The 65,225-nt window shown below is 35.1% G+C and overlaps 3 protein-coding genes, 2 long non-coding RNA genes and 2 pseudogenes across 6 annotated transcripts in view; 2 read left to right on the top strand and 5 right to left on the bottom strand.

Moving 5' to 3' along the window:
- LOC148766503 (uncharacterized) overlaps positions 1–4 on the bottom strand; it is a 3,329-nt gene extending 3,325 nt beyond the window's left edge. For both annotated transcript variants that reach the window (XR_016035073.1, XR_016035072.1), the window contains exon 1: positions 1–4. This exon is cut by the window's left edge and continues 171 nt beyond it. This is a non-coding gene — a long non-coding RNA (uncharacterized LOC148766503).
- Positions 5–11,867: 11,863 nt separating this feature from the next.
- On the bottom strand, positions 11,868–13,406 carry LOC105961184 (uncharacterized). The gene is made up of 2 exons (XR_016034957.1): positions 13,223–13,406; positions 11,868–12,634 (listed from the first exon to the last, which is right to left on the bottom strand). It is a non-coding gene; the product is annotated as an uncharacterized LOC105961184 (long non-coding RNA).
- Positions 13,407–15,037: 1,631 nt separating this feature from the next.
- Positions 15,038–16,561, top strand: LOC105962847 (uncharacterized; annotated as a pseudogene).
- Positions 16,562–17,457: 896 nt separating this feature from the next.
- Positions 17,458–18,398, bottom strand: LOC148766504 (uncharacterized). The gene is made up of 2 exons (XM_088827322.1): positions 18,321–18,398; positions 17,458–18,156 (listed from the first exon to the last, which is right to left on the bottom strand). The coding sequence occupies exons 1-2, from the start codon at positions 18,396–18,398 to the stop codon at positions 17,458–17,460; spliced, it is 777 nt and encodes a 258-aa protein (XP_088683448.1).
- A 3,750-nt stretch (positions 18,399–22,148) lies between these two features.
- Positions 22,149–23,800, bottom strand: LOC105967749 (11S globulin seed storage protein Ana o 2.0101). The gene is made up of 3 exons (XM_012992364.2): positions 23,530–23,800; positions 22,612–23,332; positions 22,149–22,485 (listed from the first exon to the last, which is right to left on the bottom strand). The coding sequence occupies exons 1-3, from the start codon at positions 23,723–23,725 to the stop codon at positions 22,332–22,334; spliced, it is 1,071 nt and encodes a 356-aa protein (XP_012847818.1). The 5' UTR covers positions 23,726–23,800; the 3' UTR covers positions 22,149–22,331.
- Positions 23,801–35,432: 11,632 nt separating this feature from the next.
- LOC148766505 (secreted RxLR effector protein 161 pseudogene) lies at positions 35,433–35,954 on the bottom strand (annotated as a pseudogene).
- A 15,041-nt stretch (positions 35,955–50,995) lies between these two features.
- Positions 50,996–52,659, top strand: LOC105972836 (11S globulin seed storage protein Ana o 2.0101). The gene is made up of 3 exons (XM_088827011.1): positions 50,996–51,266; positions 51,463–52,183; positions 52,311–52,659. Exons 1-3 carry the CDS (start codon positions 51,071–51,073, stop codon positions 52,462–52,464), a joined length of 1,071 nt encoding a protein of 356 aa, XP_088683137.1. The 5' UTR covers positions 50,996–51,070; the 3' UTR covers positions 52,465–52,659.
- The last annotated feature ends 12,566 nt before the right edge of the window (positions 52,660–65,225 follow it).

Consider the following 65,225-nt stretch of genomic DNA (forward strand, 5'->3'; position numbering starts at 1 on the left):
GGGGGGGGGGGGGGGGGGGGGGGGGTCAGAGAGGGAGGAAAGTAGTTGTTAGGGGGAGGGGGGCAGCTGGGAATTCTTGAGATGGTGGACTGATGCGAAAGGAATATCAGAATTTCTGGATGTGGAGGAGGAGGCGCGACGGAGCAGGTGGGGGAAAGATGTGGTGGGAAGCGACGCTGGTGGCGGCGGTGGCGGGTGGTGACCGGGGCGGCGAGCGAGGAGGCGGCGGCGGCGGGCGTGGAAGTGGGCGGGAGTCAACGATTGCAGGCCTCCCGTCCCATGGATGTGTGGAACAAAAGGGAAATCTGCTGTGAGAATTGGGCGGCAGAAGAAATCGAGATGAAGGAAGAAAAAGACAGGGCTTTGAGTGGAGAAGAAGAGGGGCGGAGCGGCGGTCAACATTTGCGGCGGCAAAAGGGAGAGAAGAGAAAAGGGGGAAAAATTGAAGGGAAAAGAAGAAGCAGGTCGATCGTGCATTTTTTGGAAGAAAAGGAAAAAAAAAAAGAAAGAAAGATGTACGGTGATTGGTGGATTGAAACGAAACGACGCCGTTTCAGATTAAAAGAGGCCAAAAATAAAGCGTAGAAAAATAGGGGGCGAGAATTGGGGGTTATGAATATATATATATATATATATATATATATATATATATATATATATATATATATATATATATATATATATATATATATATATATATATATATATATATATATATATATTATTTTTAATTCAATATAATATAAATAAAAAATTAATTTGACAAACTTTTAAATCAATTATTAAATAATTAATAACTTAGGGAAAATATAACTTTACTACTTAATGAATTACTCAAGTACATAACAATTTCCGTACCATTCTAGTCAATTGTGTATCCTAAATTTCATACTTCAAAATATACTTTTAATATATTGTAGTAGATGTTGCTTTTTAATCATCATTTTGTTTCCTTGGAGCTAGAGGTGGACATTGGGATCGGGTTATTCGGGTTATGACCCAACCTGATGGGGTTTTACCTGACCGGATTGGATAATTATCGAATTAATCGGGTTTTTCCGGGTTCGGGTACCCGGTGTTCAGAAATGGGTCAGGTTCGGGTATTACTTATTCTACCCGAGTTCCCGATCGGGTACCCGGTTAAAAATAAATAAAATAATTCCTCAAATTGAGCCCACTTATGGTTGCACCTCCTGCGGCCAGTCCAAGCCCAGTTTTATATTTGTAAAAAATCTTATACTTATAATTTCATAAGATAAAAAAGTTAAAGAAAAAAAAACACAAAATACATACAAGAAAGAATAGGGCACGCCTGGCGCCACGAAGGAAAGAACTCCCTAGTTCTTCTACTATCTTCTCCTTCTCCACCAATTCCAATTTCCAGTTTCTTCTTCGATGCGCTGAAGGCCAAGACGGTCCTCACTAAGGGTGTGCATGGGTCGGTACGGATCAGTTTTTGCAATAAACCAAACACGTACCAATTGATGGAGCCTTATATATGCAGCCAACACACACAATAAGGTCACCTCGGCCAGCATGTGCGATAGAGCCTCATCTAAGCCATTCGGCCCAATAAGGCCGCACGACCCAATAGAAGCACAATGGGGCCTTACTCATACGCCCGGCCCAATAAGATCGTTTGACCCAGCTCGTATCTCGTCGAGAATATGCGAAAAGGTTCGCGAGGATGAAGACGAATGGGGCGACACCGTTAAATCTAGGTGATCGCCCTATACGTTCACAAAGCACATAGGAGAAGAGGGAGGAGAAGATCCCATGGAAGGGAAGGCAAACACAAAAACAAAGAAGATGATAAGAACTAGGGACATGAAGAAGCACCTGGAAAGATTAAGCCTACTAAAGGAGAAAAATGATCTGAGGAACGGCAATGGTGAAGGACTTTGGAACGGCAAAGGCGACAGCGGCTGAGCAATAAAGACAGCAAGATAATGGTTGAAAAGAAAGACGACTCAGAAGGAAGAATATTTATATGGAGATATATGGAAGATCAAAAGCCCCATCAAATTCGACCGTTAGATCTGCGAAGAGTTTAAAGACCATCATCTTCACACGTGTCCTATCACAGTTCCCAGAACATCTAGGTTACAGCTTCTAGGCAAGACACGCTGGGGTTAGAAGCTGAACAGACTGACAAGCAGCCATCATCCAGCAGTCCACATCGGCAGCAGACGCCGCGCGCATGACAGGCGCGAATGTCGATACCATCACCATGATTATAGCCGATATTCGAAGAGTCCCGCGTCCTTTTTAACATCTCGTCATATGTGGAAGGGGCCTTTTTGCGAGCGGCCTGAAAAGCTCACCGTCTTTCAATCTTTGTATCAAGGCATTTGTTCGGACATCCTGCAAAAGGCCAGGTACTTCTAGTGTGGCACTGGTGAATCGATGCACGAAATTTCTTAAAGATTCCCGATCTTCCAGCCTGATGCTAAATAATGTTAAGGCAGACTTCTTTTGCATTTTGGAACTTGCTAACAATATGGAACTGAACATCTCAAAATTTTTGATAGACCCCTCATGCAACTAGGCGAACCAGAGTTGGGCGGACTCTCGTAATGTAGTGTCAAGGACCCGACATGATCCCGTCTGAAAATCAGTGTAGGTAGGCGGTGGTCTGAAACCTGCTCACATGATCCCAAGGATCGGTTGTTCCATCATAAGCGAGATGCTCCAATGCTTTGAAGCCCGGTGGTAAATCACTGGCCATGATTTCGCTGGAGAACGGGTTACCTCGCTTTTGGTGCACAGTCATAGAAGCCAGCCTCGCTGAGGGAGTCGCTACTGGTCTCGGATCTAGAGTGGCCGCCGTCGTAACTGAATTCGGAGGTGGGCACGATTTGGCTGGTTTTCTGCTCGCACGGTCCTGTTGAACTGCCTGGCTGACTATCCTCTAAACTTTTTCCATTGCGAGTGTCAAGGAGGTCCCCAGACCGCCCTGCTGAGCCATCCGCACAACGGGCGTTGCTGGTGTAGGAGGGTCCTCATGTTGCGATGGTGGTGATTCCGCTGTGGCGAGGTGGGCTCCAGATTCTCACACTCTTCTGTCATTTATACCTAGGAAAGACCTGCACATGGGAACACATTCAAGGAAAACAAAAACAAAGGGAGGGGTGGATAAGAAAACAAGACGAAATTCTATTCATTGTTAGAGTGGGTGACCAACAAGCCAACTTGTGGCTGTGGTCTTTCCATTTATTATTGTAATAAATAAATAAAAATTGTATTAATGATAAAAACACCTTGGCATTCTATATCTTTGTCCCTTTGTCACAAGCATAGATATAGTCCTTACAGTTATTACAAGTACTAGTAATTGATCGTTAGGATCGTGAGATATTTACTTTAGTATTATAACTGTTAAACGTGTTCCTAGTCGAAGGGTTACGCCACCAATGAGGATATCGGCCTTTCCCATTAAGAGACTAGCACTTAGTGTATGTGTACTTCATCTCATCAGTAAACGGTATTGTGATATTGACATGCATAAGTTGGTGATCGTAAGTTGACGAGTTCACTGAACTCCCTCACCCTAGAAATATCTATGTGGTTCTCAATAATCGAGTAGAGATATCTATGGTATAGTTGTACACCATTAGTCCTTATGACCTAGACATCACCGTGACTTCACTAGAGGACCAGCTGTATCGTGACCTATCCCTGAGTTCCACTGAGGACCACCCCAAGGGCCAGTGTTCGTGCAGTCTGAAATCTAGTGGGAGGTCTGTGCATTGTAGTCGGGGATTTGATCGCTAGAATAGTCTTGGATGTCCTGTGTTCTCATAGTTTGTAATCTCTAAGTCTCTGGTCAGAGCTGACTAAGTGATGATTAGAGAATTCGATTATCTAAGTCATGCACGTACTGATTACAACACTTAGAACGATTGCACAGTCATTGAACTACTAAGGAGGTATCGATGAACCAATGCCTCTAGTTCAATCAGGACATATGAATCGAAGGGATCGTACTGTACGCTAACTATATCAAAAGGTTCTTGCAGGCACTTCATTTGTATCTAGGGAATCATGACGCGTAGTTGCTAGACGCCAATCTTGATTCGTTGGGTGATTAAGCTGAAACGAGCTTCATCTTAATCGTAACTCTAAGGAACGAGTTTTGACCACAAAGAGTTGTGGGCCCACAGCTAGCTTACACCTGAACCGTCGAGGGTCACACTGCTCGTGCACATGAGATCTTTGAATAAACGGTCAAAGACAAAAATGTTTTATCTTTGCATGATTGGAAGTCAATATGATTGAGTCCAACGTAACATTCGTAATTTGGAAATATGAATGAAAATAAGAAAAGGAAAAGAATAGGCGAACATCTTAGTGAACTTTCTAAATCGGGAAGTTTCCAAATTTAGAAAGTGCACTGAATTAGGGTTTCCACTTTTAGAAAGTTGGAAATTGAGAATTGACACTCGTAATGACGAGGACATTATAATGATTCCGAAAATGTAATCATTACAATTTTCTAATCATTTAATTGAGAGAAACGAGCGAGTAAAGAACTAACGAGCTTAAGCTATTGGGCCCGGTCCAACTTAAGCCCGTTAGGGCTTTTATACAAGACACTAGGATGCTTTTTGCTAACCTTGCCATGTCCAAGAAAACCAGTCCCAGAAACCGAAGGAGATAAGTTCAACACGATTTCGGGCTCGCCGTTCATGTTATTAATGCATCCGTTATTTCCCGACGTGAAGAAATGAGCTGTCGGATCGACAACGGGACCCACTGATCTCGGGATTTCGTCGCTTATGAAAGGCATAGGCGGCAAATGATTGTGATAATGATGATCAGAAAATAAGCCCTGATTATTATTATTATTAAAAGTTGAGTTAAACCCTCCACCATTGAAGAAGAAGAAGCTAAGTTGCTGAATACTTCCATGTTTGAAATATTCATTTTGGAGAGAGAATTATTAGGTTTATTATTAGGGTTGTGGTGGCCTATAGGACTGAATTCTTCCATGATTATTTGGAAGCTAGTCCTTATATTATATATTGGGGTTGATATATAATTTATTAATTTTTTTTAATTTGTTTTTGTGCTTATGAAGTGTAGCTATCAGGTTTGCTAATTAGAGATTCTAGCTTTTGGCCCATATTAATGTTAGGTGTAAAAGTGATAGACCTGACCTTTTTTTAGGTGTAAATTACGAAAAACCCCTTAAACTTAGATTAAATTACCAAAAACACCCCATCTATTTGTAATTACCAAATTAAACCTCCCTGATATTTGTCACTTTTCGTGGATATTTTTTTTTGTTCTAAGGATTACTCCTAAATAAAAAATAACTAATTTTACCGTAATTGTAATAAATTTGTTTTATGAGGGAGCAATTGAAATATATTTTGTTACATTGGAATATAATATGATTGTTTTGTCATGACAACCATTATGTATTGTTCATCATTTAAAAAGGCATTAATTGTCAACTTTTGGGTGTCACGAACGTATTATAGACGATGTAATATATAAATATATGACAACTTTTTATTTTGATTCACTACATCTTCTTCACCATTTCTAACTTTTGTTCTATGGTTTGCCCTAGTATCTTCAATCACTAGTTGAAATTAGGAGTGGAAAAAATTCAATATTTACGGAGTAGATAACAAATTCAAATTAATTTCATTATAAAAATATTCTAAAAATATCGGAACTTAAAAATATGGAAGGAAATTTATCCCAAAAAAAATGTAATCGAAACCGATGAAATTTAAAAAAAAAAATTATATTATTTTTTGGTACTTTTAAAATATACATAATAATACATCAAAGTTTGCCGAAAATTTGCCGTGTATTCCCACCAACCATCGATCATTTTCTTCAAAATATGCAAGGAGTAGTCAGATTCTTCAAACCTTCAAAGAAAATCTTATTTTTCTAAAAATGAACCTTATAAGGGGGGAATTGTTAGATGAAAACAAATACCGGGGAGTTTTTAGGAATTACATATACATGAGGGGTTTCCTAGTAATTTAACCATATTTCAGGGGTTTTTTGGTAAATTATTATTTATTTTTATTTGGCTTAAAGGTATTATAGACCTTACACATTTTGATATCAAGAACTCTAGTACCCCCAACAGTTAGTCGGCGACACTCTTTGATAATTATGAATATCTAAGAGGTGTTTTGGTGATTTAATCTTAGTCGAGGGGCGTTTTTGTAATTTGAAAATTGGATGAGGTTAATTTCTTGGTTGGTCCACATTAAATTTCATAAATCTAGTAAGTGGGACCATTGCTTTGCTTTTTGTTTGATTAAGTATATATGATTGTATACAAAGGATGGTGAAATGATTCTTGATAATTGTGCATTCAGTTTTTGGAAATGAGAATGAATTTATTTATGGCTCTAATGGAATAGAGTCAGATATGGTACTGCGAGACCACTCTAAATATGTTCTTGGTTATGAATTATATTAATTATTATGATTTGCTATTTTTATGGGCAATGTTAGGAATTCTTGACGACACCCTTTAATTCATTCATTAATTCTTTTTTTTGAAGAAGAAAGGGCAGTTTTATTAGGTATACGGTGCCAAACTTGAAGGAAGGATAAACCCTTCGGTACAAGAAAAGTCATGTGATTTAGCAATAGCATTAGCTAGCTTGTTTCCTGCCCGTTTAACAAAAACAAATGAAACAAAATCTAAATTACGAGCAAGAGTTAAACACCCCTCAATGATAGCACCAAATGGGGCCGATGAAGTGTCACCTCCTTGTAGAGCTTCGATAATTTGTAAGCAGTCACCTTCCACTATAACCGATCGCCAGCCCGATTCTCTAGCTTTCCTCAGAGCTTGTAGGGCAGCCCTAGCTTCTCCGAATATCGGTTTGGGCCGACCCGGAAACTTCTCCACACACCACCAAATACAATTTCCCATCCAATCCCGAGCAACCATTGAAGTGGTATAGAAATTTCTGCCCACCGGAAACGCCGCATCTATGTTAATCTTAATAGTACCTTGGCCAGGTGGTAACCAACTTACTGGATGGCTCGAACTTTGGTTTGCTCGCTGCTTCGTGTTTGCTTCATGGTAAAGTGTCAAGTGCATTGTGCTCCAGGTAAGGATATCACCCGTCCCTCCATTATTTTCTCCGTGCATGTCGCGGTTCCGTGTATCCCAAGCTTTCCACATGACCGCCGCCGCTAGCCAAATTTGTTCCTTCTGAAGCTTTAGATTGAGATCCTCAAACCAAGCCACAAAGTTGAGAGCAGGCCCCATGTTAACTCCAGCAAATGGGGGCTGCTGCCACACTACGTCCATTCCTCGACACTCAGTAAATACGTGCAAGATAGTTTCAACTTTCCCACAAAGATGGCACAACGGAGATGCAGAGACTTTTCGTTTGTAAAGCTCTGATGCAGTCGGGAGAGAATTAAGGGCTGCTCTCCAGATAAATATACGAATTTTCGGGGGAATGTTCATTTTCCAGATTGTTCTCCATAGACCAGATTCTCCTCCACTTGAAGCTTGACCCGCTTGATCGCGATTCCCACCCACTTCCTCTAAACGAGCAAAAATTAGACGGTAGCATGAGTTGACCGAAAATCTCCCGTGCGGGGTAAAATGCCAAATCACTTTATCATTCACCTGGTGACCTCCTATCGGCACCGATAGGATTCTTTCCCTGTCAATTGGCCAGAAAATGGAATTAATAAGGGGAATATTCCAATTATGTGAGACTGGTTCAATAATATCTGCCACCGTGTCGGGAAAAGAAGTGTGAAACGGTCGTTTCGTAATTACTCGAAGACAATCATCATCGACCAACCACTGATCCGCCCAAAGTGATGTGGACTTACCATCCCCAATCCTCATCCTGGTACCCAGTTTAAGGCAATTGCGAGCACCTAGGATACTTCGCCACGTCGCCGAGGGTCGGGAACCAATGCCTGCTGAGAAGAAATCTGTATTTGGAAAATATTTCGCCTTGAGAACTCGAGCCAACAGTAAGTTTGGTTCGGTAATGATTCGCCACCCCTGCTTCGCCAGAAGAGCCAAATTAAAACATTTCATTTCCCGAAATCCAATGCCGCCTTCTGTCTTAGGAGAACACAATTTCCTCCACGAAATCCACGCCATGCCTTTACTCTTCCCATTCCCCCACCAGTATCTCCGAATAGCTAGCTCGATTTCCTTTAACAAACCACTTGGCAACAAAAAGCAACTCATAATGTAAGTCGGAATTGATTGTAATACCGACTTGATTAGAACCTCCTTTCCCGCTTTCGAAAGTTGCTTCTCTCCCCAACCTTTAATTCTTGTCCAAATGCGGTCCCTTAGATAGCCGAATATCTCTTTTTTGGTACGGCCCATGGAGCATGGCATTCCCAAATACTTGTCATGTCTATCTACCACCTTGAAACCGAGTCTGCTGTGAATTGATTCTTTGACACCATTTGGTGTAGACGGGCTGAACACCATTGTTGATTTATCCAGATTAATCACTTGGCCGGACGTCCGGGCATATTTTTCTAGGATTCCCTTCAAGGTGCAAGCCTCCAATTCTGAAGCTTCACAGAAGAAGAGGGTGTCATCTGCGAAGCACAGATTGGAAATAGATGGTGCCGTGGGGGCCACTCTAACTCCATGTAATTCACCATTTTCCACTGCTGTATTTACCATTGCAATTAATGCCTCCGTGCAACAAATAAACAGATAGGGGGAGAGTGGATCGCCTTGACGAAGCCCTCTCGATGGTTGAACCGAGCCAAACTCAACAGCTGTGAAAGGATTCAAAAGGATTCATTAAACTAATTGATGGTTCAGATTCACCTCATCAGTTTGACTAGAAAGGAAAATTCAAATGCAGTTCTGAGTCAATTATTTTTGTGATTTCATGGAGCAGATTTGTGGAGAAAAGGGTGCGAAGTTATTGGGTTTACCAAATATCAAATAAATTCCAATTATTTAGTCTTTTTTTTTTTAGAAAAATTCAAGTCATGTTACAAATTGGCGAAGTAGGGGAAAAGGTAGGAGTCGAACCCTAGACCTCCACTCTAATATTAGAGACTAGGTACGAACTACTTATCATTGCTGATTTCTTCAATCAAACGAGGCCTAAGTGAGTACATTTTTCGAAAAATTGATCGGAAACCAAGTTATTATGGGGCCACAAAATGATATTCTCTCAGAAATTTGTTCAAATTTCAGGGTGCATGAAGTTTAAGAGCTTATACTAATTCTATATAAAAAAAAAGAGCTTATATTATTAAAAAAAATTATATATTTTATTTCAATCACATCAAAACATCTTACAAACTATACAAATTTATAGATTTTTTTTTTTTTAAATATTCGGTTTAATGGGGGTGACAACTCATCGATCACCCTATTTTGAAAAATTTGAGAATCGTAACAGATTACAAATCGTAAGAGTTTTATTTCTTTATTCATCACCCACTATACTCAAGTGGTTCTCAATCTCATTAGCGAAAGCCACACGCTTGGCTTGGCTCGGCTCGGCTATCGATATTTCAATTTAGGTCTTCTACAATATTTAATTTCAATGTAAACAAAAACAAAAGCGCTTCATATATATGTATGTATACCGATTCCGAAATTCCCCAAATTGTTAATTAGGTAATCAAAAACCTATCTGATCACCCGATCCGATTCACACCTCTAGTAAAGTCAGAAACAAATATCGAACTACACACACGAAACGTTCAGCACCCTACACGTAGATCTCCATGCATTAATGTTCGTTTCCCTCCTTTTTATCATTTCCCATGCACACCTTTCATTACCTCTCTGGTTTAAACAGGCAAGCATGAAATAATTAATATCGGATTTAAATTGTGTTGCCTAAAAGAAAGATTAATTTCCATTTTTAGTAAAAAAATGTCTGCAACAGTCGCATTCGTATCCCAACTTTAGGGATCTTGGATTGGCTGAATATATTGCATGGGGTATGGGCCACACCTTACGTTCCATAATCCTAGTAAATGATAGTAGATTGCAAAATCTAATCATTAATAAAAAAAAAAAATATTTATATATAATATATAAATAAATTGGACAAGTAGTCTGTATTCATGAGTTCTTGTTTAATGAGCATCCATATTGTACTGATCTTTTTATGTGTTTGTCTTAAATGAGGATCCTTTTCTTCTTATTTTCTTCGACCTTGAACCGCCCTAGAGACATGGTGGGCAGTAGTACTTTTTGCTGAATTTCAATGTAAGTTACGGTACGGTATGGTACGGATAATGTAAGAGATCCATTGTATATATGCTTTATTTAGTTTGTTTAATTAAAACCATACTAATTACTTCATTTGTTTTAAAATAAGTGTCGTTTAAGGTTAGTGTACACCAATTAAGAAAGTTAATAAAATACTCTTGATTTTAGGGAAAATAATTCATATTTGACAAAATTAACCCTTTTGTGGCTTTAAATCTCTCTTTATTAGTTCATTAATCTCTCATTAAGTGTAGAGTGAAATTGAACAAAAAAATATTGTCATATCTGAAAATTCTGAAGTGACATAAATAAACTAGAGGGAGTATTTCATGCACCCGTCTTAATTTAAATGATGTTTTGGGTTGTTGCGCGCATATTAAGAAATTAATACACGTGCATAGATTATACTCTCTTTTTTCCCATAATATATGTCATTTTGAATGGTTTTTTTTTTTGTCTCAAATTATTTGTCACTTTATATTTCCAATGAAGCATTAATTGCATTTTTTTTTTCAATTTTGCCCTTTTATCACTCTTGTTTAGTTAGTTGATAAATAATTAATAACAAAGGTAAATTAGTGATTTTCTATGTTTTTTTTGCTATAATCTATGCACATTTATTGATTTTCTTAATATGCACGGAACTACAAAAGACGCCATATAATATAAGACGGAGGGAGTAGTAAAAAGAACATAAAAATCACTAAAATATCCTTGACATTAGTTATTTTACAACTAATTAATTAGGAGTGATAAAGTAAAATTAAAAATAATGCAATTAATATTTCATTAAAAATCTTAAACTTTATTTTGCAATAACCTCAACTTATACACTTGCGGCTTAAAATTGACTATTCAGGATATTTGCAAGAACCCGATGATTAAGTTATTCCCAATTGATAAACGCACAAGTTGTAAGGTTGTACGAGTAATTGCCCGGCTAATGGTTTTACTAATGTTGATATGATCTCACTTCATTATGGGTAACTTGATGAAGTGCGCCGAGCCGTGACTACGATAGGTTCAATGCGCACAAAGTGAAGATCGATGCTCAAGTCAGAAATCGTAGACACAAAATTAATTCAAAAGTTAAGGAGTGCTTAGAGAAAAATAAACTATGTAATTTACACTAATGAATTTAGAGGTAAATATAAAATATAGAGATGAATTAGAGAGATTATAATATATAAATAAATGTATTTCTTTAGTTGGAGTCTTTAATGGGCTCGTGCCCCAATTAATTTGTAGCATTAATTCCTTGGGCTTTTGAATACATTGATATTAACTAATTACATGGGCTTGGCCTAATTGTGGCCCATTATAGATAATTAATTGTGCTTGCTTCTTTTTTATTATTTTTTTTCTTGGTAATAAGGACCCGCAACCAACTATATAGGTGCACTGGATAAACCTAAACCTATATTAAAATTGCATACACGGTAAATTGAAAAACCGAAAAAATAGGTTTGTGTATGAAGAATAATAAAATTACCGAACCGATTTATGAATATGTCGTTTGAATATAATATAAATACTTACCGTGTATTTGTTCTATGACAATAAATTTGTTTTTGTTTTTCTGGTTGTGACATGTTTTTTATTAGTTAATTTTTTGTTGTTATTTGTAAATTTTTTCAAACAAATGTGAAGAAAGCCAAATTCACTGATAATCAAATATCGGTTTTATGCATAGACAAAATCTAAACTGAAAATAAACCGAATTGATACCGAAACCAATAACCAAAAACCGAAAACCAAAAAATCGATTAGCACCGAATCGAGAAAAAACCCGACATGTTCGGTGTTTAAAATATGAAAAAACCGATACTATCTGTACGTGCTTGTGTTTATTGCAAAAACCGAGCCGTACGACCCTTGCACACCCCTAGAAACTACGACAACTCTAGTTAGAAACACTTCGGGCAGAGTTTACACTACATAATCAACGAGGTAGAGGAGACTCCAAAACAAAAATAAACATTGACTACCGAATCATCAAAAGAAGCATTGGCTAGCAAATCACGAAAAGGGTCATCATCGACAAAGCCATCATCGAAATCAACGACAGAGATTTCATCTTGAGGAGGCATTTCATCGAGCACCTTAGGTTCGGCATCAGCAATGGAAAGAGCATCAAAATCCTCGACAATGTTTTGGGTCAAGAGCAAATCATGGTACACACCGAGATCATGAGCCTTACAGATAAGCTCGAAAAAGAGTCGATGGTTTTCGTAAGCTTCCGACGCCTCCTCTGCGTTATTGAAAGTACCAATACACACCTTATCTTTATAAATCGGGTGCCATATATCTACAGCCCATGCGCCCGAGTCGCACAGTCTTACACCTCTGTATTTTCTCTCTCTACGTGCAACGGTCTCCGATTCTGGGGCGGCTCTTGACATGTTTTCTTGCCTGCAACAACAAACGCCCCCCGATATTGTATTAACGAAAACAACTAAAGCCACATCAAACGACTTCTAAACCGAGTTGTTACATCAAAAAAAACATACGATTTTGCGTAATTGCTGCTTCTTTTGGTGAACTCCGAAATAATAAATAATTAATATCAAACAAAGATCAGAGGCCAAGGAAACCACCAACAAACCCAGATCAACCTACTAGTTGTTAAATACAGAAGAACCTCCATAAATTAATACTTGATAAATTAATAACCTTTGAATAATACTTTCTTCCGGTCCCAACTCGATAAAAACATATTAAATTATTAGTTCGATAATTTAATATTTCACTAAATTAATAATTTTGTTAGTGCTGTCTGTATTAATTTAAAGAGGTTTAACCGATTTATGTGATAACCCCCAAATCATAAAAATCATAAAACCTAGAAAATTAAAAACAATCGAAAAACAGCCACAAAATAATAGAACCACCATCAATTGACTGCAAATAGAGAGATTATGGAGCATCGTAGGTGATTATCATATTTTATATCGAAACTCAGAAACAAATTAAATAAGAAAATTAATTAGCTTTTCGTACCTGCTTCTTCTTTAGTTCTGCCTGCTAAGAATTGTTTTTCTACGTTCGATTTTAGGGTTTATATATTACTCGGTACCTTCCTGTGGGCCGGGCCGCGGGTTCAGGCCCGATCATAGTTCAAAATTTCAAATTATGTACCAAGGGCTATCTGCAATTTAGCTGAAAGGTTGGGAGAAAATTGGATGGACTGGATTGTGTGATAAGCACTTTCATTAATAGTCCGATTTTTTTCCGAATTGAAAAGCCAATTTTGATTATGTTCCAAAAAGAAATAAAAAAAAAGAAAAAATGGAAATTAGAATTTTGGAAATTGAAAAGAACAAGTTCTTTGCAAAATCGGAAATTATTAAATCGGAATCCGTGGAATTTGAAAAAATTCCATTTTTCGAGTTACCTAAAATTTAAAATGTATAATATATATTATTGATCTTGTAAGTGTAATTTTTGTTACGGTGGGGGTGGAGGGGGAATCAAAAATTTTTAAAATTAAAATCAGATTGAAAATCCAAGTCTCATGTATATTCCAATTCCGATTGAAAATAATTCAGAAAAAGAAAAATTGGAACTCGGAATGAAGAACGTTATTCCAATATCAAAAAACTTTGGATCGAAATCGGGAATTCCATCCCAATTTCCACCACTACTCTAAAGGTTAAATTTAATTTTAGATAACATATAGTTTTTAGCTAGCCACCACTGATCACTTGGCTATTTTACTATTTTATGAATAATTAGTTAGAAAAATATTGTCTATATTAGCCATGTTAAGTTATTAAATAATAAACTATTATTTATTTATTTGTTACAAAATATGTGACACTCATTTATTAATATTTAAATTTTATCAAATAATAATTACAACATAACGTTTGAAAATATCTTACTACGAGTAGTAGCCATAAATAATTATTTAAATAAGAAAACGTAATCGTATGATTTTTTTCCTTTTTATAATGAAAAGGAAATGTCACGCCTTCAAAGAACAAGACATCCACAAGCTACGCCTAAATAAGTATTTGGCTAAATTTATAAGATGTTAACAAATTTATAAGTTCTTCCATAATATTTGGTAAAAAAGAATTATCTTAAAGAATAAGTTAACTGAAAGTTAACTTATTAATCGTATTAAAAGTTCACAATTCTTTTGAACAGAAAGTTCTACTTTCGTAGTTAATCGTATTGAAACACTTGAGCATAAGATGGATAATGTGGTTCAGAAGTTAACTGAGTTGATTGAGATGGAAAAAATGAAATCGACCGAAGATACATATATTGGAAACTCGGCGACACATGACCATCAATCTGCTCATAGCTCACGTTGAGATAGTCTTTTGGATTTGATATTTCGTTTTTATCTAGTTCTTGTTTTGAATATCTACTTCAAACTAGTGCATCTTTTATTTTAAAAATATATATATTGCTCACTTGGATGCTTGAGAATTTTGGAATATTTTTTTGATTTTTGCTAGTTTTACATTATGAGAGTCATGGATTATTGATATATTTTGTGATATTGCCTCTTATTTAAGGTATAAATATGATCCAGGTTCTCCTAATGTATATTAAATATAAAAAGAAATGAATTGGTGGCGGCGGCCACCAATTCAAAAGGAATGGTGAAATGGTGAAACTTTTGGCAAGTTATAATCAAAAAGTGTCTGAAACAGTTTTGGAAAAAGCTCCTCATAATGAAATACACGTCTGGAATGATTCAAAAGGAGATATTGCATATTATTGCTACAAAAGTGCGAACCAAAATTCGTGAAGATATTGGTAATTCAAAATTTTGCATTCTAGTTGACAAAGCACGGGATGAATCAAAGAAAGAGCAAATGGCTCTTGTTTTGAGGTTTGTCGACAAAGGTGGTGTTCTTCAAGAACATTTTTTTGATATTGTAAGTGTGAAAGACACTGCTGCATTGACTCTTAAGTGTGAGTTATCCACTATTCTTTCTCATCATGCACTTAGTGTTGACAATCTGCGAGGCCAAGGTTATGATGGGGCAAGCAACATGCGTGGTAAATGGAATGGATTGCAAGCATTATTTTTGAAGGATTGTCCATATGCATATTATGTGCATTGTTTCGCTCATCGACTTCAATTGGCTCTAGTTACAGCATCTAGGGAAGTGATTCTTGTGCATCAATTTGTCACGAAGTTGAATTCTATTGTCAATATTGTCGGTGCTTCTACTAAGCGAAATGGTGAGTTAATTAATGCACAACAGGCTGAAATTTCTTGTTTGATATCGACTAGTGAGCTTGAGACAGGTAAGGGAGCTAACCAGATTAGTACTTTACAACGGGCAGGTAATACTCGATGGGGTTCTCATTTTTCTTCAATATGTAGCTTAATAAAAATGTTTAATGCTACTGGTATTGTGCTTCAAACTATTATAGTTGATGGCGCCAATTTTTCTCAACGTGGTGATGCCGATTCTGCTTATACTACCATGACATCTTTTCAGTTTGTCTTTATTCTTAGTTTGATGAAAGAAGTGATGGGAATTACTGATGTTCTTTGCCAAGCTTTGCAGCAAAAGTCTCAAGATATATTAAATGCTATGAATCTAGTCTCAACGACAAAGCAACTCCTTCAAAAATTGAGAGATAATGGATGGGATGCTTTTCTAAGTGATGTTATATCATTTTGTGAAAGCAAGAATATTGAGATGCCTAATATGAATGGTGCTTATAAAGTAGGCCGAGGAAAGTCGATTCATCAACCTCGAGATATTAATATTACTATTGAGCATTATTTTCATTTTGATATTTTCAATACCACAATAGACACTCAATTGAAAAAATTGTAACAGCAGATTTTGTGATCAAACAGTGGAACTCTTGACTCTTAGTCTCGCTTTAGATCCTAGTAATTCATATAAGTCGTTTAATGAAGATGATATTTGCACTCTCGTTGAAAAATACTATCCTCAGGATTTCACTGAACGAGAAAGACTCCTTTTGAAGTTTCAGTTGCAGCATTATTATCTAGACGTGATCAAGCATCCAAATTTATGTCAGATATCAACTTTAGCAACATTGTGTGAAGGGTTAGCGGAGACGAAAAAGTTAGAAATATATTACTTGGTTGACAGATTAGTTCGGCTCATCTTACTTCTTCATGTTTCTACCGCTACTACAGAGCGAGCATTTTCTGTTATGAAACTTACTAAAACTAAACTTCGAAACAAAATGGAAGATGAGTTTCTTGGAGATTGCATAGTCCCACATATAGAGAGGGATATTGCTGATACTTTTAGCACAGATTCGATCATAGAAAATTTATATACAATGAAAGATCGTCGAGTTCATTTTAATTATTTTTTTTTTGTGTAAAATAATTTTATTATTATTGCATACAGTTTAAATATTATTTTATTTTATTTTCTCGTATTATTAAATCTTTATTATCCCCCCCCCCCCCCCCCCCCCCCCCCCCAACTATAATTTCCTGACTCCGCCTCTACTTGCCTTCATAGTTGATGCTCTTCCAATTGAGCTCATATGTCCCCTTATCCGGGTATTTAATCCACGTTGGATGCCCATCACATAACACTTCACCAATTTGATCTTTGGTGACTTCATCTCGCATCGCTCTCCACTGGGCTTCACCGATAGAAATCTACGTCTCCAAATCAATAAAATTGGTCGCTAAATTACTATACCGATGGATTCACCGACGGAACGAATCGGTCGGCATAAACCCCCTCGCTAAATGCTATCAACCAAAATTTGTAACCGTCGGTAAATTAGCGATGAAAATGGGGTCGATGATCAAATAATATTCCGCCGAACAAATAATCTTCAAATTGATGATTTTTCGTCGGTAAGATTCAACTCAACGACGTACATTTCTGTCGGTGATTCGTTGGAAACATGTTACCGACTAATTGTTTTCAGTCAGTAAAACACCACCTTTTTTCGTCTGAAAGATTCAAGTTAGCGGCATAATATTCTATCGGTGAAACGGTTGGTAAATGTTAGTGACTAGTTGTTTTCAGTCAGTAAATACTAACTAATTGGTTGTCAGTAACTTCTGTCAGTATATACCAACTATTACTTCCAACGATAATTTTTTCGACGAGTAACTTTGCGTCATTAATCGGTCAGTAATTACAATTCTGATCATTAATAACTACCGACTACTTCACCGTCGGTATACTAAAAAAAATATTAATTCATTTCTTTTTATATTTTTTTTTTTTTTTGAAGAAGAAGAAAGGGCAATTTTATTAGGTATACGGTGCCAAACTTGAAGGAAGGATAAACCCTTCGGTACAAGAAAAGTCATGTGATTTAGCAATAGCATTAGCTAGCTTGTTTCCTGTCCGTTTAACAAAAACAAATGAAACAAAATCTAAATTACGAGCGAGAGTTAAACACCCCTCAATGATAGCGCCAAATGGGGCCGATGAAGTGTCACCTCCTTGTAGAGCTTCGATAATTTGTAAGCAGTCACCTTCCACTATAACCGATCGCCAGCCCGATTCTGTAGCTTTCCTCAGAGCTTGTAGGGCAGCCCTAGCTTCTCCGAATATCGGTTTAGGCCGACCCGGAAATTTCTCCACACACCACCAAATACAATTTCCCATCCAATCCCGAGCAACCATGGAAGTGGTATAGAAATCTCTGCCCACCGGAAACGACGCGTCTATGTTAATCTTAAAAGTACCTTGGCCAGGTGGTAACCAACTTGCTGGATGGCTCGAACGTTGGTTTGCTCGCTGTTTCGTGTTTGCTTCATGGTAAAGTGTCAAGTGCATTGTGCTCCAGGTAAGGATATCACCCGTCGCTCCATTATTTTCTCCGTGCATGTCGCGGTTCCGTGTATCCCAAGCTTTCCACATGACCGCCGCCGCTAGCCAAAGTTGTTCCTTCTGGAGCTTTAGATTGAGATCTTCAAACCAAGCCACAAAGTTGAAGAACACCACCTTTGTCGACAAACCTCAAAACAAGAGCCATTTGCTCTTTCTTTGATTCATCCCGTGCTTTGTCAACTAGAATGCAAAATTTTGAATTACCAATATCTTCACGAATTTTGGTTCGCACTTTTGTAGCAATAATATGCAATATCTCCTTTTGAATCATTCCAGACGTGTATTTCATTATGAGGAGCTTTTTCCAAAACTGTTTCAGACACTTTTTGATTATAACTTGCCAAAAGTTTCACCATTTCTATAAAATTGCCCGGATTGGTTGATTTTGGGCCTTCATCATGTCCCCGGAAAGGGCATGATTGATATGCAAGCCACCGGACACAATCAATCGATGTCTTCACCCTCAAGCGATTTTTAAGTATTTGTTCATCACTTTGGTTCATCATAACATTGTCAATATGTCGAGATTGAGTCATTAAATCCTCACATGATTTTACAGCAACAGATGGTGGGGACCAATGATTTCCCACGTGAGTTAGAAAAGCACACGTCGTGTCGTTAACCTTTTTTCAATTGCGAAATCCTACTACAGTATATGCATTTGCCCCAAGACGTCCATTTGGTTTGCTTGCAAAAAGATAACAAGATAAACAATATGCAGCATCTGTAGTAGGTGAGTACTCTAACCATGTTGGAAATTGGGCAAACCAAGAATACTGAAATCTCCTTCGATATTTTTTATTTTTTGAATAGGGATAATTTGATAAATAAAATTGATATGGCCCCATTTTGATATAAGAACGTCGAATTTCATCTTGTTGGTTAACTCGATATTGCCAAATTTGGAGATGTTTTTCCGGATCACGTTCCAAAATTAATTCCTGGTTAGAATCAACTGCGGCAGTTTGTTCAAGTTTATAACCAAGAAGTTCATCGTTATGAGCAGAAGGTTCGACTATTTCTTGGTCATCAACATTGGAACTATCAACATCAGCTGTTTTTGGCACTTCACGGCCACTCTTAAAAAATGTTCCAATTGTTGTATTTTTTAATCGCTTAGATTGATGTGTAGACATCGTAATAACAAACCTATAATTACAATAAAAAAATGAATCTTTGAATTATTAAGCAGGAGGTAAAAAAACACGGTGAAAAAAACTCAATACACCCCAAATCAATGAATACGATTATGAAAACGATATCCAATAAAAATTTAAACTAGTTGTAAATAACAATTTATGATTGAGTCAACACCAAAAATTCTAGATATTCAAACAAACATAGAAAAAGAAAATCAAATATAACAATATTATACGCAAATTAAGAAACAATAACCATTAGAAAATCTCATAAATACAAAGCAAATAAACAATAAGAGATGAGATTAAAAATTGTACCTGCAAGTTTTGGACCAAAAGAAAAAGTTACGAATCCCCTCTTTTTATAGGTTGTGTTGTTTTGTCTTTTAGTTTGATGTGGATAGGACTTAGGAGTTATTATTTTGTGAAGAGTTAGTGGGGGACCACAATTAATTGTACTAGGGTAGATAAAAGAGACGGATGCTTTTTCAACTTTATTAGATTAGGTTTTTTTTTTTTTTTTAAAGCCCAATAAATATAAAACTAATTTTAAAAATAATAGTACTAAATTTTTTTTTTTTTCTGGGGGGTCAACCGTCCCCCCGCCTTAACTATGTTCCGCCAGTGAAGGCAAGGCATGGTTCAAGTTCATTTGCGCCAACGTGATCCCGACTACCTCTTTTAGTCGAATCAACCACGAACGGTGTGCTATTGCATATTACAGTATTACGGGGAAGCCGATCGATGTCAGGTCCATTATGTACGATCAACTATGGCTCACAAAACTCAAAGGGAACTTCTTCCCTAGCTTCATCACGGGGTTGTGTAAAAGAAAGAAAGTCCCCAAACAACCGAACGACATCGAGCTCAACATCCGGAATCCAATTGCCGATTTTGCGGCCTCGCAATTCAAGGAAGCAATCTATAACGAGCCACAAGCCGTGGCCAAAATTGAAACCGCTCCTCAACCGCAAGCTAGAAACGACCCCGAAGCCTCAAGCTCACGTGCCGATCGATGATTCCCAAAAGATGATGGAGCCAGAGATGATACTTACGAGGAACCGGTTGCCTACCGTCGAGCATAAATTCAATATGGTGGAGGCACTTCAAAGATGGTCGGGCAAGATGCTACAAGCCATCGTACAACACTTGGGATGTGGGACACCCAATTGTATCGAGCCAGGACCTTTACCGGCATCGATTCTTGAGCCCGTACCCGAGCTTTTCGATGATGAGGAGCGTGAGAGAGCTAGGGAGGAGCACCCTGATAACATCGACTCCGACTAGTCAGGTGTTTTCTATCCTTCAACTTTGTGCTAATTTCGTTGAGGGCAAGGAAAATTTTAAGTTTGGGGGTGGGAAAAATTGTATTTGTGGTTATTTGCTTTAGTTACATGCCTTAGGTTTTTATTTTAGATTTTTATTTTAGATTTTTATTTTAGATTCTTATTATCTTAGTTTTTTTACTTTAGATTTTATTTTAGTTTATTGCTTTTACCGTTAAAAAAACAAAACAAAAAAAGATTTCTTTTTTTTGCTTGAGTCGAATGCATCGATGAGTTATGATGATGAGAGATGATCAATGTTTGATGATGAGATTGCTTGTTTTGTATGTTAAGGATTAGATGTTTGTTTATCTTTCGATTCAACGGAACATAGAAACAAATCATTGCTAGGAATCACACTTTGTGCATTGCTTTGGTTGAATGTGTTGTATTTTAAATTTAGAATTAATTTGTGTTAAATCATTCTATGTTCGGTTTTAACTCACCTGAGGAAACTTATGATACGAAGTATTGAGTAGTGAGTGATTTGGGATATGATTTGGGCCTTCTTTGAACCGTTTGAGCCTTTCAAGCCGGCCTTTTTATCGAAATTATCCTTAGAACCTTGATTTGAGCCTCGGAAAAAAAATGTTCTTTCTTTTAGCCAATGCATGAACGGTAGAATAGACGGAAATTCTTGAAAAATTACCCCTTGGAGTTTGGTTGGAAAATTTTATAAGGTCCTTCTTCTTCTTCTTCTTCTTCTTCGGAAAAAAAAGGAGAAGAAGAAGACGAAGAGACTTGAAGGGAGAAGTAAGGACTAGTTGTTGAATTGTTTCTGAAAGCTCGATCCACTGCCTCAAGAGCAAAAGTGGAGACTTTCGAACTTTTGAGAATCGAGTTTATTAAAGTCCTTAGAGGTGAATTCATTGTTTCAAACGCCTATCTATCAAATTTTGGCGTAATCACCTCAATTGAAGAAGAATAGCCACTATACCCATATTTCTTACCTCGAACCAAAGAGCCTAACAATTGAAAGCGAAAAAGGCCCAATGATCCCAATAGCTTAATATTTCATATTAGTAGAGTAGAAGAACTTGGTGAGTATTTGGAGTCAAATATATGTACGTAAGCATAATATTTTTCTATGTTTAATTTACGAATATTGGATGCTTGAAGCAATTGCATGATTTGTGGTTTTTGGCAATGGTATGTGACTAAGTGCTCTTGACTTTGAGCTTGCGAATGCCTAAGAATTTTCATTAAAATTACTAGTTCTGAAAACGTGAAGTTGATCATTATTAATCTATGTAATGAGATGTAGTAGTTGAGTTATTTGCTTATGAGTAGATTTTGCTTGAAGACAAGCAAAAGTTCAAGTTTGGGGGTGTGTTATTTTTTGCCCAAAAATATTTAATGGAATAAAAATATTTTGGCCCAAAAAGAAAAAAAAAATGTATTTTTTTACACTTAAGCAAATCTTTTTATTGGAGATTTTGGTGTACTTTATTGATAATTGGTGCTTAAAATGTTGATTTATTATATTTTCAGTACAAATTGAAGAATTGGATAAATAGAAGGTCAAAACTACAATTTTGAAGAAAATATGGTAAAAAAAGTGAAGAAGTCAAAAATTTGAAGATTGAGATCCCAGAGGGCCGTCCGTCGAAAAGTGATGGGCATTTTTGCCATTCAGCCAAAATTATAAACTATGTACTATTCCATATAAAAGTTATTGCATAACTGAGTAGCAAGTGAAAAGAAATTAACCTAAAATAAAGCCAAAGTAAACTCTAAAAATCAACTGAAAAGAATCTAACCTAATGGTACTTCTAACTATTTGTCCTGTAACTAAAATCAAAAATAAATTCAAAATAAAGCTAGATTAATTTGGTGGTGGAAAGAAGATCTCCTCAGCCTTCCTCTTTGAGGTGAATTTCTCCTCGACATCTGCCGGAACATTAAAAGCCGCCTGTAGAACTTCGGGCGAAAGCGCCTTCCAAACTGAAGTCCGTCCAGCCAAATGAGTGAAAATAGGACTGCAAATATCACAACAAAACACACATTTAAGAAGTTAGCAAAAAGAAAAAAGAAAAAAAAAAAAAGGAACTCCTTGTATAAATTAAATAAGGATAGAGAATCAAAAATATTTGAATAGAACTTACTTTGGAGTAGTGATGATGGAGAACCAGTCCATACCCTCGGGATCAGCAATCTTGGAGACAACAAAGAACCTAGGCACAATGAATAGATCACCAGCCTTAAGCCTCGTCTCGAGCACACGTTTCCCATCGACACCGACAACTTGGACACGGCCACTTCCCCTTACAATGTAAGTAACCTGCAAAGCAGAGTCACAAGAGAAACCTGGAGAGCACATTGCACTACCGTCTAACCTAACAAGATCTGCACCGAGCCCAACTTCACCGACCAACGGTAGATTCTTAGTGTTGAGAACCACAACTTTGCCACCATTCTTGATGTCCACATCCAACGGAGCTTCCTCGCAGTTCAACGCCATTCCATTGTAGTGCTCGATTTTGGGCTCGGGCATCTTGAAGGTGGAATCGAGCTTGACAATCCCGTTTCCTGATTGGCTGCCGACGAGTGTCTTGACGGTGCTCTCTTCCAAGTCCCATGCTCTGCCAACAAACTCCGTTGAGAATCCGGTGAAGATTCCGTTGGGACCGGTTAAGAAGAAGTCGGTGAAGGAGCCGGATTTGTGGGCCTTTGAGGTGTCGCCGAGGAAGAGAATGACTAGCTCCGTGTCTTGTTTGTTGTACCACCAGGTGACTACTCCGAAGGGGAGGGCTATGGCGTCTCCCTTCTTTATTGGGATCACCTTTTCTTCTTTTTCCGGGAGGACTATACCGGCTACTCCACTACCTATATCAATTTCATAAGTTCAATTCGTCAAACAACTTATTCAAACAGAAAATAACGCGGGAATACACAAACTGAAAAAAAAAAATTAAAAAAAATACAGAGTGATCAAAGCAGAAATCAACACCAGAAAGATGAAACTCGTTCTGAAAAAGTACATAATCGAAAAAACAGGCAATCTGAATTGTGAATATATATACCTTGAAGCACGTAAGCAACCTTGGCAGAATCGGAGTATCGAGGCAGAGCAAAGCCGTTCTTCTCAAGGGCGAGCTTTCCGGCGCCGATGTTGCCTTCGCGGAGCATCGGCAACTCGTTAGGGCACCACGCATAGTACGCGCCACCATCTCCGCCGTACAGCTTCTTCGCCAACTGTGGTGTCAAATCAAGCTCCATCTCCCTCTCTGTTTTTCTCTCTTTAAACAAAACACGACGAATAATGGATTAATGCAAATAAATAAAAAGCTTATGTGAAAAGAGAAGCATATCGCTGGTATTTATAAAGGAGAGAAATCATATAGCAGATAGTATTTGCAGTGGATTATAATTCTATTGAGACACGATTGTTTTGCAACTCTAGGATATATTTTGTACTACTTGTTTTATACGACATGTCTAAATTCTATAAGATAAGAGATATTGAAATAAATATCTTTTATAAGATAAGAGATATAGAGTTATTTAATAATCTAATTATTAAGGATAAAAGGATGTATGAGTTGGATAGTACGAGAACTCGTGAGTCCTGATCCCAGTAAGATTACAATGATTTTATCTTGTGTAATCTCATTATCTAAATCAAGCCAAACTAGATATACTTATACGCATCAACCCTCATTAGGAGAGTTGGTACCTAGCCTTACCAATAGGGTAAAAGGTCTAGGGTTCGAGTCCCCCTCCCCTATTTCCCCTTGTAATGATTTGAATTACTCAAAAAAAAAAAGATATACTTATACGCATCCAATAACTGGATTATGTAATGCGTTACGTAATACATACACGGGTAATTGGATTAAATTAAAATCAATTTCATCCCTGAAACTTTAACTTAATAATATTACAAATTGACCCTGATAATACATCATTAACTCCCATTTACACATTATTGATTTCTGGAACTTTTTTGTTCGTCTGTTGACTGTTGTTTTAATTTTTTTTAATAATTTTTTAATATATTTTGGTTTAATTTTAATAACCAAAATGTTTTAACATCGTCTCACCTAAGCTCTGAAATTACAAAAACGCCACTCCTCACAGTTTAAATAATTATTAAAAAAAACCAAAAAAAAATATAAAAAATCAAGATAACAAGAAAACATAGTCCATCTCGACAGTCACAATTGTTTTTTTTTTTTTTTTTTATATATAATTATTTAACGGTGTTAAGGTCAAAGGTCTGAAAACTAACATCGATGACCACATTGAGACAATTTCTCAACTACACAGGGCAAATCGATACAATCGGGGTAGAAGTGAATAAATTGATATCGAGCCAAAGCCAAGGGGGGAAAGTGGAATTTACCCTTAATATTAATCAATGTTCTAAAAATGGGCCGAGGCAGCCGATTAATCGGTCTCCGAGGCGGAGGCGGTCCCAATCCTTTACGATTTTAGTGTAAAGGTTTGAAAAATCAGTTTTTTGCCTATGAGGCGGTTTTAGGCAGTTTGAGGCGGTCAAACCTTTAAAGTGGGTCAAACTCGGTGGCAAAATCGGCCAAAAACCCGCTCCCACTTGGGATGTGGGACGCCCGATTGTGTCGAGCCGAGACCTTTACCGGCGCCGGTTCTTGAGCCTGTACCCGAGCTGTCGATGATGAGGAGCGTGAGAGAGCTAGGGAGGAGCACCCCGATCGCATCGACTCCGACTATTGAGGTGTTTTCTATCCTTAAATTTTGTGCTAATTTCGTTGAGGGCAACGGAAATTTTAAGTTTAGGGTGGAAAAACTGTTTTTGTGCTTATTTGCTCTAGTTGCATGCCTTGGGTTTTTATTTTAGATGTTTTATTTTTTTTGTTTTATTGCTTTTATTGTTTCAAAAAAATAAAAAATTTGCTTGAGTCGAATGCATCGATGAGTTAGAGTAAATTGCATTGACTACCCCTGTGAAAGTCGCAACTGCGCGATTCCCCCCTGTCATAAAATAATTAGCAAATACCTCCCTATGAATTTTAGTCAAAGGCGTATTCGCCCCTGGCGCACCTTCGTGTTGGTCACTCGCTGTGCTTGCGACTGGTAAGGGATTTTTGACATGAAATGACGTAAATATCCTTATATTAAGTTGATTAATATACCCAATTGTAAATATTTTAAATTGAAGGACAAATTTGCAATAGTTAAAACATATATTCTAGCATTAAAAATCTTTATATATTTTCTTAAACAAAAAGTATTTTTTACATTTTATATTAAATAAGGATAATAATAAAAAAATAAAATAAAAGTCTTCTTCTTCCCCGCTCCAACTCACCACACCCACAAATCACCACCGCCGATCCCCACCACCTGTTAATTCAAATATTAATTGCAACATTTATTATTATTTAATTATATTAAATAAATTATTAACAAATTTAATAAAATATAGTTTGAAAAATATAAAGAATTGCAGTTCAATACGCCAAACATTTGTCATTAATTATATAATATTAGAAGTATTAATAAACTCCACCATTTAAAAATGTAAAGAATGCTCAATTAAATATAAACAAATGCATAACTTAATTCAAACTCACTTATGTTATTTAATCGATAGTGTGACAAATCCAAATAAAAAATAAAATAATATGTTTATTTAGAAGAAGAAAAAATTAAAACTGATTCCAATTAGTAGTTTTCTTACTTTAAAATAAAATTATATACTACAAATACTATATTGTGAATTTTATTTTAATATTTAATTTAATCAACTAATAAGATTTGAATCGATGAAGTATAAATCCTTTCAATTAGTAAACATTATTCAAATATTTTAATCGGTTGCTTAACTATTGACATAACATGTTACATAATTGATTTAACTATTTATAAGTAATGTCTAATATCTTTTTAATTCAATTTTGTCATAAAAAATTGTAAATTTAATTCCTAACACATGTAAGAAACTAATCGTAAATCATAATATTTTATCAAAGCGTAATATTTGAACCAACTAAGCTCAAGTCCTTTCAATTCGTAAAAATTATTCAAATATTTGAATCGATTCATTAGCGCGCTCAACTATTGACAAGAACGTCTTAATCAAATTAACTATTATTAATTAAAGTGTAATACATTTTTAATTCAATTTTATCATAAAAAAATAATTCCTAAATTACGCAAGAATCAAATTATAAGATTAATTAAAGCGTATGATTTGAATCAATTAAGCGCAAATCCTTTTAATTTGTAAATATTATTCAAAAATTTGAATCGATTAAGTTCAACCACTGACAAGAACGTATTAATCGAGTTAACTATTTATAATTAAAGTCTACTATCCTTTTAATTCAATTTTAACAACAAAATAATAATTTAATTCGTAAAATCGTAAGAATCAGATCGTAAATCGTAAGATTTAATCTAACCATGAACCGATTAAATCTTACGATTTTTACGAATTAAATTTTATTATTTTTTATGATAAAATTCAATAAAAAAAGGTTACTAAACTTTAACTATACACAGATTGATTAATACGCTATTGTAAATTATTGAGTTTAACCGATTCAAATATTTGAATATTGTCTACGAATTGAAATGAGTTGAGCTTAATCGATCAAATCTTTGAATATTGTTTTTGAATTGAAAACACATGAGTTTAATTGATTCAAATACTACGATTTAATTAAATCTTCCAATTTACGATTCAATTCAAACTTCAAATTCTTTCGAAACTCATTTTTAAATTACACGAGTTGAACAACATTTCCTTAGATTTTTAAATTATATTATATAAAGATTTGTTAGTATGGGATATTTTTAATATATAATAATAATAATTATATGAGAATTAATAATTTATTTAACATTATTTATATAAGTTTTATAACCATTATAAATTGTAGCTTTGTGATATATATCCGTATTGTTAGTTTATTGTCAATTATGTGTTGTGTCTTAATGGTAAGTATTCTTGTGTGTTTCTGATGGTCACGAGTTCGAATTCAGGTTGATGCAATTTTGGATGGGTTGTTTAATGATTTTTACGAATAATGATATAATTGACGTTATAAATTTTAATTCAGCAATAAATATATATTTAAAATTGCATTAAAATAGAGAGGGTAAAATTGACATTTCATTAATAATTTATAATTGCTGATTTTTTTAAAATAATAATTGTAAAAAGGGTATTTGCGACAATACATAAATGGAGAAAAAATAGGTTTTTTCGCTGGGACACGTGTCGCAATTTGAAGGGGATATCTCATAAAAGTTTAGAACACAGGATCTCATGGTAGAAACACCCTATTTAATAATCTAATTAAGGATAAAAGGATCTATGAGTTGGATAGTACGAGAACTCGTGAGTCCTGATCCCAGTAAGATTACAATGATTTTATCTTGTGTAATCTCATTATCTAAATCAAGCCAAACTATATATACTTATTTAAATTTGGAATTAATTCGTGTTAGATCATGCTATGTTCGGTTTTAGAGCTCATCTTAGGAAATTTATGATACGAAATATAGGATAGTGAGTGATTTGGGATATGATTTGGGCATTCTTTGAACCGTTTGAGCCTTTCAAGCCGACTTTTTTTATCAAAATTATCCTTAAAACCTTGATTTGAGCGTTGGAGAAACGGTGCTCTTTCTTTTAGCCAATGTGTGTAAGGTCGAATACATGGAGATTATTGAAAAATTACCCATTGGAGTTTGGCTGGAAATTTTATAAAAGTCCTTCTTCTTCCTCTTTGAAAAAAAATAAAAAAATTAATATATATATATATATATATATATATATATATATATATATATATATATATATATATATATATATATATATATATATATATATATATATATATACACACATAAAGGAGAGAAAAATAAAAAGAAAAAAAAGAAGAAGAAGAGACTAGAAGGGAGAAGGAAGGACTAGTTGTTGAATTATTTTTGAAAGCTTGATCCACTGCTTCAAGAGAAAAAGTGGATAGTTTTGAACTTGTGAGAATCGAGTTTATTAAAGTCCTTAGAGGTGAATTCATTGTTTCAAACACTATTTTTCAAAATTTGGTGTAATCACCTCAATTCAAGAAGCCACATATACTCATATTTCCTACCTCGAACCAAACAGCCTAACAATTGTAAGCCAAAAAGCCCCAATGATTCCAATAGCTTAATATTCGGTATTAGTAGGGTAGAAGAATTTGGTGCGTATATGGAGTAAAACATATGTATGTAAGCATAAATTTTTTTCTATGTTTAATTTATAAATATTGGATGCTTGAAGCAATTGCATGATTTGTGGTTTTTGACAATGAAAAGTGACAAGTGCTTTTGAATTTTGAGCTTGAAAATGCCTAAGAATTTTCATTATACTTACAAGTTCTGAAAACGTGAAGTCGATCATTAATATGTGTAATGAGATGTAGTAGTTGAGTTATTTGCTTATGAGTAGATTTTGCTTGAGAACAAACAAAAGTTCAAGTTTGGGGGTGTGTTAAGTGTATATTTTTACACTTAATCATATCTTTTAATTGGAGCTTTTAGTGTATTTTATTGATCATTGGTGCTTAAAGTGTTGATTTATTGTGTTTTAGGTACAAATTGAAGACTTGGATAAATAGAGGCTCCAAACTGCATTTTTGGAGAAAATATGGGCGAAAAGTGAAGAAGTAAAAAATCTGAAGAATTAGAGCCCAGACGGCCGTCCGAGAAATACACTAGGAATTCGGACGCCCGTCCGAATATTTTCATGGGAGAACAGTCTCTGAATTGAGACGACCGTCTGGAAATTGAACTGCAAATCCAGATGGCCGTCCGAGAAGACGTAGAGGCGCAGTAAATGAACTCTAATTGCACAAGGAAACTACATTCCCCTCCATGTTTTCCACCCTATATAAGACTAATTCAAGCACGCAATTGAAGAATCTTTTTACGCAATTTCAAGAGCAAAGAAGCAATAACGAAGACGAAGAATTCGAAGACTCCAAGCATAGATTTATCGTCTATGATTTATTTTACTTGCGTTTTTACTTTAATCATGAGTAGCTAATTTGTTTATTTCTAGGATTTTATTTTGAACCCTATGTGGGATTTATGAACTCAATTCTATGATTTTATGCAAGTTTTAATTCCGAATTATTTCTTCTACTTGTTTTATTAAGTTCATGAAACTGGCCACTTTATGTGCTTTTTATGTTATTGTTAATCGCATGAATCGGAAGGTCGGGTTAATAATTAGAACTGTGATAGAAGAGCCTCTGTGGTATTGACATAGGAATATAGTTAATCACTTAGGTAGCCATTATTGATATTTATGCTTAATGTTGTGTTCTATAATTAATTGCATAGGAATATAGTAATTGAATCTAGAGTATTAGAATCGTAATACACGCGGAGGCGGGTTATGATTAATTTAGCATCTCATATTAATAATCCGAGTTAATTACTTGCATAATTGAACGAATTGGGTGATTCATAATCACATAGAGGGGAGAATAAAATCCTAGGCTTGCTTTATCTGATTAAATCTTCATTTTAAATTGCTTTCGTGCTCTTGTCTTTTTAATTTGCTTTAATTTAGTTTAGTTAATTTAGTATAATTGTTTATCTTTCGACTGTGTAGGGTGGGTTTGATATCAATTGATAGAATTTAGCGTCTAGGAATAGATAATTAAATATTCTCCGTGGGATCGATATCCAGACTTAATTGTCCACTATATTACTTGTACGATACGTGCACTTGCATTTGGTATTTCAACCAACAAGTTTTTGGCGCCGTTGCAGGGGAATGTTTTAATTATTTATTGTATTTTAGCTCTAGATTTGAACAATTTTCACGCTTCACCCAATTTTAATTTTAATTTTATTTTTATTTTTGTTTTAGGTACTGTTTTATGCGCATGAGACTCGATCTTGCTAATGAACCGTTTGATCCCGAAATCGAACGTACTTTCCGAGCCGCTAGGAGACTTCAACGCGCAAATAATATAATGGAAGACGAAGAACGCAGAGACGTAGAGGGCTATTTACTTGATGCCAACGGAAACCAAATCCAAGACCAACACCCACGGCTTCCACTACAGCCAGCAGTTAGGCACGGGCACTTCAAGACTACATAATACCGACTCTTGACGGATTCCGCCCGAGCATCCAATATCCACCCATTGAGGCGCATAATTTTGAGATCAAACAAGGCCTCTTGACGATGCTCCAAAATAACGGGTTATTTCAACCAACAAGCTTTCCGGCGCCGATGTTGCCTTCGCGGAGCATCGGCAACTCGTTAGGGCACCACGCATAGTACGCGCCACCATCTCCGCCGTACAGCTTCTTCGCCAACTGTGGTGTCAAATCAAGCTCCATCTCTCTCTCTGTTTTTCTCTCTCTAAATATATAATAATGGATTAATGCAAATAAAAAGCTTATGTGAAAAGAGAAGCATATCGCTGGTATTTATAAAGGAGAGAAATCATATAGCAGATAGTATTTGCAGTGGATTATAATTCTATTGAGACACGATTGTTTTGCAACTCTAGGATATATTTTGTACTACTTGTTTTATACGACATGTCTAAATTCTATAAGATAAGAGATATTGAAATAAATATCTTTTATAAGATAAGAGATATAGAGTTATTTAATAATCTAATTATTAAGGATAAAAGGATGTATGAGTTGGATAGTACGAGAACTCGTGAGTCCTGATCCCAGTAAGATTACAATGATTTTATCTTGTGTAATCTCATTATCTAAATCAAGCCAAACTAGATGTACTTATATGCATCCAATAATTGTAATACATACATGGGCAATTGGATTTAACTCCAATGAGAAAGACTTACATACACATATATCTAGACCAAAAATAATTTCGTATTAAGCTCATCCTTGCGGATATAATTTAAATCAATTTCATCTCTGATACTTTAACTTAGTAATATTACAAATTGACCCCGATTTTAATACATATATAATATTAACTCCCATTTTCACAATATTGATTTCTGGAACTTTTTTGTTCGTATGTTGACTTTTTTTATTATTATTATTATTATTATTATTATTATTATTATTATTATTATTATTATTATTATTATTATTATTATTATTATTATTATTATTATTATTATTATTATTATTATTATTATTATTATTATATTATTATTATTATTATTATTATACTGATTTCTACGTTAATCGAATAGTGGTTTTCGATGAATTTATAGTGGTTTTCAATGAGTATGTAGTGGATTTCAATCCATATATTACGATTAATTTTTTAGTGGATTACTTTAACCTATAAAGTGGATTTTGATAGCTTTGTAGTGGATTTTGATAATGTTGTAATGGATTACGTTAATTCGTAGTGGATTATGTAAATTTTTATTTGATTTCGATACGTACGTTTGTTGTGCTTATATTGATATTAAAGTTGATTACGATAATTTCATACTGATTTCTAGGTTAATCGAATAGTGATTTTCGATGAATTTATAGTGGTTTTCAATGAGTATGTAGTGGATTTCAATTTTTTGTTAAACTTGAGGTAAAAAAACCAATTAAAAAAATGAAAATTGGAAAAAAATAAATATATTTTTTAAATCGAAATTACAAAAAGATTGTAAAAGATGAATTTATAGTGGTTTTCAAAGAGTATGTAGTGGATTTTAATTTTTGTTAAACTTGCGGTAAAAAAACCAATTAAAAAAATGAAAATTGAAAAAAAATTACATTTTTTAAATCGAAATCAGAAAAAGATTGTAAAAAGAATCAAAAGAAAAACTAAATGCGTGATTTGCATTCATAGAGAGATCTGGGGGAGTTGGTGAGAGATTTAAGGAGAGTTATTTTAGGGGAGTTACTTTAGGCTAGCAATAATAATTTAATTATATTTTTATGAATATAATAAGGATAAATGAGATATTAACCTTAATGAGGGATTATCCCTAATAGTAAATAAAAATATGGATTTATACCTCTAAGAAATTTATAACCCCTTTATTTATTTACACACAAATAAAATTTGTAAATCCAAATCCTATAACTTTGACAAATATAAACAAATAAAATTTTCAACATAATTTAAAAGATTTAACAAAAATTTCAAAAGGAAAAAAAAAAGAAACAAATTAAATTCCACAAAAGGGGGAAAGTGGAATTTACCCTTAATATTAATCAGTATTCTAAAAATCGGCAGAGGCAGCCGATTAATCGGTCTCCGAGGCGGAGGCGGTCCCAAACCTTTACGATTTTAGTTTAAAGGTTTGAAAAATCGGTTTTTTGCATGTGAGGTGGTTTTAGGCGGTCAAACCTTTAAGGCAGGTCTAACCCGGTGGCAAAAATCGGCCGAACATCATTTTTTTTTTCTTTTTTTTATAATTCAAAATAAGAGTTCGGATTTTAATAGAGCAATATGAGTTTATACCTTATTTTGTTTATGTTAATTGTTATTGTTAAAAAACTAATGATGTATGCCAGGAATGTTCAAGGATAAATGTAACTTCAAAAAAATTGCCTTTTTATTTATATTTTATAAAAATATTTATGTATTATGATCTTATTATTATTAATCTTTTATTATGTTATTAGGATATATACATGATGGAGATATAACTATGTTTAAATATCTTTTTATATATGTTTTGAGTATTTATAAATAATATCTAGAAGAATATAATATTAAATTAAAAACCGAGTTATTTCCGATTTATCACCGATTAATCACCGCCGCACCAATTAATCGTGAGTCGGTGCCTGACCGACTCCGACCCGATTACCGCTTTTTACAACCTTGATATTAATATAGTAATATTACTCTCTGAGACAGTACTATTACAGGACAAAAATATAATATTAATATTAACACAATAATGTATTATATTCAAAGTAATATTTAATACTCTTGTACTTTTTTAAACATATATTGTAATTTCAGAAATATTGTGGTATTCTTATTTGTTATATGTTGCAAATATTTTCATTAATGTTTAATAAAATTTTCATTCTATATGAATGAAAAGAAAACAGAAATATACATTAAATATTAATAATAATATATATATAAAGAAAAAAAAATGAAAAAAAAAGGAAATGAAAGAGTAAGTGTATTCTACTTCCCCGCACATCCCCTCTTCCCCCAACCTAAGAGCATTCACTGTCACTTTTTAGACTAACTCTAGCTGCATAACCCTAGTTAGATAAACTCTAACTGAATATGGTTAGACAACTTGTTGAGTTGAAATTGGTTCAACTTAAGAAGAGAGAACAAGATAGAAAGAAGATCACATGCACATGGAAAGAGATGTTGAGGCTATGAAGAGTTTGTTGCCATACAAACTCCTTTGTCGGTTAGGAAGTAGCTGTCTTTGGAGGTCAAGTTATTAACTAGGAATGTTCCTTGTATACGTTACTTGGTCCACAAGAGTAACACATATATGAAGAGTTGTGATTCAGTCGAAATAGAATGAGATAATAGAACGTGTAAACAGAGAAAATTCCTTGGAGATAATATCAGGGGTTTTCTGCAGAAGTTTATTGTGTGTTCTAGTTGTGAGTGCGACCCAGTTTACGTTTCACGAAAAAAATGGGTGTGTATTCCAATCTGATTGTATGTAATTCATAAATGAAGTTGTTTACGCTCTACATTTGTGCGATTAATTCATTTTCTCTTACTGAATCAATGTTTTAGATAATTATCAATTTAATAATCGTAAAAATTGAGTACACCTAGGTTTCGTGACCAGGTACTATTTGGGCGCGCGTATGAACTGCGACGCATATTTTGATTACGTTTGTTCCAGTGATTCGTTTTATTTTATGAATTGAATTGATGTTTTAGACACTAATCAATTTAATAATCACTGCGAATGGGTAGAATTAAAATTCACAACTAAAATACTATTTGGCGCGTGCATTTGAATTGCGATGTGCATAATTTTTTTGGAACAGCATATTCTTCAGTATTTGTTAAGAAATTCTTATTTCTTTTTCAAAAAATTATATATTTTGAAAAAGCATTAAAAAAAATGAAGGAATAATCAAATATGTCTCTTAAAATATTGTGGAAATTAGTTTATAAAGTGGTGAGAGTAGAAGATTGCTTGAATTAACTACAGTAGTTAGGCTGTGTTATTTAATACTTGAATGTCCAACCCCTATTTATAAAACTACACATCCTTAGTAAACGGTGTTGGTCATCTTTATTTAATGGCTAGGATATGTTCTTTAGAACACTCCAAAGATATCCTACTATAAATATACAAAGGAGGATTCTATAAGATGTTCTGGAATCTTCTATGATCTACAAATCTACACTTGGGACTATAAGGCCACGGCTATTTGCAATACTAATTTCAATAAGTTTAAGACAAAATTAAATTTTTTAATGTATAAATACTATAATACCCTTACATGTTAAAATAAATAGAAAAATCAAAATAATGCAATACTAAAACTCAAAAACCACAAAACATCCATCACAAAACCACAACACCAAACTATCATCTTCTCCATATTCCAAAAACCACCAAAATCTTGCTCATTCCTCCTCCATAAACCCACAAAACCTAAACACTCAAAACCCTCAAAACTCAAAAAACCGTACAAAGATGGCATATATGGAGTTAGAAGACATCAAAATGGAAGATTCTACGGTGAAAGAACCCAATAATGTATGCATTTATGTATTGTTTTTAGCTAGGATATCGTTTTCGGAAAAAAAACCACCCTAGCAGCGCAGTCGACATGTACATGTCGAATTTTATAGGTAAAAATCGAAATTACAATGTCGAATTTGTACCAAAAAATTCAACATATCATTGATGTCGATTTCTAGTCTTTTTCTCGACGCTTAAGATATCGATTCGAAGTGTAGTTTTTCGACATCTTGGTGTCTATTTTAATTAGTTTCAAATTTAATTTTTTTCCTATTTTTTTTTTTGATGTGGTACTTGCGCTAAATGTGCTTTCCTTTCTTGTGAGCTCTAGGTTCCTTCGAATTGGCATCTACCCCGCTGTTATCGCATTCCAGTCTCATAGCCGATCGAGCAGCTGTAACCACTCCCAAGTCCATGAGAAAATTCCTAAGCCATACTGCCTCATTTGCTGCTTCTGAAGTTGTAACGTACTCGACTTCCATAGCTGAATCAGCAAAACAAGATTGCTCGATACTTCTCCAACTAATGGCTCCTCCCAAGGTAAACACATAGCCCGATCTTGATTTCCTAGAATCTCTATCGGCTTGGAAATCCGAGTCGGTGTATCCTATCGGCATTATGTTCGCACCTTGGTAAACTAGCATATAATCTCCAGTCCTCTGAAGATACTTGAGAATATGCTTTACCACGGTCCAATGCTCTTCTCCCGGATTAGATTGATATCGGCTCACTATGCCCACGGCATAGCAAATATCTGGTCTAGTGCATAGCATGGCGTACACGAGACTTCCCACTGCCGAAGAGTAAGGAATCGTCTCCATTCTTTCTATCCCATCGGATGTCTTAGGACACTGATCATTAGATAGTGAGAGTCCATGTCTGAAAGGCACTGAACCTTTCTTTTATTCTTGCATGTTAAATCGGGCAAGGACTGTGTTGATAAAACTTTCCTGTGAAAGCCCTAGCATCTTATTCTTTCGATCTCGCAATAGCTTGATCCCAAGAATATATGCAGCCTCACCCAAGTCTTTCGTATCAAATTGACTCGATAGCCAAACCCTAACTGATGATAGTACTCCCTCATCATTTCCTATGAGAAGTATGTCATCTACGTACAATACTAAAAACACCACTATGTTTTCGTTGCACCTCTTGTACACGCATGGTTCATCCGAAGATTCATAAAACCAAAAGATTTGATTGCTTGATCAAAACGGATGTTCAATGATCTCGATGATTGGTTAGGTCCATAGATGGACTTCTTGAGCTTGTATACCATGTGTTCTTGGCCTTTGGCCACGAAACCATCGGGTTGCATCATATAGATACGCTCTTCAAGACTTCCATTTAGGAAAGCTGTCTTGACGTCCATCTGCCATATTTCCTAATCGTAATAGGCGGCGATTGAAAGTAGAATACGTATAGACTTAAGCATGGCTACTGGCGGAAAAGTCTCTTCATAATCGATCCATTCTTTGTGAGTAAACCCCTTCGCAACTAGTCTTGCTTTAAAGGTTTCCACCTTTCCGTTTGCGCCTCTTTTTCTCTTGTAGATCAGCTTGCATCCTATTGGACGAATCCCATCTGCTATTTCTATGAGTTCCCATACATGGTTCGTGTACGTGGAATCCATTTCGCGGCTAGAGCCAGTGACTATAATCTAAGTGACTACAATCTAAGTCACTTAGCGCTTCATCATAGTTTCTCTGTTCATGATGGGTTTTGTTTGGCCACCATAGAAACGTGTTGCGTGTATTGTGTGTGTTTGTGGAGAGAGGCATCTTTGAGAGTGTGTTTTTCTTCTGTCCGTTTTTCTTCCAGGGAGAGAGAAGAATCCAAGAGAGAGATATATCCCCTTCCTATAATGGTACTATGGGCCTATGGGCTTGGCAGGTTTTATGGGCCTTTGGGAGTTGGGGTTTGGTGGGTCTAGGCCCATTTGTTGTACGATTTGGGCCCCGGGAAAATTAGCCCAGATGAGTTCGGGTTCCTATTTTTCTGGGATCTTGTCGTGAGACTCTCCTAAAAACATATATATTTCGGGTCTAATTGGAACCTTCCCATATGATGAGGCACTAGTGCTTCGGATTGATTCTCGGTTTCCCTCCCACTCAAATCGGGTTCTTGGTGGTCAATCGTTTCCTGCGTTTGAACTTGGTTCTCAACAACCCCTTCGTTTTCAACGTGATCCGGATTGTCAATTGTTTCATTCGCATTCGTTCAATTCTTGACAACTCTTCTATTTGTGATGGGCAATGGATCTCAAACCGAGATGACGTGGAAACCCTAGGTAGATTTAGATGGGGGAAAAATGTCACGGGCCGCATATTATGGACCAACACTTTGCATTCCATGGGTCCAGCAGGCTTAATATAACCCAACAAGCAAGTCCAAAGAAGATAGCCCAATTAGTTGTAGATCATTAAAGGATTGCAGAACATCTTCCAGAATCCTCCTTTGTATATTTATGGTAAGATATCTTTGGAGTGTTCTAAAAAACATCTCCTAGCCATTAAAAAAGGATAATCAACACCGTTTACTGAGGATCTGTAGTTTTATAAATACGGGTCAGACATTCAAGTATTAAATAAAACAACCCGACAACTACTACAGTTTATTCAAGCAATCTTCTACTCTCACCGCTATAAACTTATTTCCACATTATTTTATCAGACATATTCGATTCGTCCTTCATTTACTTTTTTAATGCATTTTCAAAATTTATAATTTTTGGAAAAGAAATAAGAATTTCTTAACAAATACACAAGAATATGGTGTATAAAATTCCCAAAAACTCGCAATTCAAATGCACGCGCCAAATAGTGTTTTGATTGTAAATCTTAATTCTACCCATTCACAACGATTGATCAGTGTCTACAACATCAAGTCAATTCATAAAATAAAACGAATCACATGAACAAACGTAATCAAAATATGCATCGCAGTTTATACGTGCGCTCAAATAGTACTTGATCACGAAACCTAGTTCCACTCAAATTTTACGATTATTAATTTGATAATTGTCTAAAACATCGATTCAGTAAGAGAAAATGAATTAATCCAATAAATGTAGAGCGTAAACAACTTCTTTATAAATTATAGATAATCAGTTGAAATACGCACCCAATTTTTTTTGTGAAACGCAATGTTTTTACAACCGGACCGGCTATAGAACCGGACAACCATTTGGGTCACGGGTTTATAGGGTCGAACCGGTTCAACCGGGTTTTTGATTTTTTTTTAATATATCATTATTTTATTAATTTTAATGTTTTAAAAATATTATTTTCTTTATATTTGTAATACCCCATACTTTCAAAACCCCAAACTACGAACTTAAATTTCCCTCGAAAATTTTTACGTCAATTAAATTGATTACTTGCATAAATATTTTAGGTACTTTGACGTGCTATATTTAATTAATAACTTTATTATGTGTTTAATAAATATGTGATTTTGTGATTTCGTGAAATATATGATTTACGTATTTAAGGACTTAGTTAAATAATTTGCATTTCCTTTATCTACTATATGTGCATGCATATACATATATCTTGCATACATACGTACGTACTATACATCTATTTATATATGATTTTATATTTATGTGTGTGCTTCATATATACATACACACACACACACACACACATATATATATATATATATATATATGTGCATATGGCTCGAATGAAGTGTGTGTGAGTAAAAAGGGGTGTTTAAAATAAATAAATTTAATTAGTAAATATTGCATGACTTTAACACTTGGCATTTTCTAATCATTTCTCTTAATCCACACTCAAGAGATTTGAAGAGACACTCTTCTATTCCTTCCTTACAACACATAATCTCCCTACTTGGCTTCCTCCCTTCATTTCCACCGAGACATCACCACCACCATTGTTGTTCATCTTCTTCCACCTCACCACTTATTTTACAAGAAAAATAAAAAACCACCATGAAAATCCCCTATTTAACCATGGCTCTAGAGTATGCAAAGAACACCATAAAAACTATTTGTCCATTCACCGGAGAAAACAACACATCCATTTTTGGAAGCACACACTATATCATTCACCATAAAAATGGCTTGGTTCGAGTTTGTCATCAACCCTTGAAGTCTCTCTATTTTGCTTGTTCTTCATTTTCCTTTTGGTGATTTAGGTAAGAAATTTCGAGTTTCTTGCTGCAATTAGAAGATATCATATTATTTTAAAAGAATTTTCAAGATTACCTAAAAGACTTTTAAGTATTTCGAAATTTAGGGTTTTTTGGGGAAAAATGGAAAAGAGGTGTTTAGTGTTAATTTTTTGTTCTTGCATGCATCATCTATGTGGGTAGTGGGTAGATACAAGTTTTATTGGCCAAAAGCATTAAAAATTCGGATTTCAAAAAGGGGTTTCAAGAAAAATGAATTTTTGAACTTTTATGTGGTTGCAAGTGTAGATCTTCAAATGTTTTGGGTCAAATCTGTAATTTTTGAGAAGTCAGTCATAAATGTATTCTCAAAACTGTTTTCCAGCATTTATTGAACATAAATTTCGGATATAAACAAGTTTTGCAAGAAAAAGTGATTTTTGAACATCTAGTGGCCTTGCATGTATAGATCTAGAGATTTTAGGGTGAAATATGTAATTTTCGAAATTTATGTATAAAGTAACTTTTTAACTTTGTTTTCTGCATTTATTAAAATAAAATTTCAGATTGTTAGGGGTTTTTCATGAAAAAGTAGAGTTTGAACTTCTAGTGTGATTGCATGTGTAAATCTTGAAACTTTGGGGTCAAAACTGCAATTTCTGAAAAATCTCTCATTTCCTAAGTTTGAATCTGTTTTCCAGCAAGTATTGAATAGGAAAAAGTTTTATTTACAAAGTTTTCAAAATAATTAAAGTTATATTAGAGTCTTAGATTTTTAAAAGAAAAAGGAGATTTTCTAGTTTTTAATTTCAAAAAAATTCGAAACATTGTGAAAATTAGAAATAAATTCAGAATCTCGAAATTTATATAATTAGAAGTCTTAGGATTATATTTGAGAATTTTTAAAGATCTTTTACTATTATTTCAAATTTTAAAGGTCTAAGTGTTAATTATGAAGTTTTGTGCTTTAAGTGCTATGTCTTGGAATTGTGTGATTTAAATTATAAGACATGAGGTTATAAACATGGATTTATGGCAGATACATGTTTATGAGGTTGCTGGAATTTATTGAGGTGAAATCAATGAGTGAAAGTGGTGAGAAACAAATTAAATGAGAGAATAAAAGTGTCTTTACTTTAAAAGCATGATTGTGCTATTTATTATGCATGTTTATATGGTTGCATGGCATAAATATGCATGTGTGATGTGTGTGTACGTGTGTGTATGTGGGATGTGTGTGTGTGGGTTGTTACTCACTTGATTGATATTTGTGATGGTTAAATGTCTTTTACATAATTTATAGTCATTCCATGACATGTATTTGCTTTTGACAAAATTGAAAGATTAATGGAATGTTTGGGTAATAAACGAATCGGATACGGTGGGCCGGTATCCAACTAGGGTTGAGAGGAGTGATACGAGTGATATTGGATCCATAGACGGGCTCGAAACGGTTTATTATCCGAATATAGAAATTAATCTTTCACGGATCCGATAAATGAAAAAAATGATTTTTACACGGATTGCATTCATGAGCATGTTTGTGACTTATATGCTTTAGTACTTTTTGACTCGATTCTTGTTTGATGTTGTATGACTCGGTGAAGGTGACGGAATGTTATATATACTATATATATGTATAACCTATTTTCAACCCTCGGTAATTCCTCGAGTTTCTTACTGAGCTTAATAGCTCATATAGATATTTTCTAATTGCAGGTAGTGCTAGTGGTAACCCTCCCCCGGAATGGACCGAGTAGTGGATCGAAGTCTTGCCCGGAGTTTTTGGAAGTTCGAACGAGGGTTCTATAAGTGTGGCTTAATACTTAATAGCTCATATAGATATTTTCTAATTGCAGGTAGTGCTAGTGGTAACCCTCCCCCGGAATGGACCGAGTAGTGGATCGAAGTCTTGCCCGGAGTTTTTGGAAGTTCGAACGAGGGTTCTATAAGTGTGGCTTAATACTATTTTGGTGATGTAATACAAAGTAACTTCCGTTTTCATTTACTATCGTACTCGTCTTCAAAGTATGGGACTTTAATCGGTAACGGATCATCTTTTGGAACTGTATAATATATTGATCCGTTTATATTTATGAATAGTTCGTTATTCCGTGCTTTTATCGTTCGTCGCCAAAATATTTCTAAACTCACATTTTTATTTCGAACCTACGTTTTATGATAGTGTAGCACTCGAATAAACTCCTTCTCCAAAAAAAAAAAAAAAAAAAAAGAGAATATAATCGACTCAAGCTTTTCAAAACAATGTTGCGAAAATTACTAGAATTCTAAATATTCAAGTATGGTTTTGAAATCGCAAGTGTTGATTTTTCGTATTCTAAAAGTGATCCTATAAGTTGCTTCCGCTAAATAACTTAATTCCGATAAACCGGTTCGATTTATCGCCTGTAATAGAGGGGGTGCTACAAGGTGGTATCAGAGCACGGCTTATAGAAACTCGTACGAACTTCACGGGCTTAAAAGACCAATCGAAACACGGGAACTCGATCCATCCGGTAATATTATATGATTTTCATTACTTTATGTATTATATGTTTTACTTATTAATTGCGCAATAATATTTAGAAACAATGGCAAGACGTCTAACTCGCGGTAACCAAGGCGTACCCGACAATGAACCACAAGACCTCGGCCAAACCGTTCGTGATCTTTCAAACCTCATTCGAGAACAAGCCCAAACCCACCACCAACAAATCGAACGACTTCTCCAACGCAACCAACCACCACCTCAAAATCACGCGCCTCAAGCCATATATGAACGATTTCTTAGAATGAACCCCTCCGAGTTCCATGGCGGCATCGACCCAACCGTAGCCGAAGAATGGATCAAGTCGCTCGAAGTGATTTACGACTATATGAAAATGACCGACCAGGACCGAGTTCATTATGCCATATTCCTACTACGGAACGAGGCTCGTCATTGGTGGGAAGGAATTAAAGAAGGGGTGAACCTCGAGAACCTGTCGTGGGACAATTTCAAGATCCAATTTTTCGAAAAATACTTCTCGAAAGACGTGCGAGCTCACAAACTCAGAGAATTCCTCGAACTCCGTCAAGGCGACTTATCAATGATCGAATACATCCGACGTTTCGAACGGGGCTGCCTCTACGCCCCATTCATTGCTCGAGACAACGAGGAAAAGAAGAACCATTTCATTCGCGGCCTCCAACCCGAAATACGTAGAGACATTCGTATGTCCGACGCCTCGACCTTCCGACAATTGGTGGATAAGGCCCTTATGGCTGCCCAAGACGAGAAGGAGATTCAGCAAAGCCGTCGACCCCAAGGAATTACTCAACGCCCATGGAAGAAGATCAACCTTGGCAACCGCCAATTCCGAGGAAAGGAGATCCACCGTGCGACGACCAGCCGGACCACCACCTCCACCGCCGCCACCTAGAAATGCGTGCCATAAATGTGGGAAAGGACATTTCGGAGAATGCATACCAGGGACGAGGACCTGTTTCCGATGCCGACAGCCCGGACATATCGCGCGAGACTGCCCAACTGCTCCGAAACAAGTTCCGGGACGTGGGTTTGCTATGACCGAAGATCAGATCGAACAAGACCCTTCTATGATCGCAGGTACTATATTTGTCCTCGATAAACCCACGTATGCTCTAATTGATTCCGGATCCACTCACTTCTTTATATCCGATAAAATAATTACATATATGAATCTCACCCCTAGTAGAACAAACTACGAATATCGCATTCTCATTCCCTCCGGTGAAGAAATGTGTTCGAAGCAAATAATACTCAATTGTCCGATCCGAATTCACACCCAACCCTTGAATTTTGATCTAATTGTTCTACCGATCAAGAACTTCAATATTATCCTAGGCATGGATTGGTTAACCAAATTCAAAGCCAAAATTGATTGTGCTCCGAAAACTGTCATCTTTCCTCTTCCAAACGGCGAAACCTTAAAATTCCAAAGTCAACCCAAAACATCAATTCCAATCATCTCTGCTGTCAAAGCTGTCAAACTTATTCACAATGGTCATTTCGGCTACTTAGTGGATATTTTGAAATCCGAACCCAACGACAAACCTCAATTGTCCGATATACCGGCGGTGCAAGATTTCCCCGACGTATTTCCCGACGACATCCCTGGACTTCCACCCGATCGAGAAATCGAGTTTGAGATCAACTTGATTCCCGGAGCTGCCCCCATTTCCAAAGCCCCGTATCGGATGGCCCCGACAGAATTAAAGGAGCTGAAAGATCAAATTCAGGAATTGCTCGATAAAGGCTACGTCCGGCCCAGTCACTCGCCGTGGGGAGCCCCCGTATTGTTCGTCAAAAAGAAAGACGGATCACTTCACTTATGCATCGATTACCGTGAACTTAATAAAATCACAATCAAGAATAAATACCCCCTTCCTCGTATTGACGATTTGTTTGACCAACTCCAAGGCTCCTTCGTCTTTTCCAAAATCGATCTCCGATCCGGATACCACCAACTCAAAATCAAAGACTCAGATATTTCCAAAACCGCTTTCCGAACCCGATATGGCCATTATGAGTTCGTAGTCATGCCATTCGGCCTAACCAATGCCCCCGCAGCTCTCATGGACCTCATGAACCGAGTCTTTCATCAATACCTGGACCAATTCGTAATTGTCTTCATTGACGATATCTTGATCTACTCTAAGAACCAAAAAGAGCATATGTCACACCTCCGCACCGTACTTGAGATTCTCCGATCTCATCAGCTTTACGCCAAATTCAGCAAATGTGAATTTTGGTTATCAAGTGTGGCTTTCCTTGGTCACATTGTATCGGCCAAAGGAATCTCTGTCGATCCTAGCAAGATAGAGGCGGTGTCAAATTGGTCGACTCCAAAGAATGCAAAAGAAATCAGAAGCTTCCTCGGGCTAGCTGGCTACTACCGCAAGTTTGTGAAGGATTTCTCAAAGCTTGCCTCTCCGCTCACCCGACTGACCCGAAAGGAAGTTAAGTACCAATGGACCACAGAATGCGAGGCGAGCTTCACCGAATTGAAGAATCGACTCACATCAGCACCAATCCTCACGCTGCCGGAGAAAACGGTGGAATTCATAGTTTACAGTGATGCATCTAAACTCGGGTTAGGAGCTGTACTTATGCAAAATGGGAAAGTCATAGCTTACGCCTCACGCCAACTTAAGGAGTACGAACGGAATTATCCAACGCACGATCTCGAATTAGCCGCCGTCGTATTCGCACTCAAGATCTGGCGACATTACATCTATGGTGAAAAATGTACCATCTACACCGATCACTAGAGCTTGAAATACTTTTTCACTCAGAAGGATTTGAACATGAGGCAAAGAAGATGGCTTGAATTAGTCAAGGACTACGATTGTGAGATACTATACCACCCCGGCAAAGCTAATGTTGTTGCCGACGCTCTCAGTCGCAAGTCAATAAACGCCCTCACTGTTCAACCCACTTTAAGGGAATCGATCGAAACAGCTCAACAACGCGACCCGCAAATTCTCAAAATTCGTGACAACCTCGAATCCCATCCAAACTTTCGAATCTCCGAAGAAGGACTTGTTCAATTCCAAAATCGAATCTACATTCCTGACGATCCGAACGTTCGCCGACTAATCCTAGCCGAAGCTCATCAAACTACGTACACATGCCATCCCGGTGAGACCAAGATGTATCAAGACCTCAAAAAGTTATACTGGTGGCCCGGAATGAAAAAAGACGTGGCCCGATTCGTCGCGGAATGCTTAATATGTCAGCAAGTCAAGGCGGAACATCAGAGGCCCGGCGGCTTACTTCAATCAAACTTAATTCTAGAATGGAAATGGGAAGCCGTTACGATGGATTTTGAGCAAGGGTTTCCAAAGACCCAAAAGGGATCCGATGCCATTTGGGTGATTGTCGACCGACTGACCAAATCGTCTCATTTTCTCCTGATCCGGATGACTTTTAGCTTAGACAAGCTAGCCGAGCTATACGTTCGAGAGATCGTTCGACTTCATGCGTTCCCGTCACTATTATTTCCGATCGAGACCCTCGATTTACGTCCAAATTCTGGAAAAGCTTACACGAAACCCTCGGCACACGCTTAAATTTCAGCACGACCTATCACCCACAAACCGATGGTCAATCCGAACGAACCATCAAAACCCTAGAAGATCTGCTACGCGCTTGCATTCTCGACTTTGGAGGAAATTGGGAATCCTGTCTCCCATTAATCGAATTCGCATACAACAATAGCTTCCACTCATCAATTGGAATGGCACCATATGAAGCTCTATATGGTCGTAAGTGTCGATCACCACTTCATTGGGACGAAATTGGCGAAAGAAAATACCTTGGCCCTGATTTAGTGCAACAGACCGTCGAGATAATCCAAAATATTCGGGAAAAGATGCGTGTCACCCAAGATCGACAACAGAGCTATGCCAATTCCCGTAGGAGGGACTTAGAATTTGAAGTCGGAGACTCCGTGTTTCTTAAAGTGGCACCTTTCAAAGGGATTATGCGATTTGGGAAAAAGGGAAAGTTAGTACCACGATTTATCGGCCCATTCAAAATTCTCGATAAAATTGGTACCCGCGCCTACCGACTAGCCTTACCACCCAACTTGTCCAATATTCACAACGTATTCCACGTTTCGATGCTCCGCAAATATATCCGAAGTCCGGATCACATCTAAAAAACCGAACCGATCGAATTATCTCCCAACTTAGCTTAAGAAGAAAAACCCTCCCAAATACTTGATTCCAAATCCAAGACCCTTCGAAACCGAGAAATCCAATTTGTTAAGATTCTTTGGCAAAATCATACACCCGAAGAAGCCACATGGGAAAGGGAAGAGGAAATGCGTAAACGTTACCCGGAATTGTTCGGGTCAGGTTACAATTTTGGGGACAAAATTTCTTTAAGGGGGGAGATTGTAATACCCCATACTTTCAAAACCCCAAACTACGAACTTAAATTTCTCTCGAAAATTTTTACGTGAATTAAATTGATAACTTGCATAAATATTTTAGGTACTTTGACGTGCTATATTTAATTAATAACTTTATTATGTGTTTAATAAATATGTGATTTTGTAATTTCGTGAAATATATGATTTACGTATTTAAGGACTTAGTTAAATAATTTGCATTTCCTTTATCTACTATATGTGCATGCATATACATATATCTTGCATACATACGTACGTACTATACATCTATTTATATATGATTTTATATTTATGTGTGTGCTTCATATATACATATATACACACACACACACACACATATATATATATATATATATATATATATATATATATATATATATATATATATATATGTGCATATGGCTCGAATGAAGTGTGTGTGAGTAAAAAGGGGTGTTTAAAATAAATAAATTTAATTAGTAAATATTGCATGACTTTAACACTTGGCATTTTCTAATCATTTCTCTTAATCCACACTCAAGAGATTTGAAGAGACACTCTTCTATTCCTTCCTTACAACACATAATCTCCCTACTTGGCTTCCTCCCTTCATTTCCACCGAGACATCACCACCACCATTGTTGTTCATCTTCTTCCACCTCACCACTTATTTTACAAGAAAAATAAAAAACCACCATGAAAATCCCCTATTTAACCATGGCTCTAGAGTATGCAAAGAACACCATAAAAACTATTTGTCCATTCACCGGAGAAAACAACACAGCCATTTTTGGAAGCACACACTATATCATTCACCATAAAAGTGGCTTGGTTCGAGTTTGTCATCAACCCTTGAAGTCTCTCTATTTTGCTTGTTCTTCATTTTCCTTTTGGTGATTTAGGTAAGAAATTTCGAGTTTCTTGCTGCAATTAGAAGATATCATATTATTTTAAAAGAATTTTCAAGATTACCTAAAAGACTTTTAAGTATTTCGAAATTTAGGGTTTTTTGGGGAAAAATGGAAAAGAGGTGTTTAGTGTTAATTTCTTGTTCTTGCATGCATCATCTATGTGGGTAGTGGGTAGATACAAGTTTTATTGGCCAAAAGCATTAAAAATTCGGATTTCAAAAAGGGGTTTCAAGTAAAATGAATTTTTGAACTTTTATGTGGTTGCATGTGTAGATCTTCAAAAGTTTTGGGTCAAATCTGTAATTTTTGAGAAGTCAGTCCTAAATGTATTCTCAAAACTGTTTTCCAGCATTTATTGAACATAAATTTCGGATTTAAAGAAGTTTCGCAAGAAAAAGTGATTTTTGAACATCTAGTGGCCTTGCATGTATAGATCTAGAGATTTTAGGGTGAAATATGTAATTTTCGAAATTTATGTATAAAGTAACTTTTTAACTTTGTTTTCTGCATTTATTAAAATAAAATTTCAGATTGTTAGGGGTTTTTCATGAAAAAGTAGAGTTTGAACTTCTAGTGTGATTGCATGTGTAAATCTTGAAACTTTGGGGTCAAAACTGCAATTTCTGAAGAATCTCTCATTTCCTAAGTTTGAATCTGTTTTCCAGCAAGTATTGAATAGGAAAAAAATTTATTTACAAAGTTTTCAAAATAATTAAAGTTATATTAGAGTCTTAGATTTTTAAAAGAAAGAGGAGATTTTCTAGTTTTTAATTTCAAAAAAATTCGAAACTTTGTGAAAATTAGAAATAAATTCAGAATCTCAAAATTTATATAATTAGAAGTCTTAGGATTATATTTGAGAATTTTTAAAGATCTTTTACTATTATTTCAAATTTTAAAGGTCTAAGTGTTAATTATGAAGTTTTGTGCTTTAAGTGCTATGTCTTGGAATTGTGTGATTTAAATTATAAGACATGAGGTTATAAACATGGATTTATGGCAGATACATGTTTATGAGGTTGCTGGAATTTATTGAGGTGAAATCAATGAGTGAAAGTGGTGAGAAACAAATTAAATGAGGGAGTAAAAGTGTCTTTACTTTAAAGGCATGATTGTGCTATTTATTATGCATGTTTATATGGTTGCATGGCATAAATATGCATGTGTGATGTGTGTGTACGTGTGTGTATGTGGGCTGTGTGTGTGTGTGGGGTGATGATATATGTGTTGGTTAATTGTGTAATTAAGTAGTTGGTGATTTTATTTGATTTTGGGGTTGTTACTCACTTGATTGATATTTGTGATGGTTAAATGTCTTTTACATAATTTATAGTCATTCCATGACATGTATTTGCTTTTGACAAAATTGAAAGATTAATGGAATGTTTGGGTAATAAACGAATCGGATACGGTGGACCGGTATCCAACTAGGGTTGAGAGGAGTGATACGAGTGATATTGGATCCATAGACGGGCTCGAAACGGTTTATTATCCGAATATAGAAATTAATCTTTCACGGATCCGATAAATGAAAAAAATGATTTTTACACGGATTGCATTCATGAGCATGTTTGTGACTTATATGCTTTAGTACTTTTTGACTCGATTCTTGTTTGATGTTGTATGACTCGGTGAAGGTGATCAGAATGTTATATATACTATATATATGTATAACCTATTTTCAACCCTCGGTAATTCCTCGAGTTTCTTACTGAGCTTAATAGCTCATATAGATATTTTCTAATTGCAGGTAGTGCTAGTAGTAACCCTCCCCCGGAATGGACCGAGTAGTGGATCGAAGTCTTGCCCGGAGTTTTTGGAAGTTCGAACGAGGGTTCTATAAGTGTGGCTAAATACTATTTTGGTGATGTAATATGAAGTAACTTCCGTTTTCATTTACTATCGTACTCGTCTTCAAAGTATGGGACTTTAATCGGTAACAGATCATCTTTTGGAACTTTATATATTGATGCGTTTATATTTATGAATAGTTCGTTATTCCGTGCTTTTATCGTTCGTCGCCAAAATATTTCTAAACTCACATTTTTATTTCGAACCTACGTTTTATGATAGTGTAGCACTCGAATAAACTCCTTCTCAAAAAAAAAAAAAAAAAAAGAGAATATAATCGACTCAAGCTTTTCAAAACAATGTTGCGAAAATTACTAGAATTCTAAATATTCAAGTATGGTTTTGAAATCGCAAGTGTTGATTTTTCGTATTCTAAAAGTGATCCTATAAGTTGCTTCCGCTAAATAACTTAATTCCGATAAACCGGTTCGATTTATCGCCTATAATAGAGGGATTGCTACAAGGTGGTATCAGAGCACGGCTTATAGAAACTCGTACGAACTTCACGGGCTTAAAAGACCATTCGAAACACGGGAACTCGATCCATCCTGTAATTTTCATTACTTTATGTATTATATGTTTTACTTATTAATTGCGCAATAATATTTAGAAACAATGGCAAGACGTCTAACTCGCGGTAACCAAGGCGTACCCGACAATGAACCACAAGACCTCGGCCAAACCGTTCGTGATCTTTCAAACCTCATTCGAGAACAAGCCCAAACCCACCACCAACAAATCGAACGACTTCTCCAACGCAACCAACCACCACCTCAAAATCACGCGCCTCAAGCCATATATGAACGATTTCTTAGAATGAACCCCTCCGAGTTCCATGGCGGCATCGACCCAACCGTAGCCGAAGAATGGATCAAGTCGCTCGAAGTGATTTACGACTATATGAAAATGACCGACCAGGACCGAGTTCATTGTGCCATATTCCTACTACGGAACGATGCTCGTCATTGGTGGGAGGAATTAATTATATAGTGAATAAATATATGTTCAATAATTATGAGGGTTTATATAGTAAAATAACATTATTCAGATACAATAACGTTAAATTTATCAAACAAGCTTAAACATTCAGTATTCAATATTCAGACATTATTCTTAACGAGCCATATATTCAGCATTTAGTGTTCAATGCTTAATTATACCAAACAAGCCCTTACTCTTCATTTCCTTTATTTATTTTTTTATTATTATTATTATTATTATTATTATTATTATTATTATTATTATTATTATTATTATTATTATTATTATTATTATTATTATTATTATTATGGGAAAATGAGGGATAACCCCCTCAATACACAAAATAATAGAGTTCAGACCCATTTTAATATTTACTATTTGTAAAGAAATCTAAAATTAACATTCGGAATTGTGAGACCCCCTCACGTATTTATTATTCCAATTTTGTAATAAAAAAAAAAAAAGTCAACATACGAACAAAAAAGTTCCAGAAATCAATATTGTGAAAATGGGAGTTAATGTTATATATGTATTAAAATCGGGGTCAATTTGTAATATTACTAAGTTAAAGTATCAGAGATGAAATTGATTTAAATTATATCCGGAAGGATGAGCTTAATACGAAATTATTTTTGGTCTAGATATATGTGTATGTAAGTCTTTCTCATTGGAGTTAAATCCAATTGCCCATGTATGTATTACAATTATTGGATGCATATAAGTACATCTAGTTTGGCTTGATTTAGATAATGAGATTACACAAGATAAAATCATTGTAATCTTACTGGGATCAGGACTCACGAGTTCTCGTACTATCCAACTCATACATCCTTTTATCCTTAATAATTAGATTATTAAATAACTCTATATCTCTTATCTTATAAAAGATATTTATTTCAATATCTCTTATCTTATAGAATTTAGACATGTCGTATAAAACAAGTAGTACAAAATATATCCTAGAGTTGCAAAACAATCGTGTCTCAATAGAATTATAATCCACTGCAAATACTATCTGCTATATGATTTCTCTCCTTTATAAATACCAGCGATATGCTTCTCTTTTCACATAAGCTTTTTATTTATTTGCATTAATCCATTATTCGTCGTGTTTTGTTTAAAGAGAGAAAAACAGAGAGGGAGATGGAGCTTGATTTGACACCACAGTTGGCGAAGAAGCTGTACGGCGGAGATGGTGGCGCGTACTATGCGTGGTGCCCTAACGAGTTGCCGATGCTCCGCGAAGGCAACATCGGCGCCGGAAAGCTCGCCCTTGAGAAGAACGGCTTTGCTCTGCCTCGATACTCCGATTCTGCCAAGGTTGCTTACGTGCTTCAAGGTATATATATTCACAATTCAGATTGCCTGTTTTTTCGATTATGTACTTTTTCAGAACGAGTTTCATCTTTCTGGTGTTGATTTCTGCTTTGATCACTCTGTATTTTTTTTAATTTTTTTTTTCAGTTTGTGTATTCCCGCGTTATTTTCTGTTTGAATAAGTTGTTTGACGAATTGAACTTATGAAATTGATATAGGTAGTGGAGTAGCCGGTATAGTCCTCCCGGAAAAAGAAGAAAAGGTGATCCCAATAAAGAAGGGAGACGCCATAGCCCTCCCCTTCGGAGTAGTCACCTGGTGGTACAACAAACAAGACACGGAGCTAGTCATTCTCTTCCTCGGCGACACCTCAAAGGCCCACAAATCCGGCTCCTTCACCGACTTCTTCTTAACCGGTCCCAACGGAATCTTCACCGGATTCTCAACGGAGTTTGTTGGCAGAGCATGGGACTTGGAAGAGAGCACCGTCAAGACACTCGTCGGCAGCCAATCAGGAAACGGGATTGTCAAGCTCGATTCCACCTTCAAGATGCCCGAGCCCAAAATCGAGCACTACAACGGAATGGCGTTGAACTGCGAGGAAGCTCCGTTGGATGTGGACATCAAGAATGGTGGCAAAGTTGTGGTTCTCAACACTAAGAATCTACCGTTGGTCGGTGAAGTTGGGCTCGGTGCAGATCTTGTTAGGTTAGACGGTAGTGCAATGTGCTCTCCAGGTTTCTCTTGTGACTCTGCTTTGCAGGTTACTTACATTGTAAGGGGAAGTGGCCGTGTCCAAGTTGTCGGTGTCGATGGGAAACGTGTGCTCGAGACGAGGCTTAAGGCTGGTGATCTATTCATTGTGCCTAGGTTCTTTGTTGTCTCCAAGATTGCTGATCCCGAGGGTATGGACTGGTTCTCCATCATCACTACTCCAAAGTAAGTTCTATTCAAATATTTTTGATTCTCTATCCTTATTTAATTTATACAAGGAGTTCCTTTTTTTTTTTTTTCTTTTTTCTTTTTGCTAACTTCTTAAATGTGTGTTTTGTTGTGATATTTGCAGTCCTATTTTCACTCATTTGGCTGGACGGACTTCAGTTTGGAAGGCGCTTTCGCCCGAAGTTCTACAGGCGGCTTTTAATGTTCCGGCAGATGTCGAGGAGAAATTCACCTCAAAGAGGAAGGCTGAGGAGATCTTCTTTCCACCACCAAATTAATGCCACTAGCTTGGCTTTCGAGTTTACTTTTCGTTTTATTTTATTTTTAGGACAAATTAGAAGTACTATTAGGTTAGTTTCTTTTCACTTGATTTTTGGAGTTTCCTTCGGTTTATTTTAGGTTAATTTCTTTTCACTTGCTACTGAGTTATGCAATAACTTTTATATGGAATACTACATATTTTATAATTTTTAGTAGGGGTGAAAGTTTGATGTTAGCTTTTTCAGAAAATTTCCATTTTTTTCGAAAGTACAAAATCAATTCCAATTCCAAAATTTGTGGAATCTAAAAATTAATTCCACCTTTTCTTCCATTTTATGTAGTGACAAAATTATCCCTAAATATATTTTAGAGTTTATAGAAATCAAAGGACAATAACGTAATTTAGTTAATATTTCATTCAAAGGTTAATTATACAAGTAACTTTTCATATTTATAGTGTTTTTTTAATAGTTTATTCCTGTTATAATTTCAAACATGCTTTGAAGTTTGAAAATATATTTTATTCATATTAAAGTATATTTAGAGAGTTCTCTAATAAGATATTAGTTGACTATATTTAAGTCATCATTTAGCTGAAATAATTTATTTATGATATGGTTTAATTTGTCGATATTCAATCAAAGAGTTCTCTAATAAGACAGTATTTTACTATATTTAAGTCATCATTTAGCTGAAATATATAGTTTAATTTGTCAATATTCAATCATTTATAATAATTTGAAGAGAATAAGGAAAAAAAGAATTCACATAAAAATAAATAGATAAAATTGAAAAAACTAATTCCACAACTTATTATATTAGATGAAATAAATAGTCCAAAAATTTGAGGTACTAAATAAAGTACAGACAATCATATAAGGTTAAGTTAAATGGTATGCAATCTTTGATATTACAAATTACTTTTGATATTTTTTGTAGTATCTCTAGGGGTGTGAATGAGCCGAGATCGAGCAGAGCTCGCCTCTTTTGGCTTTTGTCGAGCTCGAGCTCGTCGAGTTCCTCTTTTTTTGGCTCGAGCTCGAGCCCAAGCTCTTTTTGTTTTAAATATTTTTTATTTATTATTTTATTATAAAAAATTATTTAAAAAAAATACAAAATAAAAAGTAAATTGTAATTATATATATTTTTAATATTTGTATTTATTTCTATAATATTTTATACTATTATACATTATTTAAATAAAAATAACATATAAAAAATAATAAATAATAAATAAGGCTCGCGAGCTCATGAACAACTAAAAACCGGCTCGAGCTCGAGCTCGAAAACCTCGAGTTCGAGTTCGAGCTTTTTACGAGTCGGCTCGGCTCAATTATCACCCCTAAGTATCTCACATCATAATTTTTTTTAAACTAGATAGGTGCACTTGCGTTGCACGTGTTGTATTAATTGAATCTAATTCGGTAATTTTTTATATATACTTATTCATTACAAGAAAACATACCTTTTGCGAGGATAAAATTCATCATGAAATCGTTTTGTAACGAACGGGACTTGATAAATGCTGTACAATTTTTATGAATACAGTAATTATTTTCAAAAACTTTCGCTCTCTAAGGTTTGAAAAATCCTTACACACCTAGAACGGGTGCGAAATAGCATATTTCACGTCCAAAATAGGAGCGACGAAATAGCATATTTCACGTCCAAAATAGGAGCGGAAAAATATTATCCACGCCCCTACTGGGCGTGAGAGCCACTGCTTCACGCCCAAATTGGGAGTGGAACAATAGTTCCCACGCCCAACATGGGTGTGGATGCTTGTCTTCCCATTTTTTTTCTTTTTTTCTTCGTTTCCTTTTCTCTCTTTTTTTTGCTTTTTCCTTTTGTTTTAGTTAGTTAGTGATTAATTAATTATTAATGAATGATTAACAAATAATATTAATTTTTTTAATTCGTTAATAATTAACCAATAGATAAATATTTACTCATTAACGAAAGAAATTAATTATAATTGACATATAAGTGATTTAGAGCAGAAATTGCCTTCAAATTTGGTGAGATTTTTGGATCGGAGATGATTATTGAGAATTCTTGAGAGTTTTGGAGGTTTTTTTGGGAGGTTTGGGTGGGTTAGAGAGAGAAAGAAAAGCATATTGTGGACGATATTCGTAATTTTAGTACTGCGAAAATTATTTTAGGTAACGATATTGTTTCGTTACCTTATGTTTCTTCTAAAGCCCGGCGCTGGAAGTTTTAGTAACAAATATTACGAATTCAGTACGAATACTGGTGAAAAAAAAACTCTTCGTTACAATAGGTCCAATACAAGTAACAAGTTATCCTTACTAAACATTTTTTTATTGTTACAAAAGACTCATTCGTCACCAATACTTATTTTTAATATTCATTTAATTTATTTACATGGTAAACACTATTTGTCATAAAAAATATTTATGAACACTGTCATCTCCATTAATATTAAAATTCTATTTATATGACAAATATAATTGTCATAAAATATGACATTTGTGTATTATATGAGTGTTGCACTTTTGCTAATAGCTTGTGAACCTAAAGAAAATAGTGAATGAGAATTACTATATACATGAATACTAACCTAGAATAAATATGCAAAAAGTAAAAAGATGTTTAAATAAAAAAAAAATTAAATAACCGCAAGAGAATACTTCAAGAACAAAAACTCTATGACTATTGTAATAACTAATAACGCAATTATTTGTCACTAAGATTCTTTGATTGTTGGTGACAAGAGTATACCATTTGTACTGTAACACTTTTCTTTGTCACTAATAAAAGTTTTCGTGCCAATTGCTCACCTTTTATAACTATTCTATGCTGTCGTCTCAAAAAATTAATTTTTTGGTAACGGAAAAGTATCTTCTGTAATCATAGTTATCTACTATTACCAAAAAGTCAGGTTTTTGTGACAATATTACTTATTCGTTACAGGAATATATTAAGTTTTTATAAGAAACTGTGCCCTGTTATCAATTATTTTAGTTATTTGAAGATATTTTTCTAGTGTTACTTAAGGGTGAAAAACATATGAAACGGATCCGAACTGACTTTTCTATTTATATTCTTATATATTTTTGGAAGTTAAAAATTGATTCTGAATTTTGTTCCAAAAAAAATGGAAATCCTCATAAACGGCATAAATTTGAAAATTTCCGAAATTGCTTTAGTTTGTAATTTTTTGTTCAAATTTAGAAATGATCGAATTTATAAGAAACTATGCCTTGTTACCAATTATTTTAGTTATTTGAACATATTTTTCTAGTGTTAGTTAAGGGTGAAAAACAGATGAAACGGATCCGAACTTACTTTTCTATTTTTATTTTTTTGGAAGTTAAAAATTAATTCTGAATTTTGTTCCAAAAAAATCGGAAATCCTCATAAACGGCGGAAATTTTAAAATTTCGGAAATTGCTTTAGTTATTTTTTTTGTTCAAATTTAGAAATGATCGATTTTTTTTGGAAAAAAATTTGGTATTTTCGGAATTTAACCAAAATGGTCTTTTTTTTTTTCCTTATTCCCTGAAGCTGTGAAGCAACAATTTAAAGTGAGAAAAACTTGCAGTTAAATGGTAATTATTATGACAAAAGATGGTTTAGTGAAGAAAAATAAAAAAAAAATATAAAATCCATGGGATTGGAAGGTCTCGTGAAAGCACTATTGATGGTGGCTCTTCATGAGTTGATTCTTTTTCCTCAATCACTTTCGGCTTCTCGATTACCGTATTTCTCTTCTCTTTTCGTGGGGCTTCCTCCAATTACTTACTGTTCTTCAAGGTGACTGCTTGGCAAGTCTCGACCTCGATCTTTTTCTTTTGCAATCCATGGGGATATGGGATCGGTTCCACCCATTCGGCTACAGTGACTTACGGCTTAATTTGAATTTCTTTTTTTTCCTCGATCTTGAAATCGATAGCTTGGCAAGTCTCGAACTTTTGCTTTCGAGGGTCTTCCGCATTCGATGGCAATGCTCCTGCCGGACGGTTCTCTTGATTCAATGCTAGATGTGCCAATTGAGTCTCCAAATTCCGCAGCGTAGCTTGAGTAGCGGTCATAAATTGGGCCAATATCTCTTTTGTGTTTGATTTTTGGGCCGGTGGATTGTTGCCTTGATAGCTTTGTTGAGGAGGGGCTTGATTTTGAAATTGACCTTGAGGTCTTTGATACCATTGGCCTTGTTGATTTCCTCCGTATTGCCCTTGTGATCTCCACCCTTGATTTTGGAATTGGCGAGGGGCATTGTTGACGTAATTGAGTGATTCCACATCTTGTTGGCATTGGAGCGTCTAACGATTTCCACCGCAAATTTCACAACATAGAGAATACACGGCTTGGACTTGTTGTGGTGGGTTTGCTTTGATTTGTTGTAAAAGGAGTTGATTTTGTTGAGCAATTTGGGTCATTTGAGCTTGAAGGCCCGTAACTGCATCTAATTCCAAAACTCCGTGAACCTTCTTGGCTCCACTAACCGTCCTTTCGCTTGACTTGGCAAACCTATTTTGCGCAATTTGATCCAACATAATAAATGCATCCGGTGTCGATTGACTCATAAAATTACCCCCGGTTGATGCATCTAAAACGGTTCTCGCATTCTCGTTAATTCCTTGGTAGAAGATGTGGATTTGCCGCCATTGCTCTACTCCATGTATTGGACACTGCCTCAAAGGGGTCTTGAATCTTTCCCCTGCCTCGAATAATGGCTCCCCTTGATCTTGGACGAAATTATGAATTTCCCGTCGTATTCTCTTGTCCTTCTCTGGTGAGCTGTAAACTTTCATGAAAAGGTTTAGGAGTTGATGCCATGATGAGATAGAATGGGGGGCTTGGAACATCAACCACTGGCGAGCTCTTCCTTGTAGTGAGTGCTTGAAGAGAATTAATTGGAGCGCCTCTTGGAAAACCCCGTTTTGACGATGGGAATTACAGGTATCGAGAAAATTGACAATGTGAAGACGGGGATCTTCACCTGCCAATCCACTAAATAACCCGTTATTTTGGAGCATCGTCAAGAGGCCTTGTTTGATCTCAAAATTATGCGCCTCAATGGGTGGATATTGGATGCTCGGGCGGAATCCGTCAAGAGTCGGTATTATGTAGTCTTGAAGTGCCCGTGCCTAACTGCTGGCTGTAGTGGAAGCCGTGGGTGTTGGTCTTGGATTTGGTTTCCGTTGGCATCAAGTAAATAGCCCTCTACGTCTCTGCGTTCTTCGTCTTCCATTATATTATTTGCGCGTTGAAGTCTCCTAGCGGCTCGGAAAGTACGTTCGATTTCGGGATCAAACGGTTCATTAGCAAGATCGAGTCTCATGCGCATAAAACAGTACCTAAAACAAAAATAAAAATAAAATTAAAATTAAAATTGGGTGAAGCCTGAAAATTGTTCAAATCTAGAGCTAAAATACAATAAATAATTAAAACATTCCCCTGCAACGGCGCCAAAAACTTGTTGGTTGAAATACCAAATGCAAGTGCACGTATCGTACAAGTAATATAGTGGACAATTAAGTCTGGATATCGATCCCACGCAGAATATTTAATTATCTATTCCTAGACGCTAAATTCTATCAATTGATATCAAACCCACCCTACACAGTCGAAAGATAAACAATTATACTAAATTAACTAAACTAAATTAAAGCAAATTAAAAAGACAAGAGCACGAAAGCAATTTAAAATGAAGATTTAATCAGATAAAGCAAGCCTAGGATTTTATTCTCCCCTCTATGTGATTATGAATCACCCAATTCGTTCAATTATGCAAGTAATTAACTCGGATTATTAATATGAGATGCTAAATTAATCATAACCCGCCTCCGCGTGTATTACGATTCTAATACTCTAGATTCAATTACTATATTCCTATGCAATTAATTATAGAACACAACATTAAGCATAAATATCAATAATGGCTACCTAAGTGATTAACTATATTCCTATGTCAATACCACAGAGGCTCTTCTATCACAGTTCTAATTATTAACCCGACCTTCTGATTCATGCGATTAACAATAACATAAAAGCACATAAAGTGGCCAGTTTCATGAACTTAATAAAACAAGTAGAAGAAATAATTCGGAATTAAAACTTGCATAAAATCATAGAATTGAGTTCATAAATCCCACATAGGGTTCAAAATAAAATCCTAGAAATAAACAAATTAGCTACTCATGATTAAAGTAAAAACGCAAGTAAAATAAATCATAGACGATAAATCTATGCTTGGAGTCTTCGAATTCTTCGTCTTCGTTATTGCTTCTTTGCTCTTGAAATTGCGTAAAAAGATTCTTCAATTGCGTGCTTGAATTAGTCTTATATAGGGTGGAAAACTGATACGATATATTAATATATATCGTTTAATTATTAGTTAGTTATTATTTTATTATTAATTAATTATCATAGTATATTTATTTTAGATATAGCCGTATGTTAGTTTAGGGTTAGGATGATTAGGAGGCTTATTAAGTATTTAATTAGTATAGGTAATTATCTTTCCTAGTTAGATTAGGATTCTAGGGTTTTATTCTCTTTAAATAGTCGTATTGTGCTAGGGTTTTATAATGAAGAGAAATAATAAAGAAGAGTTTTCTTACGTTTCGTAAAGAAATCTTATGATACACAAGAGATCGCATCAATTGGTATCAGAGCGAAGTTGCGATTAACACCAACGCTTCGTTAGCAAGGCAGCGATTATATCAAAGCTAAGCTGGAGCAAAGTTGAGATCACATCAAAACTTTGTGAAAATTATGATGTCAGAAACAAGACGGTTGGAGCGATTGGAGAAATCCGTTGAGAAATTACGGATTGATTTTCAGAAATTGCTCGAACAAAGTCACAGACGACGTCAACACCAACACAAAAGTCGAAGGGACCGCCGCCCATTACCGCCAACGCCACCGCCGCTGCCGCTGCCGAGCCTATCGCCGGAGGAAGAGGAAGAGGACGACGATGAATTTTTCAAAGAGCCACCGCCGCCGCCGCTGCCGAGCCTATCGCCGGAAGAAGAGGAAGAGGACGACGATGACTTTTTCGAAGAACTCCAATTTTTTGTGAGTTCGCCAGAAGAAGAGGAATCTGATTCAACTGAGATGAAGTGGAACGAAGAGCCTAAAGAAGAAGAATCGGAGTCAACCGAGGTAAAGTGGGACGAAGACGAGAAATTAACCAGAGAGGAGAGCGAAGAGTTACTATGGATATTGGGAGATTTCCATGGTGTGCAAAAGAAAGGAGACGAACAAGATTTGGTGACTTTGAATGAGGCCGGATCTGTAAAGACGACTGAGAAAAATAAAAGCATGATATTGATTGTGAAGGAGATGAAATTTAAAAAGGCAATTGAGAAGGTCGATTTGTCGGTCGATTTGGCGGGAAAGAGATTGAGAAATTTAAGTCGGGCAGATAGGTTCATCTTTGGAAAAGAGCTCAATTTTTCATCGTGTTTTTTGGAGTTAATTCGGAAGCAAGTCGATGAACAAATCGATGAAGTCAAACATAGGTGGAAACGCAAAGGAGAGGGACCAAATTGGCTCGAACCTTGAGGACAAGGTTCATTTCAAGAGGGGTGGTTTGATACGATATATTAATATATATCGTTTAATTATTAGTTAGTTATTATTTTATTATTAATTAATTATCATAGTATATTTATTTTAGATATAGCCGTATGTTAGTTTAGGGTTAGGATGATTAGGAGGCTTATTAAGTATTTAATTAGTATAGGTAATTATCTTTCCTAGTTAGATTAGGATTCTAGGGTTTTATTCTCTTTAAATAGTCGTATTGTGCTAGGGTTTTATTATGAAGAGAAATAATAAAGAAGAGTTTTCTTACGTTTCGTAAAGAAATCTTATGATACACAAGAGATCGCATCAAAAACATGGAGGGGAATGTAGTTTCCTTGTGCAATTAGAGTTCATTTACTGCGCCTCTACGTCTTCTCGGACGGCCATCTGGATTTGCAGTTCAATTTCCAGACGGTCGTCTCAATTCAGAGACTGTTCTCCCATGAAAATATTCGGACGGGCGTCCGAATTCCTAGTGTATTTCTCGGACGGCCGTCTGGGCTCTAATTCTTCAGATTTTTTACTTCTTCACTTTTCGCCCATATTTTCTCCAAAATTGCAGTTTGGAGCCTCTATTTATCCAAGTCTTCAATTTGTACCTAAAACACAATAAATCAACACTTTAAGCACCAATGATCAATAAAATACACTAAAAGCTCCAATTAAAAGATATGATTAAGTGTAAAAATATACACTTAACACACCCCCAAACTTGAACTTTTGTTTGTTCTCAAGCAAAATCTACTCATAAGCAAATAACTCAACTACGACATCTCATTACACATATTAATGATCGACTTCACGTTTTCAGAACTTGTAAGTATAATGAAAATTCTTAGGCATTTTCAAGCTCAAAATTCAAAAGCACTTGTCACTTTTCATTGTCAAAAACCACAAATCATGCAATTGCTTCAAGCATCCAATATTTATAAATTAAACATAGAAAAAAATTTATGCTTACATACATATGTTTTACTCCATATACGCACCAAATTCTTCTACCCTACTAATACCGAATATTAAGCTATTGGAATCATTGGGGCTTTTTGGCTTACAATTGTTAGGCTGTTTGGTTCGAGGTAGGAAATATGAGTATATGTGGCTTCTTGAATTGAGGTGATTACACCAAATTTTGAAAAATAGTGTTTGAAACAATGAATTCACCTCTAAGGACTTTAATAAACTCGATTCTCACAAGTTCAAAACTATCCACTTTTTCTCTTGAGGCAGTGGATCGAGCTTTCAAAAATAATTCAACAACTAGTCCTTCCTTCTCCCTTCTAGTCTCTTCTTCTTCTTCTTTTTTTTCTTTTTATTTTTCTCTCCTTTATGTGTGTATATATATATATATATATATATATATATATATATATATATATATATATATATTAATTTTTTTATTTTTTTTCAAAGAGGAAGAAGAAGGACTTTTATAAAATTTCCAGCCAAACTCCAATGGGTAATTTTTCAATAATCTCCATGTATTCGACCTTACACACATTGGCTAAAAGAAAGAGCACCGTTTCTCCAACGCTCAAATCAAGGTTTTAAGGATAATTTTGATAAAAAAAGTCGGCTTGAAAGGCTCAAACGGTTCAAAGAAGGCCCAAATCATATCCCAAATCACTCACTATCCTATACTTCGTATCATAAATTTCCTAAGATGAGCTCTAAAACCGAACATAGCATGATCTAACACGAATTAATTCCAAATTTAAATAAGTATATCTAGTTTGGCTTGATTTAGATAATGAGATTACACAAGATAAAATCATTGTAATCTTACTGGGATCAGGACTCACGAGTTCTCGTACTATCCAACTCATAGATCCTTTTATCCTTAATTAGATTATTAAATAGGGTGTTTCTACCATGAGATCCTGTGTTCTAAACTTTTATGAGATATCCCCTTCAAATTGCGACACGTGTCCCAGCGAAAAAACCTATTTTTTCTCCATTTATGTATTGTCGCAAATACCCTTTTTACAATTATTATTTTAAAAAAATCAGCAATTATAAATTATTAATGAAATGTCAATTTTACCCTCTCTATTTTAATGCAATTTTAAATATATATTTATTGCTGAATTAAAATTTATAACGTCAATTATATCATTATTCGTAAAAATCATTAAACAACCCATCCAAAATTGCATCAACCTGAATTCGAACTCGTGACCATCAGAAACACACAAGAATACTTACCATTAAGACACAACACATAATTGACAATAAACTAACAATACGGATATATATCACAAAGCTACAATTTATAATGGTTATAAAACTTATATAAATAATGTTAAATAAATTATTAATTCTCATATAATTATTATTATTATATATTAAAAATATCCCATACTAACAAATCTTTATATAATATAATTTAAAAATCTAAGGAAATGTTGTTCAACTCGTGTAATTTAAAAATGAGTTTCGAAAGAATTTGAAGTTTGAATTGAATCGTAAATTGGAAGATTTAATTAAATCGTAGTATTTGAATCAATTAAACTCATGTGTTTTCAATTCAAAAACAATATTCAAAGATTTGATCGATTAAGCTCAACTCATTTCAATTCGTAGACAATATTCAAATATTTGAATCGGTTAAACTCAATAATTTACAATAGCGTATTAATCAATCTGTGTATAGTTAAAGTTTAGTAACCTTTTTTTATTGAATTTTATCATAAAAAATAATAAAATTTAATTCGTAAAAATCGTAAGATTTAATCGGTTCATGGTTAGATTAAATCTTACGATTTACGATCTGATTCTTACGATTTTACGAATTAAATTATTATTTTGTTGTTAAAATTGAATTAAAAGGATAGTAGACTTTAATTATAAATAGTTAACTCGATTAATACGTTCTTGTCAGTGGTTGAACTTAATCGATTCAAATTTTTGAATAATATTTACAAATTAAAAGGATTTGCGCTTAATTGATTCAAATCATACGCTTTAATTAATCTTATAATTTGATTCTTGCGTAATTTAGGAATTATTTTTTTATGATAAAATTGAATTAAAAATGTATTACACTTTAATTAATAATAGTTAATTTGATTAAGACGTTCTTGTCAATAGTTGAGCGCGCTAATGAATCGATTCAAATATTTGAATAATTTTTACGAATTGAAAGGACTTGAGCTTAGTTGGTTCAAATATTACGCTTTGATAAAATATTATGATTTACGATTAGTTTCTTACATGTGTTAGGAATTAAATTTACAATTTTTTATGACAAAATTGAATTAAAAAGATATTAGACATTACTTATAAATAGTTAAATCAATTATGTAACATGTTATGTCAATAGTTAAGCAACCGATTAAAATATTTGAATAATGTTTACTAATTGAAAGGATTTATACTTCATCGATTCAAATCTTATTAGTTGATTAAATTAAATATTAAAATAAAATTCACAATATAGTATTTGTAGTATATAATTTTATTTTAAAGTAAGAAAACTACTAATTGGAATCAGTTTTAATTTTTTCTTCTTCTAAATAAACATATTATTTTATTTTTTATTTGGATTTGTCACACTATCGATTAAATAACATAAGTGAGTTTGAATTAAGTTATGCATTTGTTTATATTTAATTGAGCATTCTTTACATTTTTAAATGGTGGAGTTTATTAATACTTCTAATATTATATAATTAATGACAAATGTTTGGCGTATTGAACTGCAATTCTTTATATTTTTCAAACTATATTTTATTAAATTTGTTAATAATTTATTTAATATAATTAAATAATAATAAATGTTGCAATTAATATTTGAATTAACAGGTGGTGGGGATCGGCGGTGGTGATTTGTGGGTGTGGTGAGTTGGAGCGGGGAAGAAGAAGACTTTTATTTTATTTTTTTATTATTATCCTTATTTAATATAAAATGTAAAAAATACTTTTTGTTTAAGAAAATATATAAAGATTTTTAATGCTAGAATATATGTTTTAACTATTGCAAATTTGTCCTTCAATTTAAAATATTTACAATTGGGTATATTAATCAACTTAATATAAGGATATTTACGTCATTTCATGTCAAAAATCCCTTACCAGTCGCAAGCACAGCGAGTGACCAACACGAAGGTGCGCCAGGGGCGAATACGCCTTTGACTAAAATTCATAGGGAGGTATTTGCTAATTATTTTATGACAGGGGGGAATCGCGCAGTTGCGACTTTCACAGGGGTAGTCAATGCAATTTACTCTAACTCATCGATGCATTCGACTCAAGCAATTTTTTTATTTTTTTGAAACAATAAAAGCAATAAAACAAAAAAAATAAAACATCTAAAATAAAAACCCAAGGCATGCAACTAGAGCAAATAAGCACAAAAACAGTTTTTCCACCCTAAACTTAAAATTTCCGTTGCCCTCAACGAAATTAGCACAAAATTTAAGGATAGAAAACACCTCAATAGTCGGAGTCGATGCGATCGGGGTGCTCCTCCCTAGCTCTCTCACGCTCCTCATCATCGACAGCTCGGGTACAGGCTCAAGAACCGGCGCCGGTAAAGGTCTCGGCTCGACACAATCGGGCGTCCCACATCCCAAGTGGGAGCGGGTTTTTGGCCGATTTTGCCACCGAGTTTGACCCACTTTAAAGGTTTGACCGCCTCAAACTGCCTAAAACCGCCTCATAGGCAAAAAACTGATTTTTCAAACCTTTACACTAAAATCGTAAAGGATTGGGACCGCCTCCGCCTCGGAGACCGATTAATCGGCTGCCTCGGCCCATTTTTAGAACATTGATTAATATTAAGGGTAAATTCCACTTTCCCCCCTTGGCTTTGGCTCGATATCAATTTATTCACTTCTACCCCGATTGTATCGATTTGCCCTGTGTAGTTGAGAAATTGTCTCAATGTGGTCATCGATGTTAGTTTTCAGACCTTTGACCTTAACACCGTTAAATAATTATATATAAAAAAAAAAAAAAAAACAATTGTGACTGTCGAGATGGACTATGTTTTCTTGTTATCTTGATTTTTTATATTTTTTTTTGGTTTTTTTTAATAATTATTTAAACTGTGAGGAGTGGCGTTTTTGTAATTTCAGAGCTTAGGTGAGACGATGTTAAAACATTTTGGTTATTAAAATTAAACCAAAATATATTAAAAAATTATTAAAAAAAATTAAAACAACAGTCAACAGACGAACAAAAAAGTTCCAGAAATCAATAATGTGTAAATGGGAGT

Source organism: Erythranthe guttata, chromosome 12 (assembly GCF_056151865.1).
Source record: "Erythranthe guttata isolate IM_541 chromosome 12, IM_541, whole genome shotgun sequence".
In the NCBI taxonomy this organism is placed as follows: domain Eukaryota; kingdom Viridiplantae; phylum Streptophyta; class Magnoliopsida; order Lamiales; family Phrymaceae; genus Erythranthe; species Erythranthe guttata.

Bases quoted from the DNA above. Each gene is read 5' to 3' on its own strand.
- LOC148766504 (XM_088827322.1), bottom strand. From the start codon at position 18,398: ATGGTGAAACTTTTGGCAAGTTATAATCAAAAAGTGTCTGAAACAGTT. The intron at 18,157-18,320 runs GTCTGGAATGAT...TTGTCGACAAAG, and splicing joins CTCCTCATAATGAAATACAC to GTGGTGTTCTTCAACTTTGT.
- LOC105967749 (XM_012992364.2), bottom strand. From the start codon at position 23,725: ATGGAGCTTGATTTGACACCACAGTTGGCGAAGAAGCTGTACGGCGGA. The intron at 23,333-23,529 runs GTATATATATTC...AAATTGATATAG, and splicing joins GGTTGCTTACGTGCTTCAAG to GTAGTGGAGTAGCCGGTATA. The intron at 22,486-22,611 runs GTAAGTTCTATT...TGATATTTGCAG, and splicing joins TCCATCATCACTACTCCAAA to TCCTATTTTCACTCATTTGG.
- LOC105972836 (XM_088827011.1), top strand. From the start codon at position 51,071: ATGGAGCTTGATTTGACACCACAGTTGGCGAAGAAGCTGTACGGCGGA. The intron at 51,267-51,462 runs GTATATATATTC...AAATTGATATAG, and splicing joins GGTTGCTTACGTGCTTCAAG to GTAGTGGAGTAGCCGGTATA. The intron at 52,184-52,310 runs GTAAGTTCTATT...TGATATTTGCAG, and splicing joins TCCATCATCACTACTCCAAA to TCCTATTTTCACTCATTTGG.